A 72,089-nucleotide genomic window follows, 5' to 3' on the forward strand; every position below is an offset into this window, starting at 1 on the left:
GCTCCAATTATAAAATGCCTTGGTGAGACTGTATCTGCAATATTGAATCCATCTGGTCTTTCTACCTAAAAGGGGGCATTCACAGATGTTTCTGCAGATTGATTCCTGGTATTGTGGGTTTGTTATATGAGGAGAGATTAAGTAGACTGATCTGATGCTCCCCTCGTTTAGAAGAATGAGAGGTAATGTCATTGAAACATATACATTTTTCATGAAGGCTTGACAGGGCACATGCAGGGAAGACATTTCCCTCGACTGGGGTGGCAGCAAACCAGAGGTAACAGTCTAAAAATAAGGAGTTAGTCAATTATGGAAGAGATGAAAAGACATTTCTATGCCCTGAGGTCACCCAGAAGATAGTGACCTTTGGAATTCTCTGCTCAAGAAAGCCACGGATGCTCAGTAACTGAGTGTATTCAAGAGATGGATGGATTGTTTCTTAGATATTAAGGGAATCAAGAGATATGACATTAGTGCAGAATAGTTAGCTTGAGGTAAAAGATCAGTCATAATCTTACTGAGTTTGAAAATGTTTGAATGAGATAGTCCTCAGCTACCTTTATTGTCATCGAAGACACAGTGCTTAATTAGCTCTGCGGCGAGGTGTGCTTATAAACATTAAAACAAAATATTTTGATTCTGTGTATAAATATTATGCTCCAAAATTGGTTGTTCATCAAGAAATGCAATGACTACACTGTCAGTATGGATTTCTGGCCTATTTCACATTGAAACAATTCCATCCATGTCTTCAGCTGTCCATGCTCAATGCCACTTACACACACCTGTTGCATTGACATTATAGTGTTTTGGAAAGAACTGCACTCATTTGTCACCTGGAGAGGGCTCCTGGGATCAGTACATTTGGAAGCCCAATGGAACGGTCCTTGATACAACTGGGATAAGTAGCTTGAATGCATGCAATAGACAGAGCTCAATGATCCCACAACCAACGGATCAGATCTAAACTCTGTAGTCCTGCCACATTCAGTCATGAATGGTGGTGGTCAACTAAACAGCTCACTGGAGGAGGAGAATCCATAGATATGCCTGTTCTTAATGATGGGGGAGCCCAGAACATTAGTACAAAAGCGAAAATTGAAGTATTTGCAAGAATCTTCAGCCAGGAGTGCTGGGTGGATGAACCATCTTGGCCTCTTCCAGTGGTCCCCAGCATGATAGATGCCTGACTTCAACCAGTTCGATTCACTCCACCTGATGTCAAGAAACAGCTAAAGGCACTGAATATAACAAAGGTCCTGATAACTTTCCAGGAATAATACTGAGGACCTGTGGTCCAGAACTTGCCACTCTCTAGGCCAAGTTGTTCCAGTACAGCTACAACACTGGCACCTATCCGACAATGTGGAAAATAACCCAGGTATGTCCTGTCCACAAGAAGCAGGACATATCCAACCTGGCCAATTACTGACCAATTAGTCTACTCAATCATCAGCAAGGTGATGGAAGGGATAATCAATAGTGCTATCAAGTGATACTTGCTTAGCAATAATCTTTACACAGAAGCTTAGTTTGGGTTCCGCCAGAGTCACTCAGCTCTTGACCTCATTTCAACTTGTTCTAAACATGGACAAAAGAGCTGAACTCCAAAGGTAAAGTGAGAGTAACTGCCCTTGACATCAAGGTAGCATTTGATTGAGTATGGTATCAAGGATCTCGAGCTAAACTGGAGTCAAGGAGAATCAGAGGGAAAACCCTCCACTGGTAGGAATCATACCCAACACAAAGGAAGATGGCTGTGGTAGGTCAATCATCTCAGTCATAGGACATCTCTACAGGATTTCCTCAGGGTAGTGTTCTGGGCCCAACCATCTTCAGTTACTTCATCAATAACCTTCCTTCAATTGGAAGGTCAAAAGTAGGGATGTTCGCTGATGATTGCACAATGTTCAGCACCATTTGCAACTAGATTATGAAGCAGTCCACATCTAAATACAGAAAGATCCGGACAATATCCAGGCTTGGGTTGATAGGTAGTAAAGTAACATTCATGTCACACAAGTGCCAGGCAATGATGATATCAAACAAACAAAAATCCAGTTATCACTCCCTGACATTCAATGGCATTGCCATCACTGAATCCTCCATTATCAATATCCTGGAGGTTGCCATTGACCAGAAACTGAACTGGAGTAGCCACAAACTCAAGAGCAGGTCAGAGTCTAAGAATCCTGTGGCAAATAGCTCACTTCGTAACTCCTCAAAACCTGTCCACTATCTACAAGACTGAAGTCAGGAGTGTGATGGAATACTCTCCACTTGCCTGAATAAGTGCAGCTTTAACAACACTCAAGAAGTTCGAAACTATGTGGACAGAGTGGCCCATAGAACCTTAGAACCGTAGAACAGTACAGCACAATACAGGCCCTTCAGCCCACCATGTTGTGCCGACCTTCAAACCACTCCTAAGACTACCTAAACCCTTCCTCCCACATATCCCTCTATCTTAAATTCCTCCATATGCTTATCTAACAATCTCTTGAACTTGACCAATGTATCAGCCTCCACCACCACCCCAGGCAGCACATTCCATGCACCAACCACTCTCTCTCTAGGTGAAAAACCTCCCTCTGACATTTCCCTTGAACCTCCCCCCCATTAACTTAAAGCCATGCCCTCTTGTATTGAGCATTGGTGCCCTGGGAAAGAGGCGCTGGCTGTCCACTCCATCTATTCCTCTTAATATTTTGTATACCTCTATCATGTCTCCCCTCATCCTCCTTTGCTCTAATGAGTAAAGCCCTAGCTCCTTTAGTCGCTCCTCATAATCCGTACTCTCTAATCCAGGCAGCAGCCTGGTAAATCTCCTCTGCACCCTCTCCAATGCCTCCACATCCTTCCTATAATGAGGCGACCAGAACAGGACACAGTACTCTAAGTGTGGTCTAACCAGAGTTTTATAAAGCTGCATCATTACTTCGCAGCTCTTAAACTCGATCCCACGACTTATGAAAGCTAACATCCCATAAGCTTTCTTAACTACCCTATCCACCTGTGTGGCAACTTTCAGTGATCTGTGGATATGAACCCCCAGGTCCCTCTGCTCCCAGAATCTTGCCATTTACCTTGTATTCTGCCTTGGAGTTTGTCCTTCCAAAGTGTATCACCTCACACTTCTCCGGATTGAACTCCATCTGCCACTTGTCAGCCCAGCTCTGCATCCTATCAATATCCCTCTGCAAGCTTTGACAGCTCTCCACACTATCCACAACACCACCGATCTTTGTGTTATCTACAAACTTGCTAACCCATCCTTCTACCCCCTCATCTAAGTCATTAATAAATAAATATCACAAAAAGTAGAGGTCCCAGAACCGATCCTCGTGGGACACCACTAGTCACAGCCCTCCAATCCGAATGCACTCCCTCCATCACAACCCTCTGCTTTCTACAGGCAAGCCAATTCTGAATCCACACTTCCAAGCCTCCCTGGATACCTTGGCCTCTGACCTTCTGAAGAAGCCTACCATGTGGAACCTTGTCAAACGTCTTACTAAAATCCATGTAGACCACATCTACTGCACTACCCTCATCAATCTTCCTGGTCACCTCCTCAAAGAACCCTATCAGGCCAGTAAGGCAAGACCTTCCCTTCACAAATCCATGTTGGCTGTCCCTAATCAGTCCATGATTCTCTAAATGATCATAGGTCCTATCTCTTAGAAGCCTTTCTAGCAGCTTACCCACCACAGACGTAATGCTCACTGGTCTGTAATTCCCTAGACTATCCCTACTACCTTTTCTGAATAAGAGGACAACATTCGCCACCCTCCAATCCTTCGGTACCATCCCCGTGGATAATGAGGACTGAAAGATCCTAGCCAATGGCTCAGCAATCTCCTCCCTCGACTCATGAAACAGCCTGGGGAATATTCCATCAGGCCCCGGGGACTTATTTGTCCTAATATTTTCTAACAGCTCCAACACCTCTCTCTTGATATCTACATACTCTAGAACATTACCCGTACCAACACTGTCCTTGGCATCATCAAGACCCCTCTCCTTGGTGAATACTGAAGAGAAGTATTCATTGAGAACTTCACCCACTTCCACAGCTTCCAGGCACAGCTTCCCACCTTTGTCTTTAATCGGACCTACCTTTATTCTAGCCATCCTTCTGCTCTTCACGTACGAGTAAAAAGCCTTGGGATTCTCCTTAATCCTACTCACCAAAGCCTTTTCATGTCCCCTTCTCGCTCTCCTCACCCTTAAGTTCCCTCCTTGCTACTCTATATTCCTCACGAGCCCTGTCTGATCCTTGCTGCTTATACCTTATGTATGCTACCTTTTTCTTCCTCACTAGTTTTTCCACCTCTCTTGTCACCCATGGTTCCTTCACCCTACCATTCCTTCTCTGGCTCACTGGGACAAATTTATCCCTAACATCCTGCAAGAGATCCCTGGACATCAACCACATCTCTATAGTACATTTCCCTTCAAAAACATCATCCCAATTCACACTCTCAAGTTCTCGCCTTATAGCCTCATAATTTCGCCTTTCCCCAATTAAATATCTTCCCGTCCTCTTTGCTCCTATCCCTGTCCATGACAATCCTAAAGGTTATGGAGCAGTGGTTGCTATCCTCCAAATGCTCACCCACCGATAGATCTATCACCTGACCCGGTTCATTACCTAAAACTAGATCTAATATGGCATTTCCTCTAGTCAGCCTGCCAACATACTGTGACAGGAATCCATCCTGGACACACTTAACAAACTCAGCCCCATCTAAACCTTTGGCACTAAGCAGGTGCCAATCAATATTTGGGAAGTTGAAGTCTCCCACTATAATAACCCTGTTATTTTTGCATCTTTCCAAAATCTGCCTCCCAATCTACTCCTCATTATCCCTACTGCTACCGGGGGGCCGATAGAGTACTCCCAGTAGAGTAACTGCTCCTTTCTTGTTCCTAACTTCCACCCATATTGACTCTAGAGAGGATCCTTCTACATTATCCACCCTTTCTGCAGCTGTAATAGTGTCCCTGACCAGTAACGCCACCCCTCCTCCTCTTCTACCCCCCCATCCCTTTTAAAACACTGAAAACCAGGAATATTCAATATCCATTCCTGCCCTGATGTCAGCCATGTCCCTGTGATAGCCACAATATCGTAGTCCCATGTACTTATCCAAGCTCTCAGTTCATTACTCTTATTCATGATGCTTCTTGCATTTAAGTAAATGCACTTTAGCCCATCTGCCTTACTACTTTTATAACCTGTACTCTGCTTCTTCTTCCTCAAAGCCTCTCTACCTGTTAGATCTGACTTTTCCCCATCCCCTTCTTCCTCTGACCTACTCCTCCGGTTCCAATCCCCCTTGCAAACTAGTTTAAACCCTCCCGAACCACCCTAGCAAACCTGGCTGCAAGGATATTGGCCCCCCTCAGGTTCAGGTGTAACCCGTCCTCTCTGTACAGGTCCCACCTTCCCCTGAAGAGATCCCAATGATCCAATAATCTAAAACCTTCCCTCCTGCATCAACTTCTCAGCCACGCATTCATTTGCCATCTCCTCCTATTCCTACTTTCACTATCATGTGACACTGGCAGCAATCCCGAGATTGATACCCTTTAAGGTCCTGTTCTTCAGCCTTCTGCCTAGCTCCCTAAACTCAGTTTTCAGGACCTCATCCCTCTTCCTACCTATGTTGTTGGTACCAACATGAACCACGACTTCTGGCTGCTCTCCCTCCCGCTCAAGAATCCTGTAGACCCGATCAGAGACATCCCGGACCCTGGCACCTGGGAGGCAACATACCATCCGGGATTCATGCTCATTGCCACAGAACCTCCTATCTGTTTCCCTGACTATTGAGTCCCCTATCACTACTGCCTTCTTCTTCTCCTCCCTTCCCTTCTGAGCAGCAGGACCAGTCCCAGTGCCAGAGACCTGGCTACTGCTGCTTGATCCCTGCAGGTCAACCCCCTCAACAGCTTCCAAAGCGGAAAACCTGTTGTTGAGGGGAACAGCCTCCGGGGTCCGCTGCAATATCTGCCTGTTTGTTTTCTTTTTCCTTTTCTCTCCCCTGACAGTCACCCTTCTATCTACTTCCTGGACCCCAGAGGTACCTGCTCTAAGGGAGGGGGTGGGGGGTGACTGTCTCCTGATGTACAGTATCTACGTAACTCTCTCCCTCTCTGATGCTCCGCAGTATTTGAAGCTGCAACTCCAGCTCATCAATTTTGAACCGAAGTACCTCCAGCCTCAAGCACTTACTGCAGATGTGGCCCGCTTGATAGGCACACGATCCACAACCATTCACTCACTCCGCCATCAACACACATTAGTAGCAGCTTATAATATCTACAGGGTGCACTGCAGCAACTCACCAAACATCCTCAGACACTACCTTCCAAACCCACTGCCTCTACCAGCTAGAAGAACGAGGACAACAAAAGCATGGAAACACCACCACCTGGAAGTTGTCCTTCAAGCAACACTGCATCCTGTCTTGGAAACATATCGTCAATCCTTCACTGTCGCCAAGTCAAATTCCTGAAACACCCTCCCTAACAGCATTGATGTTATACCCACTGCTCAAGGACTGCAGTGGTTCAAGAAGGCAGCTCACCATCACCTTCTCAAGGACATCTAGGAATGGGCAATTAAATGTTGGCTTAGTCTGTGAAGCTCACAGCCCTTGAGTAGGTAACAAAAATGAATACTTGGAAACTTGGAGTGAAGCCTTCATGAAGGTAATCTGTCCTGCACACTTCAGCCCATATTGAGATTCAATCAGGTAAAAAAGAAAACATAAAGAAAATATCACAATTGATAGAAAAATATAATTTAGTACAGGGATACTTGATAAAGTCAAGTGACATCTGTGGAGGGAGTAAAACAGTGTTAATGTTTCAAGTTGATAACGTTCTCTATTACAGCAGTGGAACACATGAGGTTAGAGAAGCATCCTTTCGAATTACGGTCATGAGACCAGGGCTATCTCAATCCTTTGTTTGTTGCACATCTATTCCTATGATTTTGACTTTCTGATACCACCTTAAAAAGTCAAGAGAATAGGTTCAAATTAAGGTACCTGTGGCTACGTTGTAAGTTAGTTTAACAATAAGGAGGGCAGGTTCTGTAAAGGAATGAAGTCAACATTACCATAATGCCTTTGGTATACTGCAGGCAAAAGTCTATCCCAGTATCCTTGGAAGCTGTAAGATATCTGAAGGATTATTTGTTTCCATTGACTTCCTCAATGTGGGCAAATTCCAAAGGACAAATGCATCAGGGTGACATCCACAATCTTACATTGACATGCAATATCCTGCACACTTTCTCTGTATACTGAATACATGGCAGCTTTCTTTCTTCAAGATTTTGAAGGAGTTCTCATGGAACACATGAAGTAGCATGAATACTGCACATTGGAAAACAAGCAACTCATAAAACCCGACCTCCTTGCTGTCGTGCTGTGGTGTCAAACTGGATGGGTTTCTCAACTCTACTGAAAAGCACTTTAGTTATCTGACAAAAATATGCCCCAGTGACATTCCATTGATTCTCTGTGCTTCTTGAAATGATTTGCAATAAATTGAGTCCAATCACAACAATGATAACCACACACAGAACTGTGCTGGCAGCTGACTACAGTGGCAAGTCTTCATAAAGCAGGCTTCTTTTGTGGATGGGAAGTATTTGATCGGCACATTAAAGGGGCAGAAATTTGTCCTCAGTCACACAAAATGAAGAAATGACAGAGAAATTAAACAAATACTTTATGTCTGTCTTCATGGAAAAAGACACAAAATTCCTGCCAGAAACATAACCGAACCAAGAGATTAGTGAGAATGAAGAACTGAAGGAAAATAATATTTGTAAAGAAAAAGCTGGAGAAACTGGTGAGACTAAAAATTGATAAATCCCATGTAGTCCATGACTTACACGCTGGAATTTTAGAAGAATTGGGTATAGAGATAGTGGATAAATGAGTTATCATCTTTTAAAAGTATATAGATTGTGAAATGGTTCTTACAGATGAGAGTAAGCAAATGTGATTGGACTATTTCAGAGAAAGAAAACAGAGAACTACCAACCTGTTAGCCTTACATCAATAGTAGGGAAGATGTTGGAATCTATTGGAAGAAAGAAATGACAGTACACCAAGAGAAAAATAATAGGATTGAGCAAACCTAGCATGGAAAATGGTGGAGAGACAGGAAGGAGGATGTTGTAGGCCAATTAGCTTAACATCTGTTATACAGAAATTATTGCAAATTGTTATTAAATACTTAAAAGCAGAGCACTTAGAAAAATCAGGCAAAGTCAACGTGGTTTTGTGAAAGAGAAATCATGCTTGCCCAATTTATTGGAGTGCTTTGAAGAAGTAACATGTCCTGTGGAAAGAGGGGAACCAGTGGAGCTATTCAACTTAGATAACCAGGAGGCATTTCATTGAAGAAAATTAAAGCTTATGGTGTAGGAGATTACATACTGGCGTGGAGAGAAGATTGGCTGGCCGGCAGGAAATAGAGAGTAGACATAAATGGGTCTTTTTTCTGGTTGGCAAGATGTAATAAACGACATGCCACAGGGATCAATGCTGGGTCTTCAAATTTTTGCAATCCAAATAAATGATTTGGTGAAAGGCACCAAGAATATGGTCGCTGAATTTGCTGATGACCCAAAGGTAGAAGGGAAAGCAAAATGTGAAGTGGAAATAATGAGACACCAAAGAGACATATATAAGTTCAGTGAGTGGGTTAGGATGTGACAAAAGCAATATTATATGTGACAATGTGAAATCATCCAATTGGCAGGAAAAATTTTAAAAAAGAACAGATTATATATTTGTTCAAAGATTGCAGAGCTCTGAGATGTGGAGGGATTTCTTAGTGCCTGGTTTCATAGAAGTATAGAATCATCCATGCCTACCTCGTCCATGTCGATTGTGATGTATATCTATGCTAATCTTGTCTGCCCGCTTTAGGCCTATATCTCTCCACTCCTTTCCAATCCAAATACCTGTCAAGATGCCTTTTAAATGTTGTAATTGTATCTGCCTCCACCATCAGTACTGGCAGTTAATTCCAGATATTCACCACTCTCTGTGTGAAAACTCATCCCTCAGATCTCCTTTAAATTTCTCCTCTCTCACCTTAAACCTGTGATCTCCAGTTCTAGGGTCCCCTGCCCTGGGGGAAAAAAAGAATCTGTCTTATCTATGACCTCATAATTTTATAAACTGCTATAAGGTCACGCCTCAGCCTCCTAAATAAACCCAGTCTATCCAATCTATCCTTAAAACTACAGCTCTCCATTCCAGGCACCATGCTGGTAAATCTTTTCTGCATTTTCTCTATTGCTACCACATCCTTCCTGCAATGTGGGGCCCGAATTTGCAAAATATTTTATGTAAGCGCAGCAGGCGATTCAGAAAGCTAATAGAAACTTATTGTTTATAGTTAAGGGAATTGAACATAAATATAGGGAAGTTTTGCTTCAGTTATGTAGGCCATTTGTGAGGCCAGACCTGGAGTACAGTGTACAGGATTAGCTTCTTTATTTAAAGAAGGATGCTTATGTGTTGGAAGCAGTGCAAAGAACATTTATTAAACTAACAACTGGAGTGGATGGGTTGTCTAATGAAGATAAGTTAGACAGCTTGGCTTGTATCTGCTAGAGTTTAGAACAGTGAAGGGTGACTTAATTATAACAGGTAACGTCCTGAAGGGTCTTGAAAGGGTGGACCTAGAGAGGACGTTTCCATAGTAGGACAATGTAGAATTAGGGAGTCACTGTTTAAAATAAAGGCTGACCCATTTAAGACAAAGATGAAGTATTTTTTTTCTCTCAGGGTATCATGAGTTTGGAAATTTCTTATTCAAGGAGTGGTGGAAGAAGAGTCTGAATATTTTATGGCAGTGATGGGTAGTTGATTAACAAGGGGATGAAAGGTTACAATGGGTAGAGAGAAATGCAGAGCTGAGATTACAATCAGATCAACCATGATCTTACTAAATGACAGAACAGTCTTGAAGAGTCAAATGGCATATTCCTGCTCCTAATTCTTTATCTTTGTGTATTTGTAGGAAAGGGGAATAACCTTTAACTAATCTGTTTTTGGAGATGTGAGATTTTCCAAAGGATTTTGATAAACTCTTACCCAGGAGATTGTTCAATAAGGTTACATGGCATTTGGGGAAATGTATTGTGTTGAATTGAAAACAGGTTAATAGTTAGAAAGCAGAATAGTAATAAATTGGTCTTTCTCAGGCTGGTAGGCTATGATTGGTGGGATACGGCTGCGATTGGTGCTTGGGTCCTGACTATTCACAACCTATACCAAGATTTGGTTGAGGGAATCAAATGTAACAATTTCAAGTTTGCTGCTGATCTGAAGCTAGATGGGATGTGAGTAATGAGAAAGATGTAGAGAGATTCCAAAGGTATCTAGAGAATCTGAGCAAGTGTGCCAGAACATGGCAGGAGGAATATAAAAAGGAAACGTATGATGGCATCTGCTTTAGTGCACAGAACAGAAAAACAGAGTATTTTTAGAAGGGTGACAGAGTGGAAAATGTTTATGTTCAAAGGGACCCAAGTTGTCTCTTGATCTGAAAGTGTATATACTTTTCTTAGAGGAAATGCAATAAAGTTTCATTTCGTTCCTGGGATGGTGGGTTTGTTGTATAAGGAAAGATGGAGCGGCTTAGACATGTATCCTTCAGGATAATGGGAGATGATCACACTTTTACAGTGCTCATAAGGCTGGATTGCAGAAAGGATCTTTTCCTGGCTAAGGAATCTCGAACCAGGGTCACAGAATCAGAATCAGAACAGAGATGGGGAGAAATTTCTTGACACAGAGAGTAGTGAATATTTGGAATTCTCCACACTGGAGGGCTGTGGAGGCTCAGTCATTGAGTTCATTTCGAACAGAGTTTGATAGATTTCTGGACATTGAGGGAAACAAGTGAAATGGGATAGTTCAAGGAAACTGCATTGTTTAATCATTCCTCTGAATTTCCCTGGTCAAATTCAGCTTGGAGAACATTCCTAGAATTTGTACCAGCAAAAATGCCTCAACCCTTGAACAGATGCAGCTCAGTTTTAACTATGCAAGGTGGCTTCAACCGATGGCAGCATACATTGACTTTGGGCTCCTGCTGATGTCTCAGGCCAAAAATGTATCATGATCCTCATGACTGTTCATGGATCAATTTAATCAGAATTACTCTCTATAATATTTATTCAGGCAGAACCAATCTCATCAGTTGATAGGAAACTGGACAAGTATTTCAAAGCACTGAACATGAAAGATCAAAAAATGATAAGGAAATTGGAGTAAAGTAGGTTGCTCTAACTGAAGTCTGAACATTTATACAGACTAATTGGGAGGATTGCTCCTCTTTTGTACTGTATTTTCAATAACATTCAATGCTTTTCGAGATCTCAACAACACAGCAGAAAGATTGATGAAAAGGCAGGGGGAGGGGGGCAGTTGTGTCATAAGAATATGAAACAGAAAACTGTGATACTGCTCAAAAAGCAAACTGTATTTGCTGAATGGTTATTTGCTTTACATAGAATGTACAAAGATGCTCAGATTATTATTTCACACAAATCATAACAATTCTAGGAAGGTCAATCAACATCTAGCAGGAACCATTTTGTTTCCTGCCTTCTTTGTTTCCTTTCCCAAAAGAAGCTCATTTATTATTCTGAAAGTTCTGGAAATTTTCTCTTTTTTATATTATGTGTAATGAAATAATCAGTGTAACACTGAAAAATATCTCCAAGTCTGAACAGGTTTTAGCAATTTATTACTCTTAAATCCAACTAGTTGTATTCTCCAATTTTTTTCCACTCTTTGTGCCTGATTTAATAAGCCTGATTTTTTTTAGCTTTCATGTGCATATTTAAAAGTGTAAACACTTTAATCCATCTATTCAAGTTGCAATTCTTGTCAGTATCGAAGAACGTACAATCAGAACATAAACCTGACAAGGAACATTAATTATTAAACAATTTGCTCTTCAGCAGTACTTCTTAAGGAATGAGTTAGTGAGTATGGAAAGGGTTTGATAGACTCAAGGAGAATCAATTGAATAGAGAATCTTATTTGGCCACAGAAATAATCATTAAAGGTATTTTACCATTTTTGGCTTCCTGACATAAGCTGGCAATAGCACATGTCTCAATCATAATGGTATAATAGAAAGAAGTACACAGGAGAAATAGAAAGCACCACACAATCCTTCTTCCACTGGAAGCTGTAACTGAATACAACATATCTGAATAAGCAGCACACTTTAATAAAATAGTCAAGCAATCTCATCCACTTCCTTCTGTATGCATGCTGTAGGAAAAAGCAACTTACTGCTTTATTTCACTGGTAAAACAAGACAGCATGGGCTAGAAATCTTTGCACACGTGAAAATATGCACAACATGCAAAGTTCTATTCAGTTTGAAGGACCTCTATGCATTAGCACTCACAGACTGCACATTAGCTCCAAAGTGGCACAAGTTTACCTATGGCTAAAGCACAGATGAAGGGTCTTGACCCAAAATATCGACTGTCTTTTTCATGCCATAGCTGCTACCTGACCTGCTGTGTTCCTCCAGTGCTTTATATGTTACAACTGTAATAGAACCTGCCTACTCTTAAGCTCTAACTGCTTAACAATAAAGGCTAAATCCTATTTACCTTCTTAACAAATGACAGTCATAGCTATACAGCATGGAAACAGACCCAGCTTGTCCATGCTGGCCAAGGTCATTCCTACACTAGTCCCATTTGCCTACTTTTGGCCCGTATCCCTCTAAACTGTTTCAATCCATGAACTGGGGCAAATGTTTTTTTAAATATTATACGTGTCTTTACCACTTCCTCTGGCAGCATGTTTCATATACCCACCATCTTCTGTGTGAAGATCTTGCCTCTTGGGTCCCCTTTAAATCTTTCACTTCTCACCTTAGAACTATGCCTTCAAGTTCTTGATTCCCTTTCCCTGGGAAAAAGACTGTGACCATCCACCTTACCTATCAGGCCCCTCATGATTTTATGAACCTCTATAAGGTCAACAATCAGCCTCCTTCACTCCAGGGAAAACAGTTCAAACTTATCCAATATCTCCTTGTAACTCAAGCCCTCCAGTCATGGCAACATCCTTGTGAAATTTTTCTGCAGCCTTTCCAGCTTAATGACATCCTTGTATAGTATGGTGACAATATTCCAGGTGCGGTCTCACCAACGTCGTGTACAGTTGTAACATGACGCCCCATCTCTTGTACACAGTGCCCCATCTGATAAAGGCAAGTTGGCCATACACCTTCTTCACCACCTTGTCTACCTGTGTCACCACTTTCAGGAAACAATGTACTTGTACCCCGAGGTCTCTTTTTTCTACAACACTCTCTAGATCCCTGTCACTCACTGTGTTTGTCCTGCCCTGGTTTATCTTCTCAAAGTGTATCATTTCACATGAGACTGAGTTAAATTCCATTTGCCATTTCTTTGCCCACTTTCCCAGTTGATCTAGATCCTGTTGCAACCTCAGACAACCTCACTGTCCATCAATTTTAGTGTCATCTGCAAACTTACTGAACATCCCACCTACATTTTCATCCAAATCAACAGTGGACACAGCACCGATCCCTGTGACACACCACTGGTCACAGGCCTCCAATATGAAAAACTGCTCTCCAGTACCACCCTTTGAATCTTTCCTCTAGGGCAATTTTGTATCCAATTCCCTAGTTCACCCTGGATCCCAGGTGACCTCACCTTCTCAACCAGTCTACTATGCGGGACCTTGTCGAAAGCCTTGCTAAAGTCCATGTAGACAACTTCTACCGCCCTGCCCTCTCCAATCCTCTTGGTCACTCCTTCAAAAGATGTAATGAAATTCATGAGACACAATTTCCCACGCACAAAGTCATGCGGACTATTCCTAATCAGTCCTTGCTTTCCAAATGCAGAGGGTTTCTGTCTCTCGGAATCCTCTCCAGTAACTTTCCCACCACCTATGTTCGGCTCACTGGACTGTAGTTTCCTGGTTACGTCCTTGCAGCTCTTCTTAAATAAAGGCACAATGTTAGCCACCCTCCAGTCATTTGGTACCTCGTCCCTGGCTAAGGAAGGTACAAATATCTCTGCCAGGGCCCCAGAAATTTCTTCCCTTGCTTCCAACAACGTCCTAGGATACACGTGGTCAGGCCCTGGTAATTTATCCACCTTTACGCATATCAAGACTGCCAACACCTCCTCTTTTGTAATATCAGCATGTTTCAGACATCACTGTTCTCTTCCCCAAATTCCCTAGCTTCCATGACCTTCTCCATGGTAAATACTCGTTGGGCCTACCTGCTGACCTTTTGTGATTCATGTACTAGAACATATAGATCCTTCTGAACTTCACTCATTTGCAATCTCTCTCCATTTAGATAATAATCTGCATTTTGATTACCAAAAGACATGACCTCATACTTCCCCGCATTAAACTCCATTTGCCAGGTTTTCACCCAATCACTCAATCTATATATATCCCAGTGCAGAATCACAATGTCCTCGTCACAACACATCCTTCCACCTATTTTCATATCATCAACTATCTTGGAAACCTGATATTTTGTTCCGTCCTTCAGTTCATTGATGTAAATCGTAAACAATTGAGGGCAACGAACTGATCCTTAGGGTACTCCACTAATTACATCCCTCCAATCTGAAAAAAAAGACCCATCTATTTCAACTCTTTGTTTCCTATGTGACAATCAGTTTTCAATCCATGCTAACTCACTTCCTCCAATACACTAAGCTCTTAATTTATGCATCAGCCCCTTAAATGACACCTTGTCAAATGCTTTTTTTGGAAATCTAAGTACATTGCAACTATAACTCTATTAATTTACCAGGTCAAAGAATTCAGGCAAATTTGTCAAACATAACTTATCTTTCATAAAACCATGTTGACTAGGTTTGATGATATTCAGCTTTCTTAAATTGTTAGTTTATTCTTCTTTGATAATTGATTGTAGCAGCTTGCTAACCACAGATGCTAAACTAACTGGCTTATAGTTCCCTGTCTTCTGTCTTCTTTTTGAAGAAGGGAGTCACATTGATTGGTTCCAATTTTCTGATACCCTCCTGGAATTTGGCAAGTTTTGAATAGGCAATGAATAATATTCTAAGCCATGGAGGTGCACATACAGTACAAACTTTATACTTGTCCTTCTTGCTCGTCTCAGTCACATTCCTCTTGAAAAAGTGCAAGATGTTGGTTATTTCTTTAGCAACCACCTGAAAGAAACCAATGGCATAAAGATTGGGAGCCATGGTCTCTTTAAAAACCACAAACAATGCTATCCTTGTCCTTCACTTGTAGCTGAACATGCTGAGAGACGTATCATGAACTCGGTTGTAAACTGAATGGGCTTCATTCACTGCTTTTTGTTGAAATTGCTGTAAAAAGATTTCCTTCACAAACATCACCAGTGGCACAATATTTACCCCTCATGTCTAAAATTACTCTTGCACTGCATTCCAGAATACTAATTTGTGAAAGATATCTATCTAGTTTGTATCGGAATGGTTAGTATTTATTGCACGCACTCATAGATTTAGAGAGACAAATTTTATTTACAATAGGTCACCTCCGACTCCTTCCCTCTCCGTATATTGTACCTGCTCCTGCTTTCTTATTAGTACATAAAACTAAACCTTCATTTCTATGCAATTTTTGCTGAGTGACGGACAGTAGAGAGGAAGATGCTTGGGACAATTGTACAGGATCCTTGAAAGTCTAAGATAACATTTCTCTCGGTTGCCTTGAGGGTTTTGTGTATCAAGTCTCTAACCTGTGCTTGTGATAGTGGCACATAACCTATAATGTGTTGGTTTTAAATGAACTGGAAGAAAGAAACAATCATGTTATTATCTTCAACAGAGACATCTATATCTGTACAGAGATTAGGAATATTTGTGTGTATCATTTTGTAAGGTCTGCAACTTTAACCAATTTTGATTTCACACCATTTCCCAGACTACTAAGGTCATAACAGGAGTGCCACTGAAAACCTCCCCTGCACATGAAATGAAATCTGTGCCAGGAAAATGCTTAATCTGTCAGTGACATTTGTTATGGAAATGTGTGTGGTATTCCACCCTTTACTATTCAAGATACTGAGGAAATAATTGTACCTCAAATAGCCAACTTGCAATCTCAATATTTAGGAGAAACCTAATATCAATGTAAGAGTTTGAATTTAATATGTTTCATAAATAATCTTGATGAAAACTTCATTGCTATCTTCAAGCAACAAAAAACAAAATCACTTCAAAATCAATTCTTTCCTTGAGGTTTAAAACGTTATTCATGAACATGTTACTCCCTAATCAATACTACAACACAACCAGCTTTAAATATGAAAGAATACTCCCTCACTTGCTGCTGGACTATGTTTTGGTTAGTCTTCTTAACTCCACTAAATAAAATTAGAGCTTTGCAACTCTAAATTACATTTGTTAGGCAGTGCAGAAGAAATTGGCTAAAATGGATATATATATTTACTCTCTTGTCACAAGTGGGACAACATACAGAATGACTTTTCGATTCTCTGTCAAATTATGTTTTTAAATGGATGTGCAGTTTTATAGCTTTTCTTTTCATTTGTTGGTATGTTTTTATTCTGGAATCCTCAGCCTAAATCTTTCTCCTCCTCTAAAATGCTCCTTAATACATATTTATTTTACCCCATTAACTGTCACCATATCACAGTGTCTCAGTGTCAAACACCTTGGGTTGTTTCATTATGTTAAAGCCATTATATAAACACAAGTTGTTGCTTCTATCTACACTATTCTGCATGAAACAATGGAAGTAACAGTAATACTTAGTGTTGAAGTAATAGATTTATTTCAAGTAGCCAGGCATAATTGGTGCAAATTTACATGGAGTATAACATTTTTGAGTTTGTTGTGATATTTTTTCAAAGTTGAAGAATCCCTCAGTTTGGCAAGAGAGAAAGGTAGTGGTGTGACAGGGCTATCCAATTTCATTGTATTAAACAAAGAAAAAGAGTAAGAATGTTGTATTTTTAGGGCACTTTTTGTGATCTCAGGATGTATGCAAGGTCTTAACAGACAAAGAAACACTACTTCTGAATTACAGTCACAATCATAATGTAGAAATGAGGCCACCAAATAGGCACACAACAAGTTCCACAACCAGTAAATTGATACTGGCTTGGCAATTGTTTTTTTTTGCAGTTATTAAAGAATAAATATTGGCCAGGTCAGGGAGACAAAATCCCCTGCAATTTTTCAAAGTAGTGTTGGGTTTTTGTTTGGCATCACAACAGAAAGGTACCAATTCCAGTGATCTAACTTTCACTTAAATTTGGATATGTCAGCCTAGATCAGATACTCAAGTTTTTGTAGTAGGATTTGAGTACACAACCCTCTGAGAGCATTGCAAGTGGAGCTACAGTACACATAAAGCTAAATGTAAAGAGATCACACATGTACATGACGTTGGTGAGAACACACTTGGTAATATTGTGTACAGTTTTGATTGCCTTGTTATAGAAAAGACATCATTGAACTGGAAAGAGTGGAGAGGAGATTTATGAGAATGCTGTCAGGGCTTGAGGGCCTGAGTTATAGAGAGATGTTGGACAAGCTAGGATTTCATTCCTTAGAATGTAGAAGATTGAGGGATGACCTTATCGGGGTGTATAAAATCATGAGAGGTATAGATAGGGTGAATGCACATTATCTTTTTCCCCAGGGAAGGGGAACTAAAAACTAGAATGCATTGGTTTAAGATGAGAGGTGAAAGATTTAAAAGGGACCTGAGAGGCATCTTCTCCACACAGAGGGTAGTGCATATATGGAATGAGCTACCAGAGAAAGTCATTGAGGTAGGTACAGTAACAACATTTAAAAGACATTTGGATAATACATGGATAAGAGAGGTTTAGAAGGACATGGGCCAAATGTGGGCAAATGGGACTAGATCGGTTGAGCCAAAGGACCCTGTTTCTACGCTGTATTACTTTATGACTCTATGTATCACTATGAGATCCTAATATTAGTTACCTTAATGGAGATATCAGTCATGGAATGGTTGAGTAGTGTGTAATACCTGCAGAGAATTGAACCATCATATTCTACATTTGTTAAATATTTCTGAGATGCATTCACCCTCAGAAATTTTGTCCCCAAGTTAGACAGTCAAAGGAAACAATCTTGCTTCTCAGATATGAATCTTTTAATTTTACTTTCAGGTTTTGAACATATCTGTCGAGGTCAGTATTTATGATCTTCTCCTAATTGTTCTTAAGAAGGTGTTGGTGAGTTACCTTCTTGAATTACTGCAGTTCTTCTGGCAAAGGGATACTTACAATGCCAGTGTCTAGTCTTGTCTCGTCAAGTTTATCATCATGTGCACAAGTACAGTGAGATATAGATACAATGAAAAATGTAGCATGTAGCAGCATCACAGACACTTAGGCACAGACAACAAACAGAATATAAATTATACATAAATTATATATAGAATTATACCATACTGTGAAAAAAAGACTGTGCAAAAGCAAGAGCTTAGTGCAAAAAAAACAAAGACACCGTCAAAGACAAGTCCCTGGTAATGTAAGTTAGTGGACCATAGTTTTCCATTGCTGAGGCAGGGTTAGGTTTGTGCAGGTACATTCAAGAACCTGATGGCTGAAGGAAAGTAGCTGTTCCTGAACCTGGTAGTGTGGGACTTCAGGATCCTGTACCTCCTGCCTGACAGTAGCTGTGAGAAGAGGGCATGACCCATACAGTGGGGATCCTTGACGATTGACGCTGTCTTCTTGAGGCAGCATCTCCTGTAGCTGCCATCAGTGGTGGGAAGGGCTATGCCAGTGATGGACCAGGCTGTGTCCACAACTCTCTACAGCCTCTGGCATTCCTGTAGGTTGGAATTTCATACTAGGCCCCGATGCAACTAGTCTGGATACTTTCAACTATAGAAGTTAGTCAGAGTATTTGATGACATGCCAAAAAATTGCATAGGAAAATCCAGGACATAGACACAGTAACAGTGAAAGACTGGTGATTATATTTGATGCTCCTATGCACCTGAAGCATTTGTCATTCATGGCAGTAGAAGTTGTGTGTTTGGGAAGTGCTGTCAGAGTAAATGTGTTGCATTTTGTAGACGTAATACTTACAAGAACAAAAGCTGAGGAACACCTCGACAAGTCTCAGTCTCAATCAAGTTATCATTAAGAATAGGGCTTTTCTTCTTTTTTTTAATAAATCAGAAGTGACACAATGATATGGTCACTGCATATGGTGAATACAGTTCTAATTTACTGCATCCTGCACAATGTTGCCATGGTAACAGATCAGAACATGTGGCAAGGTTAATCCAGTTGCCACCTTGGAAAGTGGTTTAAATCAATACGGCGAAGAGCCTGATGGGACAGCTCATTAACTAGCTGATTAGTGAGTAGTTTTCAAGTATTTAGCTCTGTCTATCTTTCCCATAACCATTAGAATTCTTCATCCTTTAGTCCTGTACCACATCAGGTCATCAAATCATTTTGGAACTGGTCCACTCTATCTATCCATATGAATTAACACAATGTATTGGATTTTGGTGACTCCTCTGCACCTGTGTTGATTTCTGGATAAGTTCCCATTTATCTTGCAGAAGCCAGCCCTCAGGTCAACTAGGAGATCATATGTCATGGTAGGGTCTTACATATGAACTTCCTGTCATAGGGTGGGAGGCTGGGAGCTGGGGGTGGGATTGAGGGAGTGTTGTTGCTTAAACAGGCTCTGTGCAAGAAACTACTGAAAAGTGTAGAAAGCTGACTAAGTCATTGCCTCTGGCTTACCTGTTTTTAAACAAAACTTATGAATGCTTCTGAAAGTCTCAGAGACCTTTAAAAGACTTGAGTTATTAAAGATGAAACAACTGAAACTAAATAAATGAGAGCCAACACTTAAGAACACATAACACATTTAATCAATCTCAAATAGTAAAAAATAAATCATCTGATTCACCTTGGTCTCATACAGCTGTTCCTCTATTCAAAACTAACGTAGCACAAAATGTTTCAGCAGATTCCTTCATGTGTTTCTGAATACCATTAATTTGTGCTCTACAGCTGGACTCCACAAGGAGTTTGCATGTGTAAATGTGCAAATCCCAAGCAGTGGCACTTACATACAGAATGCTGGGAGTTCCGTGGAGAAATGCTCATACTTCATGCAAAATCTGTTGTATCAGATTAAGTGAAAAACTGAACATTATGGAAGTTTACTTTTTCTTGTGTGACTAATTTCCATAAGCATCCGAGAGCAAGATCAGCTAATTCTCCTTTATTATGGCCAATTCAAAATCAAAAATATGGCATTCTATTGCTTCAATGCTTTCATCATTTTGATGGTCCACAACGCCAAGCAGATACTTTGGCTTTCCTGAGTTGCTGTTGGTCACATTTCTCTGCTGAAACAGTTATGATCTCGGCCCCAGGTGCTATTGGGGGTGGGGGGGAGAATGCCCCAGCTTATGCTGCTGTGTTAATAAACAACAGCTTCAGTTAATGCTGGAAACCCTGAGCAGGTCAGGCAGCATCTATGGAGAGAAACACAAGAGTTCGCATTTCAGTAGTGGGAAAGGTTAGAAGTTAAGTTTTCAGAGAAGGCAAGGAATAAAAAGAACAAAGGAAATTTTTGGATATGATGGAGACAAGGAGAAACTGGATGATAAAGTTAGTGCTGTTGCTGTTTGAGAGAGGGTAATGAAGGCTTGCTAACTGAAGCTGCTTTGTGTGGAGATGGTTTAAATAAAGGAGAATGCTCAAAATAGACAGCAGTTCTTTATCCCACTGTTGAATTTATGTTATAGTTGAATGGTGTTACATGTTGCAACTCTCAGGACACAGCACTGAATTCAAAATTTCAGATAACCAGCCAATCTTGTTTGTGTCAGAAATCATCATCCTAGAACAACAAACCAGTTTTCTTCTCTCCACGAATGCTGCCTGACCTGTTGCTTAGTTTCACTATTCTCTCTCATTTCCAACTACTGCTATGTTCCATTCTCACGGTTCCAGTACTTTTTATTCACTCTCCTCTGTTCTCCCTGTTTACCCATCTTTTGTTGCAATTAACAAGCTTTCAACCAGCACCATCAGGACCTTTCCACTTCTCCAGAGCTCCACCCTGTTACAGACATTCCATCTGTTCTCTGCAACCTCTCCCTTCTCTACAACTTGAATCGTGGCTGTTTCCTAACCTTTCCTGGCTCTGATGCAAGGCCACGAACCTGAAAAATTAGCTCAACTTTGTCGTTCATAAGCATTGCCTAGTCTGCCAAATCAGGTGCCATCTACAAGCACAAGTCAGGGGCATAATAGAATACTCTCCACTTGCTTGAAGGAGTAAAGCTCCAACAGCTCTCAACAAGCTTGGCAGGAGAAAGCAGCCTGCTTAACTGAAAACCCATCCACCACCTTAAATGTTCACTTGGTCCACCACTGACACAGAAGTGCTTGCTGCCTTGCATATCATCAACAAAATGAATTGCAGTTCCTCAAAAATCATCACTTGCAGGTTCCCTCCAAGGCACACACTATCCTGACTGGGAAGTAACTTACTGTTCCTTAATTGTCACTGGACCAAGATCCTTTCCTCAACAGCATCATGGGAGTACCTTGCCAGAATCGCCCAGATCCCAGAAAATGACAAAATTATTTTAAAAATGGTATGTTCAGCATTTTCTTTCATATTTCAGATTTCCAGCATCTGCTGTTTATTATGTTTCTAAAATGGCTTTATAAATGCTGGTCCAGCCATCAGCTGTATCTGCATGCCCATAGATCAGAGATTCAATGGTTCTAATGGGAACTACAGAATTCTGATGGTTGCCTGTACCTAGGCCATGAGTATCTGCAAATAGAACAACCTGATTTTTTCCCCCATCGTCACCAAAGAAGCAGTCTCTGCTTCTAAACTGGAATTATTGACTGATCTTCTGAACTTTAAGATAGCAAGCAGCTGCAGATTCTGATCAAGCCGCTGAAAGTTCCATTTATGTCCATTACAAAGAAAAATCTTCCTTATATTGAAGTTTTAGAATGGTGATTTTTTAATTTATCAGATTCTGACTTCAGAACCTACCTGTAGATGTAATGTTTCACAAACATCTTACTTTTAGGTGAATATCTGTGATGTCTGAGTTAAGCCAGAAAACGAGTTGTAACTTAAAATAAAAGTTCTCACTGAAGCAAGTTGCAAACAACCCTAATCATGATCATCTTCCAGCAGCAGACTGCACAATAAGTTGATCTGAACTGGTATAACCAAATGGAAAACAGGAACAGTGTTCCTTTCTGTCACAGAAGCTGAAACAGAAATGACAGTGGCCTCAATGTGGGTGTAAATGGAAGAGCAGATAAAATATGACCAAAGGGCATTAACTATTTCATGAGCTTTTGAGGTTTCAAAGATTTCATAGTACCATAGTATCATTGTACCATTTCCTAAAAGATTGTCAGCTCAAATTATTTGGTGAACAACTCAACAGATAAAAATCGATATTATAATTAAAATTAAACCTATCTATTTCTATCTTTCACACAACTCTGTAGATTGAAATTACTACAGAGCAAAAAGAAAAACATATGAAAAATACTAAGTAAAATATTCAAGAAGCTATGAGTGGACTAACTTTCTTAGCTTTTCCCATTGATGAGTTGGCATGTCTTCATAGCCCATTTTCATGTCTTTCAGAATTGTCCTCATTGTTACAGTGTGTATTTTTGATGGTGTTAATGACATATCTTTCCTTTCCTTGCACCTCAGTTAGTAATAACCAATTGATTATTCCATTTAAATGATTTTTCCAAAGCTAAATTGAGAATTAACCCTTCCATTTGAGCTGACATTGCACAGTCCATGAACTGGCATCTTTAAATTTCTCAGTCTCAATGCATTCTGGGGAAGATATTGACAGAGATAGGAGTGCAGAATGGACACAATCACTTTCCCTCCTCATCACCATCATTACAATGACCAGCCAACACCAAACATACTGCTGTCTTAGGCTTATTTTCACAGGGTCCACTTTTATGAGAGAAACTAACTAGCACTGACGGAAATCATGCCTGCATCTTTTAAAGGGAAGATGCTTTAAGTCTATAATTGGTGTTGGAATGTCTTTACATGTTTTGGGAGCTTATATGGCTGATTACAAGTGTAAGCAAGCACTCTAATTTTTGGCTCTGGTTGTTTTGGTTGATATGGGAGAAGAAGAAATCCTCTACATGGAAGCAGAAACTCCTCCAGACCATTTCAAAGCATTGGTGGAAGGAGCTTGCAATTGAGGTTGACACCAGGAATGAAACTTCCAAAAAACAGGATTTAATAATACAAGAAGATTTAATGGCATCGCATGTTATTTAGATCAGCAAATCATTAAATATTATTTCCCACCAATAGCACCATTAATGTCACATGACAATGCAAATCATGTCATTAGTCAATTAACTGCAATATCAATCAATCTCAATTCTTATCAAACACTCATAAGTTCTAACATTTCTTCACGCACTAATCATGACTCCACAACTTCCATAAAGTGTTATCACCCAAACACACTGCAAGGCACTTTCTAACACATCCTCTTTTTTCTTGAGCTGAATATGGTCAACAACCAGCAATAGCTGTACAGCTTCAATGGCTCACTATCCTGGAGGAGAATGTTGAACCACAGAACTTGCAGCAAGAAGTAGTACAAACAGCATTAAGGATGATGTTATGTTTAAATCTCATCGCTTTCTCTTATTCCACTTCAAATTATACAAAGATCTCTTTTGATTTACAATCTGCAAACATTAGCTTACACTTCTTATTTGCCCACTCTTCTTCCCCTCTTTAATAAGTCAAAGAGTGTAACAGTGATTTAGCAATACTTTGAAAAAAGTTGCACCTGTTGTGTTGAAATTATGGAACCCAATTTTGTGGCCTCTATTTCCAAAGGTCAACACTTAATCAATAGCACACCAAGAGACATTAAGCTATAACTACCAACTTTGTTACTCTCATTTTTTTCATAAAGAGTTCAGTTATTTTTTCATCTGACCTTTAAAAATTCTTAATGGTCTATTAAGTTCAGTTATGCTGTGTATCTTTATAACAAGTTACAGATTTTAAATACCTTGCTGTTTCATATACAGCTACTTACATCTCACTGTAAACAGAACTTTGTATCACAAAGTGCCAAAAAGCCCAAATAAACAATTATTTAACATTAACCTACATCTTCTATTCCTACTACACTTTATCCTATCTCTGGAAGGTTTTTCCCTCCACACCACCATGGTTAATTTTAATCTTGTCTGCCTGATGGAGTTGGAGGAAGCAGGTGGTTAATGAGGCAGGGGGCATCGTTAATCATTAATTGGCAGGGTCTTATAATGGAAGTTGGGCCCTTACATGATTATAAACAGTGAGTCATCTTGTCATGCTAGAGCTGCAGCTGGAAGCCAGCAGTAAGTAGGAGCAGGGTAGGATAAACATGGAAAAAATGTTTTAAAATGCATCAGTTTTTGGACCTGGCTTAGGTTTCTTTACCTCTTTCCAAGCAGTGATAGCCTCCCAAATCCCCTACCATTCACACTATGCTGGGGAGTAATCCCTTCACTTGAGGCCTCTGTAATGCTATCTGCCACCTACAATTCTGCTCACGTCTACAGGCTAGGTAATGAGCCCTGGTGGATTTGGGCATGGGTTTCAATTGGAAAAACTGAAAAGAGACCTACAAGTTAAGGTTGAGTGATCCAAATGGTTTGTAAATGAGAATGCAGTTGTCATTGTTTGTAAGTTGCAGATAACACCAAAATTCATTGTATAATGGACAGTGAAGAAGGTTACCTAAGATTACAACAGGATCTAGATCAACTGAAAAAGTAGACCAAGAAATGGTAGATAATTTAATGCGGACAAGTGTGATGTGTTGCATTTTGGTAAGTTAAACCAGGGTAGGAGTGCACAATAAATGGCAAGGCCCTGGAGATTGTTGTAGAACAAAGAAAACAAGGGTTATAAGTACATAGTTCTCTGAAAGTGGTGACACAAGGTGATGAAGAAGGCAATTGGCATACTTGTTTGTTGTGAGAAAGGTTCTTTTGGTATCTTAAAGATAAAGGTCTGGACACAGTCTTTGTAATTTAAAAATGGTTTATTAACAAAGACAAATGCGGGGACAGAATGAATGGGGACAGATGCACACTCACACACTCTCAAGCAGGAGATCACGAATGTGGAGGGAAATAGCAACAGGGTGAGGTGTGCATACACACACACACAATAACTGGGTACAAATGATCAAGGAATAAACAGTACAATGTTTGGACACACTGATTCTGGACAAACATTGGGTCTTTGGTCTCGGGAGTCCTTAACTAACTGCCCTGAAGTAGTGCACAGCTTACCTCAACATCCTCGGAGACAGAAAAGAGAGAGAAAACCAAACATGCAGCACTTTTATGCTGCTGGGGGGCTGGGTAGCCCAGCAAGGACAAAGGTGTTTGCCTAATGGGGTGGAGTCAAACCTTGATTGACAGTGGTGTAGCTTCTGACCTAATAAGCAATGCTATCATCCGACCATGGGGGTCAGTAGTGTTGTCACTGTCACCTGACCCCTGGCCTTTCATACTACATTGCTTTCATTGATCAGTGCACTGGGTATAAGAGTTGGGATGTCATGTTACAGAGAGACTGCACTTGGAGTATTGTGCGAGGTTCTGGTTGCCTAGCTATTAAGGAGGATGTCATTAAGCTGGAAATCGTGCAGAAAAGATTCAGTAGGATGTTACTGGGACTAGAGGACTTGAGATATAAGGAGAGACTGGATATGCTGGGCCTTTTTTCCCTGGATCATAGGAAGCTGAGGGGTGACCTTACGGAGTTGTATAAAATCATGAGGTGCACAGATAGGCGAATGGTCAGTCTTTTTCCCAGGGTCGGGAAGTTTGAAACTAGAGGTCATAGGTTCCTTAGACAAAAGATTTACAGGGTGCCAGAGGGGCAACTTTTTTCCACATAGATGATGGTGGGTAACACTTAGAAGACAATTATACAGGTATGTGGAATGGAAGGGTTATAAACATGTAATATGGAAGAGCAGAGCATAGGAATAGGCCCTTTGGTCCACAATATCTGTGCCAAATATGATGCCAAATTAAACTAAATTTCTTCCTTCTGCACTTGATCCATATCACTCCATTCCTTGCATATCCATGTGTCTATCTAAAAGCCTCTTAAGCACCACTATCGTATCTGATTCTACTCCAGGTACCTACCACTCCCTGTGAAAAAGAAACGCACACAAAAATTGTCCTGCACATCTCCTTTCAACTTTCCCTCTCTCACCTTAAATGAATGTCCTCTAGTATTTGACATTTCTACCCTGAGAAAAAGATTATGATGGTCTAACTGATCTATGCCCCTCATAATTTATAAACTTCTATCAGGTTTCCCTTCAGCATCCAACACTCTGGGGAAAAAAACACACAATTTGTCCAATGTCTCCTTATAGTTTGAAATTCTCTAATCCAGGTAACATTCTGGTAAACCTTTCCTGTACCCTTTCCAAAGCCTCCACATCCTTCCTGTAATGAGGTGACCAGACTTGCACACAATACTCCAAGTGCAGCCTAATCAAAATTTTATTTAGCTGCAGCTTAACTTCTTTGCTTGTATTCTCAATGCCCTGACCAATGAAGGCAAGCATGCCATGTGCCTTCTTTACCACCCTCTCTACTTGTGTGGCCACTTTCAGGGAGCTATGGACTTGGACCCCAAGATCCCTCTGTATATCAGTGCTGTTGAGGGTCCTTTCCCCTTACATTTGACCTCCCAAAGTGCAACACCTCACACTTGCCCAGATTAAACTCCATCTACCATTTCTCCACCTGTATCTGTAACTGATCTATGCCCTGCTGTATCCTTTGACAACCTTCTTCACAGTCCTCAACTCCACCAATCTTTGAGTCATCTGCAAACTTACTAACCGATCCATCTACATTTTCATCAAAGTCAGTGAGGCCCCAGTACCAATCCCTGCAGGACATTACTGGTCAGAAACCTCTAGCTATAATAACACCCTTCCGCCACTACCCTCTGTCTTCTATGCACAAGCCAATTCTGAATCCAAACTACCAAGTCACCATGGACCCCATGCATCTTAATCTTCTGATCAGCCTGCAATGAGGGACCTGCTCAAATGCCTTACTAAAGTCTGTGTAGACAACATCCACTACCCTGCCCTCATCAAGCACCTTCGTCACCACAAAAAAACTCAATCAAGTTTGTAACACGTGACCTGTCCTGCATAAAGCCGTGCTGACTGTCTCTGATCAGGCCATCCTTTTTCAAATGCTCAAATCCTATTCTTAAGAAACCTCTCTAATAGATTTCCTATCACTGCGGTGAGGCTTACTGCCCTATAGTTTCCTGGATTATCCCTGTTTCCATTCTTGATCAAAGGAACAACATTAGCTGCTCTCCAGTCCTCCAGGACCTTGCCTGTTGCTGATGAAGGTACAAAGATCTCTAACTTGTTTTTTTTGCAGTTGCAGCAGCCAGAGCAGCAGAGAGGAGGAGCCAGCAGCTTTTTCAAAAGTAGATTTTCAGTTGGGTTTGGTTCAAAGGCTGCTTAGGAGTGAAGAGGTGGTGCTAAGGTGAGGTTCTGTTAAGTTCTCTTTCTTTATTATTGCACAGGTAGAGCAGTGGGAATAACACCCAGGGCAGTGATGTGCTCTTCTTGCCTGATGTGGGATGTCAGGGAGATCTCCCAGTGTCCCTGATGACTAAATCTGCAAGAAGTACATCTGGCTGCAGCTCCTTATAGACCGTGTTAGGGAGCTGGATCTGGAGCTGGATGACCTTCAGATCATTCGGGAGACTGACAAGTTGATAGACAGGAGTTGCAGGGAGGCAGTCACACCCAAGTTGCAGGAGGCAGGTAGCTAGGTGACCGTCAGGAGAGAGAAAGGGAATAGGCAGTGAGTACAGGGTACCCCTGTGGCTGTTCCCCTCAATAACAAGAATATCATTTTAGGTACTGTTGGGAGGGGGGGAGAGAACGACCTACCAGGGGAAAGCTACAGCAGTCAGGTCTCGGACACTGGCTCTTTGGCACAGAAGGGAAGCGGGGAGAAGAGGCAAGTGGTAGTGATCGGTGATTGATCGGTTAGGGGAGCAGACAGGAGGTTCTGTGGATGAGAATGAGGGTCTCAGATGGCATGTTGCCTCCCAGCTTCCAGGGTCAGAGATGTCTCGGATCAAGTCCATAGCATTCTTAAGGGGGAGGGTGAGCAACCAGAAGTCATGGTTCACAATGGTACCAATGACATGGGCGGGAAAAGTGACGAGGTCCTGCAAAGTGAATTCAGGGAGTTAGGTGCTAAGTTAAAAGACAGGATCTCCAGGGTGCTGATCTCAGGATTGCTACCGTGCCACGTGCTAGTAAGGCAAGAAATAGGAAGATAGTGCAGTTTAACACATGGCTGAGCAGATGGTGCAGGAGGGAGGGCTTCAGATTTTTAGATCATTGGGCTCTCTTCCAGGCCAGGTGGGACCTGTACAAACGGGACAGCCTGCACCTGAACTTGAGGGGAACCAATATCCTTGCGGGAATGTTTGCTAGTGCTGCTTGGGGTGTTTAAACCAGAGTTGCAGGGAGGTGGGAACCAGAGTGGCAGGACAGCAAATGGAGAGGCTGTGGGGAAAGTAGATGTTAAGACAACAAGCAAAGATGGAAACCAAAAGGTTGAACATGGTGAGACTAATGTTCCGAGTTGCGTCTGTTTCAATGCATGATGTATTGTAGGTAAGGCAGATGAACTTAGAGCATGGATCTGTACGTGGATTTATGATGTTGTAGCCATTAGTGAGACTTGGCTGCAGGAGGGGCAGGACTGGCAGCTCAATGTTCCAGGGTTCTGTTGTTTTAGACATGATAGAGGGGGAAGAGATAGAGGGGGAGGTATTAAAGGGGAAGGGGTGACATTACTTATCAGGGAAAATGTCCCGGCAATACTCAGAGAAGACATACTGGATGGCTCAACTACCAAGGCAATTTGGGCGGAACTGAGGAATAAAAAAAGGATGACCACGTTAGTGGGACTATATTATAGACCTCCCAATCGTCAGCGGGATATAGAGGAACAAATTTGTAGAGAGATAGCAGACAGTTGCAGGAAGTATTAAGTTGCGAGGGCAGGTGATTTTACCTTTCCACATATTAACTAGGACTCCCATATTGTAAAAGGACTGGATGGGATTGAGTTTGTCAAATGTGTTCAGGAAAGTTCCCTCAATCAATATGTAGATCTCCCAACTAGAGAGAATGCAATACTGGATCTCCTCTTTGGGAATGAGACAGGGTAGGTGACAGAAATTAGTGTAGGGGAACACTTTGGATCTGGTGATCATAATTTCATTTGTTTCAAAATAATTATGGAGAAGGATAGGACTAGTCCTAGGGTTAAGATTTTAAACTGGAGGAAGGTCAATTTTGACGGCATCAGAAGGGATCTGGCAGGCGTGGATTGGAATAGGTTGTTTTCTGGCAAAGAGATGCTTGGTAAGTGGGAGGCCTTTAAGTGTGAAATATTGTGAGTACAGAATCTGTATGTTCCTGTTAGGATAAAAGGCAAGGCTAACAGGTTCAGGGAACCATGGTTATCGAGGGATATTGAGGCCCTGGTAAAGAAAAAGAGGGAGGTACATATCAGCTATAGGCAGATAAGATCAAAAGAGGCACTTAAGGAGTATAAGAAATGCAAGAGAACACTTAAGAGAGAAATCAGGAGGGCTTAAAGAGGACATGAGGTTGCTCTGGTAGACAAGGTGAAAGAGAATTCAAAGGGTTTCTCCAGCTATATTAAGAGCAAAAGGATAGCAAGGGACAAAGTAGGTCCTCTTGAAGATCATCGTGGTCATATATGCGTGCAGCCGAAAGAGATGGGGCAGATCTTAAGTGGATCTTTTGCACCTGTATTTACTCGGGAGACAGACATAGTGTCTATAGAACTGAGGAAAAAGAGCAGTGAGATCCTGGACCATATCCAGATTACAGAAGAGGAGGTGCTTGCTGTCTTGAGGCACATCTCCAGGGCCTGACAAGGTGTCCCCTCTGACCTTGTGGGAGGCCAGTGCAGAAATTGCAGGAGCCCTGGCAGAGATATTTAAAACGTCCTTAGCCATGGTTGAGGTGCTGGAGGACCGGAGGATAGCTAATGTTGTTCCATTGTTCAAAAAAGGCTCCAAGAATAATCCGGGAAATTATAGGCCGTGGAGCCTGATGTCAGTCATGGGTAAATTTTGGAAGGTATTCTGAGGGACAAGATATATAAGTATTTGGATAGACAGGGTCTGATTAGGGATAGTCAACATGGCTTTGTGCATGGCAGATCATGTCTAACCAATCTTATAGAGTTATTTGAGGAGGTTACCAGGAAGGTTGATGAAGGTAAGGTGGTAGACATTGTCTACATGGACTTTAGCAAGGCCTTTGACAAAGTCCCGCATGGGAGGCTGCTCCAGAATGTTAAGTCGCTTGGCATTCAGGATGAAGTAGTCAATTGGATTTAATGTTGACTTAGTGGGAGAAGCCAGAGAATGGTAGTAAATGGTTGTCTCTCTGATTAGAGGCCTGTGATTAGTGGTGTGCTGCAGGGATTGGTGCTGGGTCTGTTGTTATTTATCATCTTTATTAATGATTTAGATGACAATGTGGCAAACTAGCTCATCAAATTTGCAGATGATACCAAAATAGTGGACAGCAAGGAAGGCTATCAAAGCTTGCAAAGTGATCGGGACCAGCTGGGAAAATGGGCTGAAAATTGGCAGATGGAATTTAATGTAGACAAGTGTGAGGTGATACACTTTTTTTGGGAGGACAAACCAGTGTAGGACTTACATAGTGAATGGTAGGGCACTGAGGTGTGCGGTAGAACAAATGGACCTGGGAATACAGATCCATAATTCCTTGAAAGTGGCATCGCAGATAGGTACGGTCATAAAGAGAGCTTTTGGCACATTGGGCTTCATAAATCAGGGCATTGAGTTACAGGAGTTTGGATGTTATGTTGAAGTTGTATAAGAGGAGAGGCCAAATTTAGAGTATTGTGTGCATTTCTGGTCGTCTACCTACAGGGAAGACATCAATAAGCTTGAAAGAGTGCAGAGAAAATTTACATGGATGTTGCCGAGACTTGAGGTCCTGAGTTATAGGGATAGGTTGAATAGGTTACGACTTTATTCCCTGGAGCGCAGGAGAATGAGGGGAGATCTTATGGAAGTATACAGAATTATGAGGAGTTTAGATTGGGTGAATGCTTACAGGCTTTTTCCCCTCAGGTTGGGTGAGACTAGAATTAGAGGTCATAGGTTTAGTGTGAAAGGTGAAATATTTAAGGGGAATTTGAGGGGGAACTACTTCACTCAGAGGGTAGTGCAAGTGTGGAATGAGCTACCAGTGGAAGTGGTGAATGCGGGTTCAATTGTCACATTTAAGAGAAGTTTGGATGGATACATGAATGAGAGGTATGGAGGGCTATGGTCTGGGTGCAGGTAGATGGGACTAGGCAGAAAACCAGGCCGGCATGGACTAGATGGGCTGCAGGGCCTGTTTCTGTGCTGTAGTGCTCTATGACTCTATCAAGTCTCTAGCAACCTCCTCTCTTGCCTCTTTCAATAACCTGGGATACATCTCATCGGGCCCTTAGGATTCATCCACCTTCACGCCCTTTAAGAGACCCAGCACCACCTCTTCCTTGATCTAAAAATGTCCTAGCACATTAGCATGCCCGACACTGATCTCACCATCCCCCATGTCTTTCTCCTTGGTGAATACTGATGCAAATACTCATTTAGTACCTCACCCACTTCCTCTGACTCCAAGCATAAATTCCCTACTTTATCCTTGAGTGATCCTACCCTGTCCCTGGTTATCCCTTTTGTTATGCAAGTATTAAATGCCTTGGGATTCTCTTTAGACAATAGACAATAGGAGCAGAAGTAGACCATTCAGCCCTTTGAGTCTGCACTGCCATTTTGTGATCAACAATCAATATCCTGTTCCTGCCTTGTCCCCATATCCCTTGATTCCCCTATCTATAAGAAACCTATCTAGCTCCTTCTTGAAAGTGCCCAGAGAATTGGCCTCCACTGCCCTCTGAGGCAGTGCATTCCACAAATTCACAACCCTCTGGGAGAAGAAGTTTTTCCTCACCTCTGTCCTAAATGGCCTAGCCCTTATTCTTAAATCATGCCCCCTGGTCCTGGACTTCCCCAACATCTGGAACATATTTCCTGTCTCTATCTTGTCCAATCCCTTAATAATCCTGTATGCTTCAATCAGATCTCCTCTCAATCTTCTCAATTCCAGCATGTACAATCCCAGTCTCTCCAACCTCTCAGCATAAGACAGTCCCGACATCCCCGGAATTAACCTTGTAAACCTACGCTTCACGTCCTCTATAGCCAGGATATTCTTCCTTAACCCTGGAGACCAAAACTGTACACAATACTCCAGGAGTGGTCTCACCAGGGCCCTGTACAAATGCAAAAGAATCTCTTTGCTTTTGTACTCAATTCCCCTTGTAATACAGGCCAACATTCCATTAGCCTTCATCACTGCCTGCTGCACTTACTCATTCACTTTCAGTGACTGATGAACAAGGACTCCTAGATCCCTTTGTATTTCCCCCTTACCTAACTCCACACTATTCAGATAATAATCTGCCTTCCTGCTCCTGCTCCCAAAGTGGATAACCTCACACTTATCCACATTAAACTTCATCTGCCAAGTATCTGCCCACTTACCCAACCTATCCAAATCACCTTGAATTTTCCTAACTTCCTCTACACATGTCGCACTGCCACCCAACTTTGTATCATCAGCAAACTTGCTAATGTTATTCACAATGCCTTCATCTAAATCATCAACATAGATCGTAAACAGCTGCGGTTCCAGCACCGAGCCCTGTGGCACCCCACTAGTCACGGCCTGCCATTCTGAGAAACATCCATTCACCCCTACCCTTTGTTTCCTATCCACGAACCAGTTTTCTATCCATGTTAATACCCGCCCCCCAATTCCATGAGCCCTAATTCCATGAGCTTTAATCCAATTTATCAAGGACATTTCATCGACCCTTTTGGCCCTGCTAATCCCTTGCTTGAGTTCTTTCTTGCTTTCTTATATTCCTTGATTTTAGCTTCCGAAACGTCACATATGCTTCCTTTTTCTTTCTGACTAAATTCACAAGCTCTCTCATCATCCAAGGTTCCCATAATACCATCCTTGTCCTTCCCCCTTACTGGAATATACTGGTCCTGAGCTCTGATCAGCTGGTCTTTAAATAGCCCCCACATGATAGATGTGGAATTGCCCGAGAACAGGTGCTCCTAATTTACTCCCCCCAGCTCCTGTTTAATAACATCATAATTTGCTCTTCCCCCAGTTTAGTACTTTCCCTCAAGGACCAGACTTATCCTTATTCATCACTATCTTAAAACTTAAGGAGTTGTGATTACTGTTCCAAAAATGGTCTCCCACTGAAAGGCCAGTCACCTGGCCAGGCTCATTTCTCAAAACAAGGTCCAGTATTGTTCCTCCTCTAGACGGATCCACGTACTGTTTCAAGAAACCCCCTTGGATGTACCAAAGAAATTCTGTCTTATCTAAGCCTCTTGCACTTAGGAAGTCCCTGTTGATATTGGGAAAGGTAATGTCACCCACTATGACAACCCTGTAGCTTTTACGTCTTTCCATAATCTGTCGACATATCTGTTCCTCTGTCTCCAGGTGGCTGTTGGGAGACTAAGAATATAATCCCATCAGAGTGATTGCACCTTTCTTATTTTTGAGCTCTACCCACATTGCCTCAGTGGATGAACCCTCTGGTATGTCCCCTATGAGTGCAGGTATGACACTCTCCCTGATTAACAAAGTAACTCCTTCATCTCTTTTACCTCCCTCTCTATCACATCTAAAACATCAAATCCCTGGAATGCTGAGCCGCCAGTCCTGTTCCTCTTGCAGCCAAATCTCTGTAATGGCCATGCAATAGTTCCATGTAATGATCCAGGCTCTAAGTTCATTTGCTTTACCCAATACTCCTTACATTGAAATAAACAAACTTCAGCACATTAGTCCCACCATGATCACTAACCTGTCCCTGCCTGCCCTTCTTGTCAGACTTACTGGTCATAACATCTACATTCCCCTCAACTTGCTGATCTGCTGCTCTGGTTCCCACCCCCTTTCCACTTTAAACCAGAAGGTTTAAACCTTCCCGTGTCACACAAGCAAACCTCCCTGCAAAGATATTGGTTCCCCTCCAGTTCAGGTGCAACCTGTCCCTCTTGTACAAGTCCCACCTGCCCTGGAAGAGAGCTCAATTACCCATATATCTGAGCCCTCCCTCCTGCACCAGCTCCTCAGCCATGTATTGAACTTCAGTATCTTCCTATTTCTTGACTCGCCAGCATGTGGCACAGGCAGTAATTCTGAGATTACAACCCTGGAAGTCCTGCTTTTTAACTTACTACCTGACTCCTTAACATCGCCTTGCAAGACCTTATCTCCCTTCCTGCCTCTGTCATTGGTACTAATATGAACATAGAACACTACAGCACAGTACAGGCCCTTTGGCCCACAATGTTGTGCCGACATTTTATCCTGCTCTAAGATCCATCTAACCCTTCCCTCCCACATAGCCCCCTGTTTTTCTATCATTCATGTGTCTATCTAAGACTCTCTTAAGTGTCCCTATTGTATCTGCCCCCACAACCTCTGCCGGCAGTGTATTCCATGCACCCACCACTCTCTGTGTAAAAAAAACTTACCCCTGACATCCCTCTTATACCTTCTTCCAATCACCTTAAAATTATGTCTCCTCATGAACCACGACATCTGGCTGCTCACCCTCCCTTCTCAGAATATCCTGTGCCCACTCAGGGAGGTCTTGACCCTGGCACCAGGGAGATAACACACCATCCTGGAGTCTTGCTTGTGGCCACAGAAACACCTGTCTTTACCCCCGATTGATGAGTCCCCTATCACTATTGTTCACCGAGACTTTGCCCTACCTTGCTGTTCAACAGAGCCAGATGTGGTGCCACTATTCTGGCTGCTACTGCTCCTATTTTCCCCTGAGAGGCCATCCCCCAACAGTATCCAAATCAATATATGAGATGGGGATAGCCACAGGAGACTCCTGCACTACTTGCCTGCCTCTCTTGGTAGTCACCCATATATCTGGCTTAAACTCTGGTGTGACCACCTCCTTGAAACTACTATCTATAAGTTTCTCTGACTCTTCTATGCTCTTCAGTTTAGAGGGATATAGGTCAAACACAGGCTAGTGGGACTAGCTGTGGTAAGCAATTTGGTTGGCATAGATGGGTTGGGCCGAAAGATCTACTTCCATCCTGTATAACTCTCTCTAACTCTAAATCCAAGTGGGCTTCACAGAATGCACTCAGACTCAAGTAAAATTGGACCTAAAACCCCATCAAATTTGAAACTTTATTAAATGAGAAAGGGACAAAATCTTTAGTTGTTCATAATTTCTTTATTGTACTGTTGCAAAGAAATATTCTTGGGTCACTTCATTATCCTTGAATAAGTAGTGCACCAGATCAGTGACTGCCTCATCTAAGCTGTTTTTTGCAGCAGTGGCAACTCTAAAATTACCCCTGCAGCCTCGGCAGTTTGAAAATCATTACGTGACAAACTGACAACCATTCATTTTTTTTAACATCAACCACATTATAATTGTGTTACAGAATTCTTCACCACCTGGACAAATTTCCTCCAGTAATTTTTTACCATGAAAGTCTCTGTTAAAGCAATATCCTGTTTAATTATATGGATGATAATACAGTGGTGTGAAAATCTTCAAAGTCTTAGGGTTAATCTCTCCATTTAATTCCCCATACAGTGGTATCCCTTGAATATCCAAAGTTGGACAAGTTCAAATCTGCTGCAAAAACAGATGAGTCGCACAAAATGGATTAGTGGGCAGATGGTAAGTGCTAACACACATCATGGACATCACACGTTCTGAGGTTGAAAGGCATGTTTAAATTTGATTTATTATGGTTTAAAACTAGTATCTGAACTAATTCTCCAAAGTTGCACTAATTCGTCTTCTATGGAACAAGTAATGAAAGAAGGCATAAAGTTTGAAGCCCGGAAAGTTTGTGTACAGACTGTTTGGAGAAGGGAAAAACAGCATTCCATCTATTCCTAATTATTATTACATGTATGTCAATTTATGTTGTTTCAGTATAGAGAGATTATAATACAACTCCTTGGAGTAATTTTCATGTCATGTAACAAACCTCAATTTTTTGGCAATCAATGAGCTTAATCACATTAACAAACTTTTATTTTCGTTAAGTATCACAATATTCTAAAGATTTGATTATTATGTTTATTTATAAATACTCTGCTCTTCGATTCAATTTTTTAAAAATATCATTATCATATCCGTTTCATTTAATTAAAAATATTTCTAGGCAGAGGTTAGTTGAAAATGTAAGTAAATCGTTATGTGATGATACAGAAATTGCATAACTGCTCACGCTCCTGGTTAATGAGTAAGGCAGTCAATTACTAACTAGTTCATTTTTCATCAAGTCAGTATTCGCTATCTTCCACTATTTTTAAATATTTCCAAAGCTCATGTTCAGCTGAGCACACTTATAAAATGGAGCGCTTCATAGTGTATGAGGATACATATTAAAACTGATGGCAGCATAAAATATATTTTCAGCAATAATTCTTGAAAATGGATTAGTGTTTGTTCATCTTATGCTCACCCAGCTAAGTGAGTTCACGAGTTGGAAAATAGTCGTCTGAAATGAAAAACAAATAGCTGGAAATAGATGTTGATGGGTCAGAAGCATCTTGCAGATTTTTCCCTGTGGATGTCCCTTTTGTGAGTAATTTGTACTTGCAACTATAAATAGTAGCTACACAAAATGCAACAACTAATACACAATTTAATAAATACTGTAGCTAAAGTTGTATCTCGATGGAAGAGAAAGGAGGAAGATGAATGGATCTGAGGAAACTCATTAAGTGTGCATTTTATTCTTAAGGTTTTTTATTCTTAAACATATTTTATGTTTGATGCACTTCAAAACATGACCTCTTTTTCAATGGTACAAGTTATTCTCAAAAGATTGAATTAGAATATTTGCTATAAAAAAATCAAAGGAAATTGTTGCTTACCAATTTTGAAAGAGAGCAAAACATTACTGTTGTTTTTGATTCATCTGTGGTCATACCCTGGACTAGTAATTCTATCATATTTTACAACATTTATATATGCTATGTGGTGATCATTTTTCTTTGCTAGAAAACTGATCATTGAACACCATTGACTACTCATTACACCTTGAGCAAAGTTCACAAAATTATTTTTCAATCCCTGTGCTCCAGTGACCTAGGTTCAATCCTGACCTCTAGTGCTGTCTGTATGGAGTTTGTACATTTTTCCTGCAACTATCTGGGTTTCACCTGGATGTTCTGGTTTCTTCCCAAGTCCCAAGGATATGCAGGCTGGTAGGTTGATTGGATCTGTAAATTGCCCATAGAGTGTGGGTGTGAGGTAGAATCTATGGGGAAATTGATGGGAATGCGAGGAGAATAAAATGGGATTAGTATAAATGGATCATTGATAGTCTGCCAGATTTGTTAGCGCAAAAGGCCTGTTTCTGTGCTATGTAATTATATGACTCTATGCAACATGTTGGAACTTGGAGGTACATAGACATGTCCAGTGGCTTCCAATGTCATCAAATACATTTTAGGTGCCACCTCCAGAGAGTCCAAATGGTGGGCCACTTATGAAGAAGTGGATTGAAATCGCTATCAATGATATGGTTGAAGAGATCAAGTATCACCTGTCCGAGTTTGCTGATGCTGCATAACTGCATTGTTGTGTGGGCTGTGTATAGAATGCTGAGAGACTTCAGCGGGATAAAAACAGGTTATGTAAATAGGTAAGGGCATGGCAGATGAAAGATAATGAGGAAAAATGGTAAATCATCCACTTTGATAGAAAAAAGATAATTTCTTAAATGGTGAAATATTGAAAGGTATTGGTATTCAGAGGGCCTTTGGTGTCCTTGTGGATGAATCAAAAGCAAAGAATAAAGAAGACAAATGTTATGTTGGACTTTATCGCAAGACAATTTGAGTACAAGAACAGAGATGTCTTGCTCCAATTATGCATCACAAATATTTCGCGCAGGTCTTGTTTCCTTACCAATGAAAAGATATACAGTCAGTAGAAGGAGTGCAGTAAAGGTTTGCAGGATTAATTCTTGGGATGATGTGTTTGTTGTATAAGAAGAGATTAAACAGACTAGATGTAAACACTCTTCAGTTTAGATTTCATTGAAACATACAAAATTCCGAAGGGGCTGGACAGGGTAAATGCAAAGTTGGTGTTACCCCTGGTTGAGATGTCTTAACAGAGTTTTACCTTACAGAGTGGAGAATTGGAGCCAGATCTGGAGCGGGACCTTTCAAAAGAGGTGAGTCTGTGCCTGTGGTTGTGAGTTTCACCATGCAAGCATCTAAATGAGGCACATTTGCAAGTTGTTACCAGTTGATTGGCTTATTGACAACAGCAAACAAAGGGAAGGCAGGGAAAAGCAGAGTGGCCTTTTTGGGAGCAGCCATTGTTGTAGTGGGCCAATGTTAGAGTGGGGAGCTGATGCTTTGGCTCAAGAGGCTTTAGTGAGAAGAGGTGATGGTAAATCTCCTTTCCTTTCTTTCTTTGCTTTGGTGTTCCCTTTAGTGCCAGGCCAGAGTAGTGAGAATGGCTCCAGGGTCAGTGGTGTGTTCAGCTTGTGAGATGTGGGAGTTCTGGGAGACATCCAGTCTCCCTGATAACTACATCTGTATGAGATGCATCCAACTGCAGCTCCTTACAGACCATGTTGGGGAACTGGAGCTGCAGCTTGATGACCTTCAGCTCCTATGGGACAACAAGAAGTACATAGATAAGTGCTACAGGGACTCCTAAGCTGCAAGAAGCAGGTAGCTGGATGACTGTCAGGAGAAGGATGGAGAATAGGCAGGAAGTGCAGAGTATCCCTGTGGCTGTTCCCCTCAATAACAGGTATACTGCTTTGGATACTGTTGGGGGTAGACCGACCAGGGGAAAGCCAGGTCATGTAGTGCAGAAGGGAAGGGGGGGAGAAGAGGAGGGTGGTAGTGATAGGGGATTCCATAGTAAGGGCAGCAGACAGGAGATTCTGTGGATGTGAAAGAGACTCCCAGATGGTATGTTGCCTCCTGGGTGCCAGGATCAGGGACGTCTTGGTTCAGCTCCACAGCATTCTGAAGGGGGAGGGTGAACAGCCAAAGGCCGTGGTACATATTGGTACCAATGACATAGGTAGGAAAAGAGATGAGGTCTCGATGAGGGAATGTAGGGAGTTAGGTAGGAAGCTGAAAAGCAGGACCTCAAGGATAGTGATCTCTGGATTGTTGCCTGTGCCACGTGCCAGGATAGGATGATTTGGCAGATGAATGCATGGCAGAGGAATTGGTGCAGGGGGCAGGGTTTCAGATTTGTTGATCATTAGAATCTCTTCTGGGGAAGGTATGACCTGTAGAAAAGGGACGGGTTACACTTGAACTGGAGGGGGACCAATGTTCTTGTGGGCAGGTTTGCTAGAACTGTTGGGGAGGGTTTAAACTAGTTTAAGAGGGGGATGGGAACCAGAGTGATGGGTCAGAGGTTGGTTCATTGAGAGTACAAGTAGATGCAGAGAGCAGAAAGACTGTGAGGAAGGATAAGCAATTGAAAGGACAAAATTGCAATCAGTTTGATGGGCTGAAGTGTGTCTGCTTTCATGCGAGAAGTATGACGAACAAGGGTGATGAATTTAGAGCATGGGTAAGTATGTAGAACTATGACATGGTGGTCATTACATAGACTTGCCTGTCACAAGGGCAGGAATGGCTGCTGGACATTCTGGGGTTTAGATGTTTCAAAAGGGTCAGGGATGGAGGTAAAAAGAAGTGGGGGAGTGGCTTTGCTGATCAGGGACAGTGTCACAGCTGTAGAAAAGGAGGATGTACTGGAGGGATTGTCCTCTGAGTCAGTTAGGTGGAAGGTTGTTGTCGTGGTTGATTTCAACTTCCCTAATATTGATTGACATCTCCTTAGTGTAAAGGGGATAGATGGGGCAGAGTTTGTTAGGTGTGTCCAGGAAGGATTCATGACACAGTATGTGGACAGGCTGACAAGAGGAGAGGCTAATATTGGACCTGGTACCAGGAAATGAGCCTGATCAGGTTTCAGATCTCTCGGTGGGAGAGCATATTGGAGATGGTGACCATAACTCCTTGACCTTTACCAAAGCCTTGGAGAGGGTTAGGAGCAGACAATATGGGAAAGTATTTAACTGGGGGAGGGGGAGTTATGATGCTATTAGGCAGGAACTTGGGAGCGTAAATTGGGAACAGATGTGTGGACAAGCAGAAATGTGGAGGTTGTGTGAGGAACACTTGCATGGGGCTCTGGATATGTTTGTCCCATTGAGGCAGGGCAAAGATGGTTGAGTGAAGGAACCGTGGTTGACACGAGATGTAGAATATCTTGTCAAGAGAAAGAAAGAAGCTTAACTGAGGTTTAGAAGGCATGGATCAGATAGGGCTCTGGAGTGTTACAAGGTAGCCAGGAGGGAGGTAAAGAATGAACTTAAGAGAGCTAGAAGGGGGCATGAGAAGTCCTTGACAAGTAGGATCAAGGAAAACACCAAGGTGTTCCTCACGTATGTGAAGAATAGGAGGATGGCTAGAGTGAGGGTAGGACCGATCAGGGATAAAAGAGGAAATGTGTGCCTGGAGTCGGAAGAGGTAGGGGAGGTCCTTAATGAATATTTTGCTTCAATATTCACCAGAGAGAGAGAGACTTTTGACATTTGTGACGATGATGTACAACAGGCTGATACACTTGGGCATGTCAACGTGAGGAAAGAGGATGCGCTGGAACATTTGAAAAACATTAGGATAGGTAAGTCACCGGGACCGAACGAGTTACGTATAGCCAAGGTTATTACGGGAAGCAAGGGAAGAGATTGCCGTGCCTTTGGTGATGATGTTTGCGTTATCACTGGCCACAGGAGTAGTGCCAGATCATTGCAGGGTGAAAAATGTTGTTCCTTTGTTTAACAAAGTGAGTAGGGATAACCCTGGGGATTACAGACCAGTGAGTCTTACATCAGTGGTGGGCAAATTACTGGAGAAGATTCTTAGAGACAAGATTTATGAACATTTGGAGAAGCATAGGATGATTAGGGACAGTCAGCATGGCTTTGTGAGGGGCAGGTCGTGCCTCACGAACCTGATTGAATTCTTTGAGGATGTGACAAAGTACATTGATGAAGGTAGAGCAGTGGATGTGGTGTACATGGATTTTAGTAAGGCATTTGTTAAGGTTCCTCATGGAAGGCTTATTCAGAAAGTCAGGAGGCATGGGACCCAGGGAAACTTGACTGTATGGATTCAGAATTGGTTCACCCATAGAAGACAGAGGCTGGTCGTAGATGGAGCATATTCTGCCTAGAGGTTGGTGATCAGCGGTGTTCTGCAGGGATCTGTTCTGGGACCCCTGCTCTTTGTGATTTTTATAAATGACTTGGATGAGGATGTGGAAGGGTGAGTTAGTAAGTTTGCTGATGATACAAAAGTTGGTGTTGTTGTGGATAGTGTAGAAGGTTGCTGTAGATTACAACAGGACATTGATAAGATGCAGAGCTGGGCTGAGAAGTGGCAGAAGGAGTTCAACCCGGATAAGTGTGAAGTCATACACTTTGGGAGATCGAATTTGAAGGCAGAATACAAAGTTATTTGCAGGACTCTTAGCAGTGTGAAGGAACAGAGGGATCTTCGGATTCATGTCCATAGATCCCTCAAGGTTACCGTGCAGGTCGATAGGGTTGTTAAGAAGGCGTATGGAGTGTTGGCCTTCATTAGTCGGGGTATTGATTTCAAGAGCCACTAGGTAATGTTGCAGCTCTATAGAATTCTGGCTAGACCACACTTGGAGTATTGTGTTCAGTTCTGGTTGCCTCATTATAGGAAGGATGTGGAAGCTTTAGGAAAGGTGCAGAGCAGAATTACCAGGATGCTGCCTGGATTGGAGAGCATGTCTTATGAGGATAGGTTGAGTGAGCTGGGGCTTTTCTCTTTGGAGAGAAGGAGGATGAGAGGTGACTTGATAGAGGTGCACAAGATGATAAGAGGCATAGATCGAGTGGACAGTCAGAGACATTTTCCCAGGGTGACAATGGCTAACACGAGGGGACATAATTTTAAGGTGATTGGAGGAAGATATGTCAGGGGTAAGTTTTTTTTTACACAGGGTGGTGGGTGCGTGGAACACACTGCCTGCAGAGGTTGTGGGGGCAGATATATTAGGGACATTTAAGAAACTCTTAGATAGCCACATGAATGATAGAGAAATGGGAAGCTATGTAGGATGGAAGGGTTAGATAGATCTTAGAGCAGGATAAAATGTCGGCACAACATTGTGGGCCAAAAGGCCTGTACTGTGCTGTAATGTTCTATGTTCTAAAGATTCAGAGTCTCAAAATAAGCTGGCAATCATTCAAGACAGATGAATAATCAGATAATGGCAAACTTTAACAATTCCCTACTCAGGAGGGCTGTGGAAGTTCAGTTGTTCTAAATTTTCAAGACCAAGATTTATACAGTAAGTGTTTTGTGAATTGATGGAATCGAGGAATATGGGACAAGGGCTGAGGTAAAAGATCAGATGTAATCTTATTGAATTACACAAGCCCCCTCCCTTCTCCTATATCGTTTGTTCATTTGTTTTAGGTGTGCTTTCAGACATGTGAGATAAATTTTGTCAATACTTAAACTGACAAGACTGAACAAAACTTTGGTCTTGGTCTGCAGTTAGGAACATAGTGCTGCAAGTGGACTTGTATGAAGATTTTATCTATCACTACAGTCTCCCTTGGGCCCTCATAACTGTACTTGGCCCAAAAACAACCTGAACCCTCAACCTTTTGCATTTCCCCCTCCCTTGACCTCTTGTGCAATTTGTGGTCTTCATCCTGTGACCCACAATCTTTCCCTGGCTACTCTGCATTGGTAAAGTGAGTAGAGAAAATGCCAAAGGTGCATGGTCTGATATATTGGGTTTGATGATTTGTTTTGTGCCAATTGCATTGGCCTGCCACAGGTTATCTCTTTAATGCATTTTCCCCAGGACAGAAGAATTTCTAGGCCAATTTTGTTTTTCTATTTTGGCATGGGTTTTCATCAATATTTCATTGAAATAACCTATGAAGATTCTCTGTGATGTGCTTTAACCATTCAAGTTATTGCAGTATAGTTTCAACTTTAATTTCCATCCGTACATTGTGCCTACAGCAGTACTGAATATAGATTTTGAGTTCATAGGTATTGGGATTCTCCTCTTGTATTCTGACTAACTATAATGCATTTGACACCACTCTAGCAATCTTCTATCTCAACGTAGACCAGAGGTTGAACCTGCGACCTTTCAGGTTTATATAGCTCAGGTATTCACAGGATAAGCTCAGTAAGTAATGAAGAAGCATTACTTTTTTCTATGAACATACCTAAAGAAGCAATGACAGTAATAATCCACTGTAACATTCATAGACTTAAAATTTGTGATTATCCTCCAAGTGACAGTGCTTGCTTGAGTCCTGTGAGATGATAATAAGATTCAATGAATGTTTCATAATTTTTAGCCATAATCCTACTTGATTCTGGGTAGATCAGGGAGAATAATCTTGGGCAAAGTTAGAGGAGCATTGAATTGTGATGTTCATTTTCGAGGTGACGTGGCATTCCAGCACTCAGAATGAACACATCTGACAGGAAGCCATCTTGTACGTTCAACTAATAACTGCTGGCAGAACAGGCAGATTATGTTATTAAAGATGAGTAGCATTGATTAGCAGCTAATGTACCGTCCTCACTTTGCATAATGTGCAGTGAAAAAAAATTGAAGGAAGTTACAACCAGTGCTCATTATGCCAAATGTGAACATGAACTGTGTGCAACAGATAGTCTCCTGGGATACATCACATATGCCCTCATTATTTATCACTGTTCATTGCAGATTAATTACAAATTCAAGGAGTGAAATATTATGGGGCAAACAACAAGACTATTAGACAGGAGCTAGGGGGAGTTAATTGGGAACAGCTGTTTTTTGGGCAAGTCCATATCTGACATGTGGATGTTACTTAAAGGCCAATGACACAGAGTAAAGGACAAATATGTTCCAGTCTGAAGGAAGGATAAGGATGGCAAGGTAAAGGAACATAGGATGACAAAAGAGGTTGTGAATCTAGTTGAGAAGTAAAAGGAAGCATAAGGTCTAGGAAACTAAAATTAAACAGAGTCCTTGAAGAATATAAAGAAGCCAGAAAAGAACTCAAGAAGGGAATTATGAGAGCCAGAAGAGGCTATGAAAAATCCTTGGCAGGTAGGATTAAAGAGAATCCCAAGACATTCTATACATGCATCAAGAGCAAAGGATAACTAAGGAGACGGTAGGACCACACAAGGATAAAGGAGGGAACATGTTCTTGGATGTGGACAAGGGCCTAAATGAGTACTTTGCATTAGTATTCATCAAGGAGAAGGGTATGGAGGATAGTGATATCAGTGTGGAGCATACTAATTTTCTGGAGCATTTTGAGATAGATAAAGAGGTGGTGTTGGGTGTCTTGAAGACAATTAAAGTGGATAAGTCCACAGGGCCTGATGAGATATATCCCAGGTTATTGAGAGAAGCAAGAGATGAGACTGCTGGGGCCTTGACCAAGATCTTTGTTTCCTCTCTAGCCATAGGCGAGGCTCCAGAGGACTGGCAAGTAGCTAATATTGTTCCATAGTTTAAGAAGTAAAATGGGGATAATTCTGGTAACCATAGACCGGTGAGTCTTATAGTGGAAAGGACTTTTAGGTATAGGATTTATGAGCATTTGGAAAACCATGGCCTAATTAGGGATAGTCAGCATGGTTTGTGCTGAGCAAGTCATGTTTTACTAACTTGATTGAGTTTTTCTGGGAGGTGACGGTAGATCAGTGGATGTTGTCTGCATGGATTTTATTAAGGCATTCAACAAGGTGCCTCATGTTAGGTGCATCCAGAAGACTAAGATGTATGGGATCCATGGTAACTTAGCCATTTAGATTATGAATTAACTTGCCTATAGAATACTAGGGCTAGAGGTTGATCGGTTTTATTCTGGCTGGAGATCCATGACTAGTAGTGTTTCACAGGGATCCATACTGGGATGTCTGCTATATATAGATTTGGATGAAAATGTGGATGGGTGGGTTAGTAAGTTTGCAGATGACATAAAGATGGTGATATTGTGGATAGTATAGCATCCACAACAATGATGTACAAAGGGATCTTAGGGACCAAGTCCATAGGTCCCTGAAAGTAGCTGCACAAGTTGATAGGGTGGTAAAGAAGGCACGTGGCATGATTGCCTTTATTGGTCAAGGCACTGAGTTCAAGAGTCAGGAAGTTATGTTGTAGCTTTATAAAACTCTGGTTAGGCCACATCTGGAGTATCACAGTCAATTCTGTTTGCTCCGTTATAGGAAGGATGGAGAGGATTGGAGAGGGTGCAGAAGAGATTTACCAGGATGCTGCCTGGATTAGAGGGCATGTGCTATAGGGAAAGGTTGGACAAACTTGGGTTGTTTTAACTGACACAGTGGAGACTGAGGTGAGACCTGACATAAATTTATAAGATTATGACAGGAATAGATAGAGTAGACAGCCAGTATCTTTTTCCCAGGGTTGAAATGTCTAATACCAGAGGGCATGCATTTAAGGTGAGAGGGGGAAAGTTCAAAGGAGATGTGTGGGACAAGTTTTTTTTACAGTGGTGGGTGCTTGGAATGTGCTGCCAGGGATGGTGGTAGAGTCAGGTACGACAGGTGTTTAAGGGGCTCTTAGATAAGCACACAAATATGCAGAGAATGGAGGGATATGGACAATGTGCAGATAGAATGGATTAGTTTAATTATATGTCATCTGCTTAATTGGTTTGGTACAATGTTGTGGGCCTAAGGGCCTGTTCCTGTGCTGTACTGTTTTATGTTCTGAAACTTTGGGTTGCAGTTCTTTGGTGGAGCTTTTGATGCCATGTGCTTGCAGTCAATTCCTCCCTGGAAGAAAGGAAATTCTGCCACCTTGGAAAATCCATTGATCTGGGCTGCTGCTTCTATTTACAAAAGGAAATTCTCTTTTCATTTAGTAAGAAGCTTCTGTGACATCGCAACTGTAATTGTTGGCTTCAAGTTGTAACATGTGACTTGTGTCACGGTATCCTGAAAGAAGCTGGGTGCCACAGTCACCATCATTGCTGCAAGGGAAGCAGTTCAGGTGTGGTGCTGTGACAGGAGCTTTGCCTGCAGAAGGTGACAGGTCACAATGACCACTTCCATAGAAAATCACATCCACTGAACACAATGGACTCGCTAACCTTCTGCTCTCAAACCCACTTCCTGCAATGCTGTTCCTGCAACCAAGCATTGCTTTTGTGGCTCTGCAGTCCCAATTGACCCCAAGGCCTGACTGCCATTTACTGTCCTGTAAAGCAAAGTGGACCATGAGCAGTGACTAGGGCTCAGGAGATGGATCCTGAAGGCCCACTCCCAGTATGATTCATGGTCTTTTGACAGCTCATTGTTGTCAAAGGCCTTTGAACTATTTTTAAATGGTTAAACATAATTGAAATAAGAAAATAACATAAACCATAAACTACATAAAATCCATAAACTGTCATAAATTAATTAGAATATAAAGATAAAATAAACAACGATCTACAAGCTGCTTAACTGCACTTATTGAGGTACTTACTCAGGGATCCCATTCTAATGGTGATGCCCTGCTCTTCCCATCTACTGTACATCCAGGGAAATCAAGGGTCCAAGTGTGCATTTAACCCCTCAAGGCAGGAGGTATAAACTCTGCTGTAGTGCTAACTGGTGAACCCAGCGGTGACACTGACATCTGACTTTCCTCTGACTTTCACACTTCAGTTATAAGTCAAAACCTGAACTGATCCCTGAAGAGGGCATTGCCTATGTTTCTCTATGGAACTGGGGTTCTTTAAAGACATAGAGGATAGGATCCATGGATGAAATCCTTTTCCGACTCTTCCTTTACCTCTTTCTCTCAAGGTAACCTTAACTTTAGCCCTTCTCCTCCTTTTCCTCCTAATCAAGCTGGAGGCAACAGCAGGAAATGCTGGATACACTCAGTGGTTTTGGCAACATCAACAGAGCAAGAAACCAGATTAACACTTCAGGTTGTAGTCTTTATATCTGAATGTGTAAGTTCTGCCACAAACTAGAACAGCTGATTGTTTGAAATCGTTGAATCCAACATTAAGTTCCGAAGCCCGAAATATTTAAATCTCTCCACCTGGAACGTTACCTCAATTGTTCTCCCATTCTCTCCTGCACTCCTGTTTGCTCTTGCACTCACTCACTCCCATAGTCACTTTCTCTCTATCTGTCTTTCTGTCTCTCCATCCATGTTGGTTTCAGTTATAATGTTATATCACTGGTGAGCCTTATGACAGTGGTCAGGTAATTACTGGAAAAAGTTCTAAGGGATGGGAGTTATGAGGCGGTTAGCATAATGCTCTGACAATGCCAGCGACCTGGGTTCAATTCCAGCCACTGTTTGTAAGGAGTTTGTATGTTCTCCCTGTGTTTGCGTGGGTTTCCTCTGGGTGCTCTGGTTTCCTCCCACATTCCAAAGACATACGGGTTAGGAAGTTGTGGGCATGCTATGTTGGTGCCAGAGGCATGGCGACACTTGCAGGCTGCCCCCAGAACACACTATGCAAAAGATAACTGTGTGTTTCGAAGTACATGTGACTAATAAAGAAAGCGTATCTTATTTATGTACATTTGGAAAGATGGGCTGATCTGAAATGGCCAGCATGGATTTTTGAGAGGGAAATCCAATCTCAGAATTTTGATTCAGTTTTGTGAGGAAGATCAATGATGGCAGATTGTAAGATGTTGCCATATGGACTTTAGCAAGGGCTTTAACAAAGTCGCTCATGGTAGGCTGATCCAGAAGGTTAAGTCACATGGGATCCAAGGTAAGATAGTTAATTGGAGGAAAATTGGTTTGGTGATAGAAGGCGGTGGTGGAAGCTTGCTTTTCTGACTGAAAGTCCGTGGCCAGTAGAGTACCACAGGGATCGATGCTGGGACCTTTGTTGTTTGATACATACGAACAACTTGGATGTGAATGTAGGAGATATGATTGGTAAATTTGAGAATGTTCTGAAAGTTGGTGATGTTGTGGATAGCAGCTACAGCAAGATATAGGTCAGATAGAAAGTTGGTTGGAGCACTGGCAGATGGAGTCTAATCCTGAGAAGCATAAGGTGTTGCACTTTGGAGTCAAATAAGCATAGAACATGTACAGTAAATGGCAGGATGTTTAAGAATTTTGATGAAAAGTGTCCATGGGTTTCAAGTCCCTAGTTCCCTGAGAGTGCAATACAGATAGGGTGGTGAAAAAGGTATATGGCATGCTCGGTTGGAACATAGGATATTAGAGTTGGGACTTTATGTTGCTACTTTACAAAACACTGGTTAGACTGTACATGGAGAGTTGTGTGCAGTTGTGGTGGCACACTATAGGAAAGACATGATTGCACTGGAGAGAGTGCAGAGGAAACTCACCAGGATGTTGCCTGGATTGGAGCACTCCAGTTCTGGGGAGAGATTGGATAGGCTGGACTTGTTTACCCTGGGACAATGGAAGCTGAGGAATGACCTGACTGAAGGTATATAAAATTATAAGAGGAATATATAGAGTAGCAGATTCTTTCTTATCCCATGGTAGGGCTATCAAAAACAAGAGGACAAGGTTTTATGATGAGAGGAAGGAGTTTTAAAGGGGACCTGAGGAGATCAGAGTATCTGGACTGGACTGGTGGAAGCAGATACAATCACTGTGTTTAAGAGGCATTTAGACAGGAGCTTGAATAGTAAGGCATAGAAGGATATGGACCTAATGTAAGATAAGATTTCTTTATTAGTCACATGTACATCAAAACACACGGTGAAATACATCGTTTGCATAGATTATTCTGGGGGCAGTCCGCAAGTGTCGCCACTCTTCCATCACCAACATAGCATACGTACAACTTCCCAACCCATATGTCTTTGGAATGTGGGAGGAAACCGGAGCACCTGGAGGAAACCCACGCAGTCACAGGGAGAATATACAAACTCCTTACAGACAGCAGCCAGAATTGAACCCACGTCACTGGCGCTGTAATAGCGTTGCGCTAACTGCTACGCTACTGTGCCTGCAATGCAGGCAAATAGGATCAGTGTAGATGGGCAAAAAGGTTGGCATGGGCATGGTGGACTGTAGCACTCATTTCTGTGCTATATGACTCTGATTCTGCAGCTCATCTGATGGGACCATGACATTTTTGGTCAAAAATTCATTTCTCAAATGTGTTCTGCTTTTCATGTCTGGTTCGTTCATATCTTCCGATCAATGGCTGTTCTCAGTCATTGAGTTTTCTTTTAAATAGCACAGGTCCTTGCTGCTGTTTTAGTTATTTGTCTTGCATAGTTCATGCTGCATACTAGTTGCATTGATGTATTCTAATCTGGTAAGGCAGACATCAGATCAACATTACACAAGGCTTTGCACCAAAATAGCTGACCGTGCATATTTCCAGCATTCCAGGGAACTGTGAAATTCAACTTGACAGGTTGTATCAAGTGTATTATAATTATACTTCTGCGATTCATGATGGAAATTGCAAGTAAATTGACAGCCATCGTGTTGAAAACATGGAGCTTTGTGATCCATTTGGCAGGACTATGAATTTTAGTGTTGGGTAATGATTGATGGAGACCATTTATAAGTGAGAGTGTGGTATGCTGAATTGAGCAATGGTTGAAGCTAATGATGCAGTTCATAGTATGACTGTTGAATATGAACTTATTCACCTTGAGAATTTGTGTTAGATTATTAAACTTCTTCCTGCATTTTACTGTTTTTGGATCTGTGTCTCTGTGTCTCCCCTCAGCATATCCACAGAGTTACCTGTGAATGTTACTCTCTGAGACTTGAACCGCAACGTCCAGATCATTAGTTGATAAACTTGGTGATCATCTTCTCACATGTTCAGTTTCACCTCACTTTATCACAGCACAACCTCACCTTTTGAAAACTCTCAGCCTTTCTTCCAACCACAGTAGACGCCCCCTTTAAGAAATGTAGGATTCCTATAAGTATTGTTAGGCACTCATAACAATGGCGCTCCTACTGATAAACACAGCTGGTGAGCAGTGCAGACTGCAGGCAACAATCATTTAAGACAGCAGGCAGCAAGAATTAAACTTGCTGCTGCACTTGTGTACTACAGTCTTCCAGCTTCTTTCTGAGGTTAGCCAATTCCCTGTTTCCATTTGATTTTCAGAGTAAAAGTGCAATTACATGTTAATGTTTTTGCAAAATATTTTGCTTTCTAAAAACAAAATGGGTGAATGTATTTATGACAATACTCTTTACATTAGCAAGTAAACCTTAATTTTGTATTATGGGGGGGGTGGATAACTAGAGATACAATTGAAACAAAATGATACATCTTCAGAGAGCTGTGAGAACAGAAATGTTGGGGAGAATATATCTTTGAAAATAATTGGACAATCTGAGAATGTTGTTAAAAATCCATATGGGATATCAAGATTTGTAAATAGAAGTGTAGCTTACTAAAGCAAGGAAGTAATGTTAAATATATAAAATACCTAGGATGAGCCCCAGATGCACTTCTGTAGCCATTTATAGGCACCATAATTTAGAAAGGATTTCAAAGCGTTGAAGAGATTGCAGGGAAAATGCATTAAATACCAATAGCAGGAGACAGGAAGAACTGAATCTTCTTGAGGTTAAGGGAGGATTCAGTAGATGTGTTCAAAAATTCAAATTATTATTTGATTGGGAAATTTGAGATAAATTAGTCCCAGTGGTAGAAGCCTAAAGTGGTACAGCCACATTCATAGGGAAAATGGTCTGTAGAGTTAATTTATATATTATATTCTGAAAGCACAAGTGCAAGATAAAATGTGTACCACTACCCCACAAAATAAGTCAGACCTGGTTTGTTCAACAAAGTATGAGGTAAGGGATACCAGAAGGCTATGTGAGGAATATAGTAATTGGAGAGAATGGGCTGACTCAGCTTCCATTACCATGGTAACCAAGGCCTTAACTCAACAAAGGGATACTTTAGACATAAGACCACCATACCAGAAGCCTGTGAATCTGAGGTGATCATGCCAGGAGAGCAAGGTCAGAAGTGACTAATCGCACACCTTCACGTCTTGGGTTGGTCCAAAGATGATAGCAGAATGTCAATCAATGGTCCCTAAACGTGTATAGAAGTGCCATGCATAGTAAAGAGCGAGAGAGACTGTGTGGACTGCACCAGTAAGGCAAATGGTCTCTCTCTCTCTCTCTCTCTCTCTCTCTCTCTCTCTCTCTCCCTCTCTCTCTCCCTCTCCCTCTCCCTCTCCCTCTCCCTCTCCCTCTCCCTCTCCCTCTCCCTCTCCCTCTCCCTCTCCCTCTCCCTCTCCCTCTCCCTCTCCCTCTCCCTCTCCCTCTCCCTCTCCCTCTCCCTCTCCCTCTCCCTCTCTCTCCCCCTCTCTCTCTCATCCCCCCTCTCTCTCTCATCCCCCCTCTCCCTCTCTCTCTCTCTCCCCCTCTCTCTCTCCCCCTCTCTCTCTCCCCCTCTCTCTCTCCCCCTCTCTCTCTCCCCCTCTCTCTCTCCCCCTCTCTCTCTCCCCCTCTCTCTCATCCCCCCCTCTCTCTCATCCCCCCCTCTCTCTCTCATCCCCCCCTCTCTCTCTCATCCCCCTCTCTCTCTCTCTCTCTCTCTCTCTCTCTCATCTCTCTCTCTCCCCCTCTCTCTCTCTATCCCCCCTCTCTCTCTCATCCCCCCCTCTCTCTCTCTCTCTCTCATCCCCCCCTCTCTCTCTCATCCCCCCCTCTCTCTCTCATCCCCCCCTCTCTCTCATCCCCCCCTCTCTCTCTCTCTCTCTCTCATCTCTCTCTCTCTATCTCTCTCTCTCTCTCTCTCTCTCTCTCTCCCCCTCTCTCTCCCCCTCTCTCTCTCATCCCCCCCTCTCTCTCTCATCCCCCCCTCTCTCTCTCTCTCTCTCTCATCCCCCCCTCTCTCTCTCATCCCCCCCTCTCTCTCTCATCCCCCCCTCTCTCTCTCATCCCTCTCTCTCTCTCTCTCATCCCTCTCTCTCTCTCTCTCTCTCTCTCCCCCTCTCTCTCTCTATCCCCCCCTCTCTCTCTCATCCCCCCCTCTCTCTCTCATCCCCCCCTCTCTCTCTCTCTCTCTCTCATCCCCCCCTCTCTCTCTCATCCCCCCCTCTCTCTCTCATCCCTCTCTCTCTCTCTCATCCCTCTCTCTCTCTCTCTCTCTCTCTCTCTCTCATCCCTCTCTCTCTCTCTCTCTCTCTCTCTCTCTCTCTCTCTCTCTCTCTCTCTCTCTCTCTCTCTCTCTCTCTCTCATCCCCCCCTCTCTCTCCCTCTCCCCGCCTTGAGGTGAAAGTCCAATTAAATAAAGACATTCCTATTGCACTGAGAACAGACTGTGTAGGTGATTCTCTTGATTCAGAACAAGGCTAATTAATGAGGAGGTACATATTTAAGGCATTTAGGAAAAGAGGCAAGGAGGAAAAATGTGTTCACAGAGATTTGGTACTATGTGGCATGTATTGCCTAAACGAGCAGTGGAAGCAGATTCAGTGAACTGGAGCTGGCGGAATATGAATGGTTTAAATGGCAGCAAGTCGCGCACACCCATGTACATACTGCTGACTGGAGAAGTCGAGATCTACTGACACATTCAGAAAACCACCTCTGTCAGTTTACACTAGTGGGGTGTTCAGCTGTGAGACCCAGTCTTGCTGGAATTCCACAGTGTAATGCCTGTTAATGGTCTGATGATTTCAAAGAAGATCATGAGGCAATGCCTTAAAGAGGCAAAAAAGAAGTGACTTCACAAAAAATATTTTGCTTTATTTTAACATTTTTAGTTAATTCTGTGAATTAGACATTTTTATATAACATGATTTTATTAATGTTTAAGATTTCTTGAATGATTTACTTCCTTTTTTAAGTATTCATGTAATAGTGAATGTCCCTGACAGATTTTACAGCTGGCAAAGCTGCGGACCAGACTTCATTTTTGTCAAATCTTTCAGAATATTTCAAGGACATGGTCTCCTCATTGCTCTACAGGAGACCCCTCACTGTTCAGAATTTGCCACTTGTGTTTAGTGTGCTGAGATCCAGTGGGACAGGCCCTCCAGTTAAGTATGGTTTTGTGGGGATCATACATGGTGATTCTGTGCAAAGAAACAGGGCTAGCAAGTCCCTACCCATAAGTAGCTTTCCAAATGTTTGACACTTCAAAATGCAGTGTAATGGGGAAAGACCATAGGAACAAGTTAACTAGATATTATTTTAAAATTACTGACATAAGCACAACAGATAGAATGACTTCCATCCATTCAGCATCATACTATTCTCCAGTAACTAACTTTACTACATTTGGGTCATCATTGAGGATTTCTATGAGTTTTGAGTGCAGAGCTAAAACTGCTTCAAGAAGATTTTAAAACATTTGTTTAAAAAAATACAAGATGAATTAACTTTCAAACAACTATTTGCTTTAAGACTTTTGATCTCTTTCTGATTTGTTTTTGATTAGCTTTCAATTCAATCAGAACCAGTTCTGAGCAGGACTATATTTTGTTACCATGTACACTCAGTGAAATAAAGTTACAGAAAAATTGGAAATAGAAATAACAAACAAATATTCACTTCTTTAAAAATTTTCATCGTATCTCCAACAATGAAACTGTTCCTCCACTCAAAGAAGCAATTTACCTATAAATATCATCAGCACATGGTTGGACAAGCTTAAATCTATTTTAGCACAATAATGGATAACTAACCGTCAATTATCATAACAATATGTCCTTCTAGACTTTTGACTGATGAGTAACTGGTAAGATGCATGGAAGATGTAAGGTTCTTTCTTTGACAAAATACTTGGAGCACAGCCTCATCATAACCAACACATTGTTTCATCAGAGGGACAAGTACAAGGTATTATGGTATCAGCCTGGTCAAGCACTGGCTTTTGTAAATGCCATTGTCTAGTAAGGGACCTGCATCATGACAGGCACCGATGTGCTGGACTGACTGCCATTAATCTGTTCTATTATCTCCATCAATGTGCTCTCAGGATATCAAATACTGTCTTAACAATTCATACATGCATGCACAAACATACACTTATTTGATTATTAGAAAGACTAGGATCCGTATATTGGGTGGTACCTAGTTATCACCATGTTGTTAGGTAGCTCTTTCTCACTGAAAAATAATGCATTGTTAACAATAACTTAATTTGTCTAATCCCTTTACCAATACCAATTATAATAGTTTAAGACCTGAATAAATTGAAAATAAGGCAGCTGATCACTATACCTCACTGGGGCTAAAATACTTGTCATATTCCATTTGGGTAATTAACATCACAAGGCCAAAGCTGCATAAGGATCATTTAATATTCTCACAGAGAGGCTGAGCAAGGAACAAATCCTGTGTAAAATATTTTATTTTGCTTTACCCTGGCATAGAGTCATTCCCAAGTTTACAGAAACTCAGATTCTACTCAATCCTGACAACACAGTTGAATCGTGGAGCAGATCTCCTGTGAGTAACTTTGCAGGAAATTGTCTCCTTTACTAAGGAAATAACAGGGCATTTGGTAAACAAAAATATTATCAAGCAGAGTCAATATGGTTTTACAAAAGAAAAATCATGTTTGACAAATTTATTAGATTGCTTTGAGGATATAACAGTAGAATGCACAAAGAAAGATCGGTAGATGCTTTATGTTTACATTTCCAGAAGACATTTAATGTGGTGCCACATGAAAGGTTACTACATGAGGAAAGAACTCCTAGCATTGGGTGTCTATTACTATATATTGACATTTTAGCAGAGATGGAGGGTTAGCTAAATAACAGAAAACAGAATGGGAATAAATAGATCCTTTTCAAATTGGCAAGTTGGAACCAGTGAACTATCATGAAGATCACTTCTGGAGCATCAAATATTTACCATTTATGCTAGTTAACCTAAATAAAAGGAATAAGTGTGTTGCAGCTGAGTTTGCTCACAGTGTAATAACTGGTGGGAAAGCAAGCTCTCAGTGGGTTGTAAAAGTGTCAGTAAAGGGATTTACATAGATTAAGTGAGTGGGCAAAAACTGACAGTTGGAGTATAATGAGATATTTTGGTAGGAAGCATGCATAAGCAGAAATTTATTTAAACGATGGGAGACTACAGGAAGGTGTTCTGCAAAGTAATATCAGTGTCCTGAAACACACAGAAAATTAGCAGTTAGTTTGGCGAGTCTATAATTAAGGAGATAAGTAGAAAATAGAAGCCAACATTTCTCAGTGAAGTTTTAACCCATGGATTCGGCATCAAGTAGAATCTCAGCATGAAGGAAAGACAGGTAGTTTACCATTAGTGGATCTCAAACTTCAAGAAGAAGCTACTTGATTTAAAGTGTGCATTATTTTTCACACATTATCAGTTAATGGGTAATCATCATACCTGCCAATATAGACAACAGCCTTGCAATTTTCTTTCACTGATATTGATAGTGTACATGTACCTTTGATTAATTTCAATGTTAATCTAAGACAGTAGTTTGATGATTAAAGTCATTATGTATGAATCTGACTTTATTTATCACTGGAATGCCAGAACAGCACCAAGATAAGTAATGGAATTGTTGTCTTAGGAGAAATACAGAGAGCTAAATAAATACAAAGAAATTGCAACTGAGGAAGCTAATATCTAATCATCCAAAATGTACTTTTCTCATTCAGTACCTCCAAGGATTTAGATTATGGAATTCACTCTGCCCCAAGATCTTGAGTATTATATTAAAGGCTAACACTTGCATTGTGTTTAACTGGTTCTCATGTCCATCTCTGAAATGTATGGTATATTTTCAAGTAATATCGGTAAGAAAGCCAAAGGTTCCATACTGAATTGGTAGCACTTACCTCTGTTACTGAGAGGAGACTTTGTTGATGGCATGCACAAAGGTCCACAGTGGGTTGCTGCTGTAATGTCCACTGCCTGTCTGTGCTCAAAGCCTGCAGGGGAGCACAAACTCCTGCAGTTTCCTAATAGTTATAAAGAGAGAACTGCAAACAGAATGAAGAAGTGTTTAGACTTGGTGATGATTCGATTACTTCATTCATTTCAATGGTGTGGAACAGTTCCAAAAGAAAGGGGATAACTTCAGGTGTTTCTTTTAATTAAATATTTTAATTACATTTAAATTTTTTTTTGATTTTTAAATTTTTTTTAGATTTTATTTACAGCGTGGTAACAGGCCCTTCTGGCCCAGCGAGTCCACACTGCCCAAATAAACCCAAATTAACCTACCCGTACGTCTTTGGAATGTGGGAGGAAACCTGAGCACCCAGAGGAAACCCACGCAGACACGGGAGAACGTACAAACTCCTTACAGACAGTGATGGGAATCGAAACCCGATCGCTGGTGCTGTAATAGTGTCGCACTAACTTATTATAAATTTATTATAAAATAATAATTAATTATTATTTAATAATTTTTCCAGTGTTTTCATATTTAAACATAATAAAAGGTTTATCTTTTATGTTTTTGAATGCTAACAAATGTTATAGATATTCATAAATGGGTAGGCACAGTAGTGTAGTGGTTAGCATAATGTTTTACAGAGCCAGTGACCCTGGGTCAATTTCGGCTGCTGTCTGTAAGGAGTTTGTATGTTCTCCCAGTGTCTGTGTGAGTCCTCTACGTGCTCTGGTCTCCTTCTACATACCAAAGGCATACAGGCTAGGAAGTTGTGGGCATGCTATGTTGGCACCGGAAGCCTGGCAACACTTGCAGGCTGCCCCCAGAACACTCTATGCAAAAGATACATTTCACTGTGTTTTGATGTACATGTGACTAATAAAGATATCTTACCTTATCTTAAATATTCAAACTCTTTATGAGCTTAGGCAGTAGTTTCACCATGGGAAATGATTGAAGTTGTCCTCCAAGCTTTTTTATTGGTCTTAAAACCTGAACTATGTAGAATCTCATTAACCGGAGTCAGTTAAAGGAAATTTGTGGTGTGGGACCCAGTGATGAAAAGACAACATTTAGCTGTTGTGTAATTTTCCAGTCTGTACTAACTGAAAATATGTTGAAATGATAGTCAAATGTAATAATAAAACTGTAAAATTGTTAAGGTGGACAAGATCAGCTTGGTTCCTCAAAATGAAAACTGCACCAGAGCATTCTGCATTGCACATGTTCCAGACAAAATTCAATACCCCAATCTGTCTTGTGTGTGTGTGTGTGTGTGTGTGTGTGTGTGTGTGTGCACGCGTGTGTGCGTGCATGTGCGTGTGTGTGTGAGAGAAGTTCTGGATAATGCATGTTTAAATTAATGATCATGCAACAGAGCTGTAGTAGTCGGTGAAGAGTGCCTCTGTTCTGCATGAATGGAAGTTGTTGAATAACTTCATAGTTCTATCCTTACAGGACTCTCAATGAAAAATGGGTTGTTGAAACATGAAGAATAGCTGAACAAGTCTCTTGCTTCTGTGCAATCAGAAAATATCAGCTGGAATAATGCACTGTACAGTTTACCTCTCAGTGCACCAACTGTGGAACAAAATTTTGTCTTCTCTACAAAGTGTCATTGGGAAACATGCACAGTGATGGGCAGCTGTGGGGAAGATGTTATGTATGCTGGATGTACCGTACCAGCATGTCTCAGGAATAATAACTAGGTGCAGGTATCCATCCACCAATGTTCAAAACTTGTTAGATAAAGTCATTTTAGATATGATGAACAGGTGGAAAATTAAATGTCTTCTCAGTCCCATTTAACACTTTACCCAGGGCCAATAGTGTGTGATGTTGCAGTATATTGTTTCTTATAATATGAACAGAACATGCTATATTTGACTTCTAGAGACAAGATTCTGTGTGTACAGCATGTAGGTGAAAGCAAAGCCATAATCAGGTCATTAAGCAACCTCTCAGAAATCTATTGTTTCCACTACCAATCATCTAGAACTACAAACAAGCCACAGAGTAGTAGCATACAAAGCACATGGGATAAACACAGCTGATGAGTACAGTTTTGGTGTTCACATAGCATACATGCACTCAATGAAGTATGAATGAACTTAGAACATTGTAAAGTTTGAATTCATCAGTTATTTATTAACGTTTATGTACAACTTTAATTTTGGTGCATGATGACAGCAGCCTGGAAAATGTCATCATATCTTTACAATAAAGTAGAGAGAGATTTCAAAAAGCAGGCAAAATAATGGGTTAAAGTCCTTTGTTCTTTACTATTCTGAGGCACTAACATGATACCTCAACATATTGCAGAGCCTAATCCTCTCAGAAGGAACATGTACAAGGCTTAGGTGTGTATTAAGTCTTGTATACAAAGGCTTGCAGCTGCTCTTGGTGATCTCAATTAGGTATGGGAGAGGGATAATTAAAAAATGAAAAAAACATAATTACTCCCAATTTTTGGCCTGTCCACTGGTGCTCTCATTGGGAGTTTGAAAACTGGAAACAATAATTATGCTTCCTGGGTGCCTTCCACTAAGGCATATGGCAAGTGTTACAAAGAGAATAAGACAATAAGTGAAAATGTGTTATCCCATATCATTGAACTGGCATTACTGTGTCTGTGACCACTGCAAACAGAGACCAAGCACTGATCCCTCCAGGGAATCACTACAGATGCCCACACTCTAGGTGCAATATTAAAGTCTATGTGCTTTTTTTTGTTGACCATGTGTAACTCAACAGGGTATCAACTGCAAAGGTTAAATTCATCCTTGCCTTTTTCTCAGGTTTGCCTTGCCATCTGCTGCAAAAGTTTGCCAAGTGTGTGTTTGTACTTCTCAATGTCAATATTGCACAGCATGCAACATACCGTAACAATTTTGCCAACTTAATTTGGAGTTGGCAGAATAATGGTGCTAAGAACCCTCAGACTAATTCAAACATTGGAGTAATGATTTAATAGCCTAAAAGTACACGCTTTTATAGTTCACTTTCTATGGTTGAGTCAATTGAAATTTTTGTTTTATGTAGGCAATAAAAGATATGGGAAAGAGACAATATAGTATAGATTTACACTCAAATGCAATCCAATATTCCTGCCCTGTGTCCCTATATTGTGCCTGGTTACTGTGCCATTCCTGTAAGGAGGAACTCTCCAAACGTATCAACTGATCAGATTATGACATTATGCCCTCTTCCACTCTATCTGATTTTCCTTCAAAACTGTTTTGGAATTCTTCAATTCACCAACTTGACTTTTATGAACACAGGTTAGAAAACAATTTTGTTGTATAATGTTTTGCCTACGATCATTTATGACCACTAAGTCAGAAAAACAGAAAATCTATTGTCAGAAGTTATGATTTTAGAAGGTGATACTATACCTTTCAAAAGTGCAGTTCATTAGGCTTACATTAATCTTTAATGAAAAATATAAGAGGTGAGGGTCAAAGGGGGATGGAAAATAAAAGGATAATGGTGACCAGAATCTTGGGGTTATGCTTATAGATTGAATGAAAGTGATGTGAAAAGTGATCAATAACTGACTTATTATCACTGACTTATATGTTGTGAAATGTGTTGTTTTGCAGCAGCAGTACAGTGCAAAGACATAAAATTACTATAAATTACAAGATAAGTAAATAGTGCAAAATAAAAAGGAAGAACGAGGTAGCGTTTATGGGTTCATGGGCCATTCAGAAATCTGATGGTGGAGGAAAAGAAGCTGTTCCTAAATCGCTGAGTGTTTAATAAATCTGTATTTATTCTCAAAGTAGTGAATCATATTATGAGAAGTGAATACAGCATATGTTATTAACAGACATACAAGTAAATAGTCTTGCAGAAAGAGTCTTTAGGACCATGGATGATGGGAAGGGAGAAGGTAATAATTTAAGTATCAAATCATCTGCAGTTGCTTGACAAGGTGACTTGGAAAGAGAAGCAGGTATTAATGGAGAATATTGAATTGAGGAGAAAGGGGATGATATGTTTGGTGGCCTGATCACACTGGAGGTCCTAAAATATCTGAGGTTGAACAATTAACTGGAGAGTTTATGATGTGGAAGATGAGGACAAGAGTGTTTCATTGTGCTTCAGGGAGGGAAGTGAAAGGATGAGAGCATAGCTGCAGGAAATAGAACCTATATGCTCAACTATGGGGAAGGGGAATCAGTATAGAAAGTTGCATTGTTAGAACAAATGTTTATGGAGAAGGGGAAACCAGGAGAATGAAGTGGAGTCATTTTGGGAACTGAAAGGGCAGAAATATGGTCAAGGTAGCTGCAGCAAAGTTAATGATTTTTGTTTCCAGTTCAATGAGAGACCAGGAAACAGCACCAATGTAATCATCAATGCACCATTAAAAGAGGTGAATGACTAGACCAGAATAGAATTCCATCAAAGTTTGCTCATTGTATTGCAGAAAGTAATAGACATAGATCAGATGCATTAGGATTCACAAAGCACCCCTTTTATGAGGGGAAGTGAATAGAGTCAAATGAGAAGTTGTTCAACATGAGAAGCATTTTAGCCAGCAGTGGGTGGCTGGTGGCTAATGGAGACTAGTTAGGCTTCCATTCAAGGATGAAATCCTCATGGGGATTGGAGGTGTGGAGGGACAGGATGTCTATGGTGAAGTGATACTGGAAATTGTTAGAATAATGAAGAGCACCAGAAGTGTTGTGGATGTAAATGGACAGAGACTGGACAAGGGGAGAAAAAACAAACAAGGTAGGAACAAATAAATTCCATGGAGCAAGAAAAATGTAAATAATCAATCCACCAGTGCAATCCTGCTTATAGATTACGAGGCAGACTATGTATGTTTGGGGAATTCTAAAGCTCGAATGGAGGAGTGAAGTCCTTCAGAAATGCTGAGATAAGTGATGATCTGGGTAACTATAGCCTGATATTCAGTGCTGAAGTGATGGTCCAAGTGGTGGTATGAGAAAGTCAGTGTTCAGCTTCTACAAGTTAGAGATCAGTTTGCCACACAGCATTGTCTTTCGTTAGAAGTTTTAAAGATAATATTTGTGGTTTTTTTCAGTGAAGAGGGGGCTGCAAATTCAGATTGAATTAGATAAGAGTGAACAGGCAAAGTGGAAAATTGAGGTGGTCAATATCACATGTAATTTGTGGTGAAAAGAATGGGAGAAAGTAAGAAGAGAAAAGTGCAGGTGCTGATAGATTGTGAAATCTTAAAGTACAGCCCACCATGCAGGAAATGATTCTTTACCAAAGAAGTAAACACAGGATGGAAGTGATTGGAAAAAAGTTCCACGTCCTGTTGATCACAAAATTCATTGAGGTGGGGATGTCAGATGATAAAACTGAAACCTCCGAGAAAGGTTCATTTCTCAGGTTAAGAGAAGAGAAGTTTGGAAGGAATAATGAACACGGGGCATGCTGTTAGAATGGATAGGGGTTTGGAATCAGAGGGAAATGAATGGTAAGAAGTATCTGGAAGGCAATCGGTATCTAAAGATTGTGGAAGCTGAAGATCCTTGAAAAGGAGGAAATAAACTGGAATATATTATTACTATTATTATTATTTATTATTAAACTGGAAGATGTGGCAAAGGATGAAAGGGAACTGCCAACCATGATGGCTTTTAGATGAAGTGAATCAGTGCTGCTGAGGAAAGAGTTAAGAATTTGCATATGTTGTGTCTCAGGTGCAGCCAGAATGGTTATATGAAGAACAATGAGTATCTTACAACAGTCAGTAGTGAGGGATGCATCCAAAACACAGCGGTAGAGTTGCAATTGGAATCCATGTACAGTAAGCCCAATCCACCATCCTATCAACACCTCCACGTTTGCCCTCTATGCTGTTGGGGAAGAAGTAGCAAGACCTAGTGATGATGAAGGAATACTGATACTTCCAAGTCAAGACAAGTCAAGACGATATGTGACCTTGAGGGAAAACTGCAGTTGAATATAATGCCATTGAATATCTGAGTTGGTGGCCAGACTCTGTTTTAGTGGAGATAGTCATTGTCTTACACTTCTAGGGCATGAACATTATCTGCCACTTATTGACCCATGGTAAAATGATGTCTATTTATTGCTGCATGTGGGTATGGATTGCTTAATTCGTTGAGTTGTGAATAGAAGAGAACATTGTACAGTCATTGGCAAACATCCCTATTTCTAACCTTACAATGGAAATAAGTTCATTGATAAAGCTGCTGGAGGTCTTGTGACTAAATGTTGACCTCAAACAACATCAGCTGTTTTCCTTTGTGTAAAGTATGACTTCAGCCAATGGAGTGATTTTCCGCTGATGCTCATTGACTTCATTATTACCAGGGTTCCTTGATGTTATAATTGATCAAATGCTACCTTAGTGTCAAGGGCAGTCATTCTCACTTGGAGCAGGTGTAGAAAAAAGGCATTTCCTTTGAACTCTGCTGATCATGTCCCTCTCTCTAACCTACCATCCTGTTCTCCACACTTTCCCCAACCCATGCTTGATGTTGCTCCAACAAATCTGATCACTGGTGATTCTGCAATTCAACCACCATGCACACCACCACCCCCCCCCCCCCACCCCACCCCCAAGAGCTTAGACACCTCAACAAGCTGTTTTACTGGTAGATGGAAAATGGATCAAATAAATGTTAATAAGGCTCTGCCATTAAGTTGACAGCACCTCAAGGCCTGTGTCCTTTGTCCTGTCAACTAAACCACTATTGTCCCTTAGGCCATGTCAACTGCTTTATGCATACTGCTTAAAATGTTTTGTTGCCAACGATCATCAAATCCGAGCAGGTCTAGCATATTATGAGAAAGTTGCTTTCTCTTAATTCTTGTGCAACAAATTAACAAAGAAAGAGCATCATTATGGCTGCTTTGTACAATATTTTGCATACAGTTTACTTGGAGTATGCAGTTTAACACAAATTCAGCAATTTACAGGAGCTTAGCAGCTACTTACCATGTGTAGCATCAGGCACTGAGAGTTGAATTTAGATTTCCTGGCTATTGAAGAAAGTAAGTACTTCCATTTGATAAACACCTTCACTTTGATTGACTGCATGCAATTTACAGAGTAAATGTAATCCCTCCAGAATCCTGGAAAAAGCCTGCTGTAGAAGAAAAAAGTTTCCAGCTGTTTCAATGGACCTGTATAGGATTAATAAACAGACAGCTATCTGGAACACTGCAACTGAAATCTTCGCATTAAGATGGACAAAATGGTTGGGAGGTTGTGGGAGCAATCAAAAATAAGCTGAAAAATCTGACGAGATCAGGAATATGAAGTTCCTACTAATCATAATAATGGGTCACCATTAACCTTTTGTTTATTTCTATCTCCCAGTTGTTAATCACCCAATGGACTGCTTGGCTAGTAGGGAGGAGAAATCACTGGCTATAGAATGACACAGCTGGCAATTCCTGTAGGCAGCCTTGGCAATAGGAAGGTTTGTTTTTAATTAATCAAGTTATTTTCAGGATGTGGGTATTGCTGGCAATGTTATCATTTATTGTCTATCACTGATTATTCCTGAGCAGAGGTAGTGGCCACATACTTGAACAGCAACAATCCTTTTGATGAGGGTACACTCACAGTGTTGTTGAGTGTTGTCCAGGCTTTAGCATCAGTGATGATGAAGGGAAGGAAATATATTTTTAAGTCAAAATAGTGTACATCTTGGTGGGAAAATGGCAAGTGGTGGTTTTCCAGTGAATCTCCAGCTAATGTCCTTCTTGGAGATAGAGGTTGTTGGTTATTGTGCCATGGTAGCTAATTGTAATGTAAGTCCAAATTGTAATGTAAGTAACTGTAATGCATTTTGTAGATGGTACACATGGGAGCCACACTCCTGTAATGGTGGGGGAAGTGAATGTTTAATGAGATGGATGCATTACAAGCAGGATGCTGTGTCGTGGTTGATGTCACCATCAACCACGACAGAGTTATGGTTAGGGTTAGCTAACCCTATTGAGTTAGCTATAAGGATTTGTTATTGAGATAACAAATCCCTTATTGCTACCTTATTGAGATTTGTTGCAGCTGTAGTCATCCAGACGTAGGAAGTATTTCATCTGGATCTTGACATGCCTTGTGGATAGTATAAAGTCTTTGGGGCATCAGGAGGTGATCACTGGCTGTAGAATACACAGTCTCTGACCTGCCCTTGAATTTGCAGTATTTATCTGGCTTGTGCAGAAGAGTTTCCAGTCAATGCAAGAAACAGAATTAATGCTTCGGTTGACGATCTTTTCTAAAATTTGGCTTCAGGCAAGCTATATGGAGATCAGTCACGCAATATATGGTCATGAATATGATATCGCTCATCATAACTAAGGGAGCAGACACTTCCTGCATGATTGAAGGCATTGTTTGGTCATGATTCAGATTCATATTTGAAGATATGTGGACGTAATCATTTTTTCCATGTTAGACCTTCTTGCAATTTGTTGTACCACTATTCTACAAGTTATCAAATCACACTCATCCATTATTCCCACTATAGTGACCACCAAGATTCAGCAAATGTTGAGACTGATACTAAAATGTTTGCCTAAGTTCCAGCTTCTATCTAATTTAAATCAATATTGAAAATGATTTCCCATCTCCCTCATCACTATAACCAATTTCCCCCATCAGTATCTGCTCATACTCAAAGACAAGACAAGAATCACTAAGATCAGGGTACTTGAACTGGTACATCACAATCTTGACTTTCACCCTACTCAGTCTTCTCATTGCTAATGTGTGTCAGAGATGTATGCAATTCTCTTAATGTTTTCTATCCTTCATCTCCATTGGAGAATGTGTAGCTGTGTTATTTAATTATAGGGCCCTCTACCCTACATCAATGAGGTAGATTATTTGTGGTAATCTACCTCCAGTCTCCTCCCTTTCCCACACTTTTTTATATTTTCCCATATTTCATATTTTATAACAACTTTGAAGGAGTCTACGCTAGCTATCAGGGCAAATTCATCACTCCCATTCCCCCACTTATTTCTCTGTAACATATTTTCTCTTACATGCCCATCAACTCCCTCACGATTCTCTTACCATTCACCTACAACAGGGGCAATTTACAACAGCTAATTATCATTCTAACCCACACCTCTTTGGGATTTTGGAGGAAGCTGGAGCATCCAAGGGGAATCATTATGGACACAGGAAAGGAGTGCAAATTCCATACAGACAGCGTCAAAGAACAGGATGAAACATGGATTTCTGGAATTTCACCGTAGCAGCACCAACTGCAGCACCATTGTACCATCAAACTGCAGCGTTACGCTGCCCTTTTGTAGTCCCCTCCTGCAACGTGCAAGACAGATCTGCAACAAAGTGAGGGTTAGATGCAATGCATTTAGTTGGGGTGACTGTCAACACATGGCTTAAGGGGTTAGGGTAATGGTAACAGTGGATGGATAGTAATGGGGTGGTGAAGAAATGCAGAGAGAGAAAAAACTGGGTGCTGCTGAGCATTAAGGATGGTTGAAATATTACATCATAGAGAATACTTAAAATGGAATACAATTAAGGAGGGCTTAAAGCACATGATGTGATTGCAGAACAGGCTCGCAGAATGGGTTTATAATTAGGAGATGAATTTCAAGATTGATAAGTGTGACATATTAAATTTTGTTAGGAGAAGTAAGAAGGTCACATATTAGGAAGGAAATATAAAATCTAAATTCAGTGGAGGATTAACTAGATCTTAAAGTGCAATTATATAAATTATTTTAAAAAGTGATGCAGGCTAATATGGCCAAAAATAAAAGCAAAAGTGTTTATTGAAAAATAGAGAAGCTTAGCTGAATTTGTACAAGCATTGACTAACAATTTGCAGTGCCACACACGAAAATCAAGAGGTATTTGAACAAATGAAAAAAAATAGATTTACACAAATAGTCCTGGAAATGTAAGATTATATCCAACAGGAAAGGATGAATAATTTGGTTCATTTTTCTCATGAAAAGGGCTGGGCTACATTAATAGAGTTTTTACAAAATTCTTGAAGGTTTTGATCAAGCAGACACAAGCACACTTCAATCATGGAGAAGAGAAAAAATAAGTGGAGGTCAATAACATAAAATAGTCTGCAAGAAATTTAATAGCAAACTTAGGGGAACGTTTTACCAACAGAATGGGAAGAAAGTGGTACCAGCTAGCACAGGGCATATACAAGTGGATATACTTAAGGAGATACCATAAAAGCATAGGAGGTGAAGTGAACAGAAGGCTACATTGATAAAGTCAGAAGGAGGCTTGAGACTGTAATTGCTGGAATGGATTGAAAAGGTTGAATGGCTGGTGCCTTTGATTTAAAATCAATGTAATTCTATGTAATTGTCAAATTAACAAATTTGCTTTCCATTGTTCACCCTAATAGCTCATTTAACTGTTTCCTACATTGCATTCAAGTCAGGACAACAACATTCCTGCTGATCACCTGTCCCAGTCATGCCAACTGGATAACTCTTGCACCTGGTAGTTGTTCCTTCTTGTGGATCCATCTCCCACCACCTGATTATAAACTGCAGTACTCACAGTGATATGTAATTGAATCTGTGGCAGCTATTACTTTATGCCCACTCTCCATCTGAAACATATTCAATTTCCAATTGTATACTCTTGTTGTTGTAAGATAAGAAATGTGTGCATCACCTTCTCACCAATACTGTCAGTGATATTGATTAAGGGATAAATGTTTACCAGAACACCGGGGTAACTCTCCTGTTTTTCTTCAAAGTCATACCCATGAGCTCTTTTATGTCTATCTAAGAGGATAAGTAGGTTCTCATCTGAAAGACAACAGCTTCAAGAGTGCAATATTTAATCTGAACAGCATTGAAATGTCAACAGAGGTTTTTCTGTTTAAGTTCCTAGAATGGGACTTAAACCTACAATCCTCTGCTTCAAATACAAGGCTGCTGTCTGCAATAGCCATAGCTAACTCCAAGAAAGTACTTAAATTATATTTTTAATGTGTCATTCTCTTGCAGTACCAGTTTCATTATTACATACCATACAAGTTTCTGCTAAGCATGCAATTGCCGCTGCAAGCTATTTACCAAATTCTGGCTCCATTGACTTCACTGGAGCAAAATCTTAGAAGAGGATTTCTGCGATCATATCTGCATGGTTAGTACTATGAACCAACAGTAGATTTCTCTCTTTCAGTATTTTAAAACCAGTTCCTACAGCCTACATTGCTGAGAGCTGATACAAATATTAAAGCTATAAGCAGGCTCAAGCTAGTATGTTGAATATATTTAAATATTTTCAATATTTGATACATTTTACTATTATTTATCATAGGTGATGATGAAACCCAAATACATCTATACATATATCTTAGCAAAAACAGAATGTCCTTAGTTCACCTTACGTGCAAGGAGATGGATTGGAAAGTGAGGCAATCTCTCAGTGCAAAAGATTTCAAACTAGAAAGTACCATTATCATTGGGATGTCCTTCACAAAAAACAGTGAGATAGTGAATAACTATTCTCTGAGCTCCCATTAAATATTACTTTGTGTATTCTACTTGCTCTGGAGACTTGCAAGTTGTTGCAATGATGTTGGATTATTCAGAACTTTTATTTTAATCTTGTGATATTTTTAAATGATTCATAGATCAAGTAAGGTTTCCATGCTATGTGTTTGTGTTTGGCAATTTAGCTGAAGTCTGTAACTAATTTATTTCATCATTAGCCAAGAAAAATTAACTGTCTTATCAGTCCAATTCAATTAAAGTAGTTCCAGATGAAATGTACACATTATCTAGGTTATTGTGCTTTGATATCTGATGTTGTTTCTGGTCATTTGAAATAAATTATAGACCCCACTTTAGTGTGCAAAGTATTTATTTGAGCAGCTCACCCTTCAGAACATTTCAGAGAACTTCACGTAATCAAATGTAGGGATGAGGGGATTTTAAGTCCAGAGAGCAGATTGTTTGCCATTGAAGCCATGGTAGAAGTGAAGCAGATATGGGCTGAGGAGTTAACAATTAAAAGTGATAGTAAATACTGCAGTACTTAGTTGCTCCCTTGAACGAGAATGTGAAAGAGTCTCTTCATACAAATTCATTTATCAGCAAACTTTGGAAAAAGTTTTTTGAGAGGATTGGAATTAATTTGATAATGTTGCCTTTTGGTTTCAGCATTTTTGGACCTGTCTAAGTGCAGTGAACAGATATGCATCAATACTTGATGATGAGTGTCATTCATATATCGGTATTGTGGATCCCAGTAAACAAGCAGTGCAGGAAACCCCAGGAGTCTTAGGATTATTGCAGGCTGCTGCTGATATTCCTTCAGCTGCATAATAGAGGAGCAGAAGATAGAGGAGGCTACACCCTGCACACAGTGCAAATGGGGAGATGCATGTGGTAGAGTCTCAGGCTCCTTCAGCATGTGTGTCTCCTGAGCCTCATCTTTTATGTCAGCTGGTGACAGATCATTATATCCTCCTATGTAGCCTTCGAGATCTTCATTGGCTGTCACCATGATCACTTCTCGGGTTGAGGATGATTTCAGAGCCCTGCTGGAGACATTGGTAGGATTTCTCAGATGGCCACTCATACGTATACCATAATTTCTTATATATCGATATATCATATATTCCTTATTTGTGCATCACCTTCACTACGTGTGGTGCCTGCCAAGGTGAGAAGGCAAGAAAGCACACCAGCATCTCTACTTCCTCAGGAGGCTAAAAAAATTTGGTTTGTCCCCTTTGACTCTCACCAACTTCTACCAATGCACCATAGAAAGCATCCTATCTGGATGTATCATGGCTTGGCACAGCAACTGCTCTGTCCAGGACCGCAAGAAATTGCAGAGAGTTGTGGACACAGCCCAGCACATCATGGACACCAGCCTCCTCTCCTTGGACTCTGTCTTTACCTCTCGTTGTCTTGGTGAAGCAGCCAGCATAATCAAAGATGCCACCCACCAGGGATATTCTCTCTTCTCTCCTCTTCCATTGGGTAGAAGATACAGGAGTCTGAGGGCAAGTACCACCAGACTTAAGGACAGTTTCTGTGATAAGACTATTGAACGGTTCCCTTATACAATGAGATGGATCATGACCTTACGATCTACCTTGTTGTGACGTTGCACCTTATTGCACTGAACTTTCTCTGTAGCTGTGACGCTTTACTCTGTACTGTTATTCTTTTTACCTGTACTACCTTAATGCACTCTGTACTAACTCAGTGTAACTGCACTGTGTAATGAATTGACCTGTACGATCGGTTTGCAAGACAAGTTTTTCACTGTACCTCGGTACAAGTGACAATAATAAACCAATACCAATACACCAATATACAGATTTCACTGGCTTCCCGCAGTTTCAAGGGATTCACTGACTATGCTTATGTGAAAATCAAGATAACTCCACACCATCTTAGAACATTCACCGGCCAGAAAGGATTTCATTCCGATAATATGCAGCTTGTCTTAATTCAGTTCTTACCAGGCAAGAAGATGCTGCTGGAGTCTCAAAGGAGAATGTAACTGAGATTCTGGTTGGACCACAAGTTGATAAGGATAAAGTACTAGAAAGGCTGGTGGTGGATAAATCACCTGGTCCAAATGAGATGTATCTTGGATTGCTGAGGAGAGCAATGGAGAAATTTGCAGAAGCCCTGGACATAGTTTTCTACCTAACTTACAGATGGTGCACGAGGAATGGAAGTTTTTAAATGTTGCATCCTTGTTCAAGTAAGGGTGTGTTAATAAACCCAGTAACCACTAACAAATAAAATCTAAGTGGTGCCAAAAGTTCTGGAAAAAGATCACGAATGGACAGTCACTTCGATAAGTATGGATTGATGAGAGAAAGCCAGTATGGATTTGTTAAAATTGTATTTGAACTCTAACATTTTTCAGTTCTGATATAAAAAAAACGGAGGACTTCCAGCTATTTTTGTTTTTTTTCCCAGACCCCCATCTATTTGCAATCTTCAACTTGCTTCTATTAATGATCAGAGCCAACATTTAGGTTTAATCCTCTCTGTCCCTCACTCTTTCTACCAGCACAAAGCTGTTTTGCAAGCATCACTGCATGCCTTGTCCAACTGTCAGTGTTTCTACTCAGTCCACATCTCCAGATTCTACACAGTAAACATTCACTTACCATTGAAGAACCATATTTTTTTACAGACTGGAAAATAGTGTAAAACTATTATTCGCATGGGGGTGAATGAATACTAATACTTGATTCTTTATAGTTAATAATTTGGAGCCTGGGAAGGTCTCACCTTTGCCTGTTCCACCTTTGTCCACATGGAATATATCTGCTGTGACATCACTGGCCAGCATGTGTGGTTCTGACTGAGACAATGGCAACCATTGCCTCCTCAGTGATCTCCTCATATTGCACTTAGGACCTTACATATCTAGAAATTATTGAGTACTTTCATGCAATCGACAAGGCACTGAACAACCAAAACTGGGATGTCTGCAATCTTATTAAAGGTGAGATTTATAACATGCAGCTCTTTGTCGTGGTCCCGCATGCACTCTTTTGATTGTCACATTGAATGTTCCTCAGCATTGCAAATGCCTGTAACATCATACCTTTAATGTTTAAAACAGACTTCTGCACTTCCTTTGCAATTATAGCACCCATACATCCACTTCACAACTCTGCTGCCATTCTAGAAATATGTGTTATTTGACTACTGAGTGGAGCTTGGATGGCTCTGTGGTCTCTGACATAGACTTTCCAGTGTTATTCATGTTTCTCTCATATACTCTAGCTTCCAAGAATCACCATGTGAAAACCCAAATATCTGATTCAGCAGGCTCTCTCCACTGTAAGTATATCCACTGATGAATAGATGGTCTGAGTTATCTGATGCTAGGCGCAGGAGTGGACTCCTCTGAGGAATTATCATTGTCCTTATGCTGCATATCTTGAGAGACATCTGAAGACTCAGCTGCTGATTGAGACAAGAATTTGAACTCAAGGCAAAACTATTTAAGGTTTTAATTAGACCGTTTCACTTCCTGCTTTCATCATTCAGGCAAGTGAGCAAGATACGTGGATGAGAGAGAATTACCTTACCAGGTAACTTTAAGGCCATCTTCTCTTTATCTTTTATGGTTATATATGTTAATATCTCAGCAATCTTAGGACATTATGTCTTTTACATATTAATGGGGTGATCATTGGAAGGCCACCTCTGGTTCTCAGTCTCTCCTTCATATTCTGTGTTCTTCTTTCTAAGAAAAGAGATAAAGAAGTGAAAGTGTTGTTTGTAATAGATAACTTGGATGAGTGGTATAATTAGTAAGTTTGTAGGTGGCATAAAAATTGGTGGAGTCATAGATATTGAAGAAGGTTGTCTAAAAGTACAGCAGGACATAGATCAGTTGGAAAGTTATGTGGAACAGTGGCAGATGAAACTTAATCTAGACAAGTGTGAGGTAATGTATTTTAGGGGGTCAAATTCTGGTAGAGCATATAGAATAAATGGCAGGGACCTTGGGAGCATTGATGTGCAGAGAAACTTTGGGTGCATGTCCATAGCTCACTGAAAGTGGCAGCAGGAGGTGGATGGGGTATTGAAAAAGGCATTTTGTATGCTTGCCATCACAGGGCAAGGCATTGAGTATAAGAGTTGGGATGTTGTGTCGCAATTGTACACTTAGAGTATTGTGTACGGTTCTAGTTGCCACATTACAGGAAGGATGTGGTAGCGATAGAGAGAATGCAGAAGTGATTCATCAGGACGTTGCCAGGAATGAAGGGCT

This window comes from Pristis pectinata, chromosome 11, assembly GCF_009764475.1.
Source record: "Pristis pectinata isolate sPriPec2 chromosome 11, sPriPec2.1.pri, whole genome shotgun sequence".
NCBI lineage: Eukaryota > Metazoa > Chordata > Chondrichthyes > Rhinopristiformes > Pristidae > Pristis > Pristis pectinata.